This window comes from Amblyraja radiata, chromosome 40 (genome assembly GCF_010909765.2).
Source record: "Amblyraja radiata isolate CabotCenter1 chromosome 40, sAmbRad1.1.pri, whole genome shotgun sequence".
NCBI lineage: Eukaryota > Metazoa > Chordata > Chondrichthyes > Rajiformes > Rajidae > Amblyraja > Amblyraja radiata.
This window is the reverse complement of record NC_045995.1, coordinates 157-72,245: the sequence shown is the minus strand read 5'-3', so window position 1 is coordinate 72,245 and position 72,089 is coordinate 157. Positions and strand designations below refer to the sequence as shown.

General features: G+C 48.4%; 1 protein-coding gene and 1 long non-coding RNA gene across 2 annotated transcripts; both read left to right on the top strand.

Moving 5' to 3' along the window:
* The first annotated feature begins 14,999 nt into the window (after nucleotides 1–14,999).
* On the top strand, nucleotides 15,000–19,259 carry LOC116967559 (zinc finger protein 239-like). The gene is made up of 2 exons (XM_033014179.1): nucleotides 15,000–15,686; nucleotides 18,942–19,259. Exons 1-2 carry the CDS (start codon nucleotides 15,075–15,077, stop codon nucleotides 19,257–19,259), a joined length of 930 nt encoding a protein of 309 aa, XP_032870070.1. The 5' UTR covers nucleotides 15,000–15,074.
* A 24,718-nt stretch (nucleotides 19,260–43,977) lies between these two features.
* Nucleotides 43,978–54,116, top strand: LOC116967558. Its single transcript, XR_004410263.1, has 2 exons — nucleotides 43,978–44,285; nucleotides 53,840–54,116. It is a non-coding gene; the product is annotated as an uncharacterized LOC116967558 (long non-coding RNA).
* The last annotated feature ends 17,973 nt before the right edge of the window (nucleotides 54,117–72,089 follow it).

Sequence of the window (72,089 nt, the reverse complement as noted above, 5' to 3'; positions counted from 1 at the left end):
CTCTGCACAGAATCAATTAATTGGGCGACGTTTCGGGTCGAGACCCTTCTTCAGACTGAAGGTAGACACAAGAAATACAATGCTGGAGTCACTTTGTCATGGAGTGATTGAGTGATGAGTGTGGAAACTTCAGTAGGTATGTTGCAAAGCCTACCTGAAGCGTCTTTGAAAATCTTCCGCTGAGGTTGTGCGCGATTTTGGCGCCGTTTAGAGGGGGCGGGTTTAAAACGCGATTTTCTCTAGGCTGTTCAAATCGAAAATGTTCAGCCTAGTTAATTATTAACGAAAAATCGCTGGAAGACCCCGTCGCAAAGGCTATTATTAGGTTTAAAGGCCTCGTATAATAGTTATAGTAGTTTAAAAATCAATCTCTAAACCCGCGACTGCCGGCAACCGCAGGGTCTCATAAAGCAGATAGCAGAAGTTAGGTTGTATATTTTTACATTAAAAAGGGCTTCTAAACATCCCGTTATACAAAATTTAATATTGCGAGTAGCTCAATTTGGGCCCATTATATCGCGCAGTATTTTTCTGGGCATTTGGGGCACAAATCTACCGCAATGTGAACGTTCTAAACCAGCGCGTTCCACAGGGACCCACTAGAAAGCTGATTTAAATGGGCATTTATTTACAGCAATTAAACACTAAATTCCTTCCATTTGGTCTATAGATTAATGTAAATGAGATTTAAAAATCATGTTTTATTGTGAATTATTTGTGAATATTATTTGGACATTTAGGCTATTTAAAATGTTAATAATTTATTAAGAAATGGATAGATGTTTAGATCTAGTAATTGAAGTCTGAAATTAGCTACAATTAGGTAACTAACTAATTATATGCTTTAATTTCAGGTCATCCAAGTAAGATTATTTTATATTTGTTTCAGAATGCTTCAATCTATGATAATTGAAAATTTCATTCAGTTCTCTTAATTTTTAAGAAAGTTATGGGCTTTTGACTGTTCACGATCACAACTTTTTTGTTATGTCCATAGAAAATCAATAGGGAACAAGATGCTCATTTCCGAGTATGAAAATGGCCATAACTTTTTAAATACTTGAGATATGAAAGTGAATTAGGTGTCAAATTAAACTTATTTTTATGCTTTATCTGATGGGATAAATTACAGACTTGATTTTTAAAATCTCAAAATTTTGTAACATTGCTACTTTGTCATGGAGTGATTGAGTGATGAGTGTGGAAACTTCAGGCCCTTCAGGCCCTTTAACTATAAGTTCAGGCGCTTTAACTAAATGTTACAACATTTTGAGATTTTAAAAATCAAGCCTGCAATTTATCCCATCAGATAAAGCATGAAACGAAGTTTAAATTGCCACCTAATTCACTTTCATATCTTCAGTATTAAAAAGGTTATGGCCATTTTCATACTCGTATATTAGCATCTTGTTCCCTATTGCGTTTCCATTGACTTAACACAAAAGCTGTGATCGAGAACAGTCAAAAGCCCATAACTTTCTTAAATATTAAGAGAACTGAATGAAATTTTCAGTTATTATAGATGGAAGCATTCTGAAACAAATGAAATAGAAATAATTTAATTGCCACACAACCAAGGTCGGTGGTATTTGGGTTGCCAGCAGCGGTACAATAATATAAAACATCTTGCTTGGATGACCCGAAATTAAAGCATATAATTAGTTAATTACCTAATTGTAGCTAATTACAAAAGTGACCATTGTGATGGAAATAGTAATAAACACCCAGACTGCCTTGAAAATTCAAAAATGTGATATTCTCAATATCACAACTTTAATATTATTGTGTTATGCTGTAAATCCCTAACAGATAGGTAAATAAATTACAATTTCCAGCAATTTTAAATGGTAGCGAATTGAGGAATGCAGTTGAACAGAGGGATCTAGGAATAACAGCATTGTTCCCTGAACGTGGAATCTCATGGAGATAGGGTGGTAAAGAAAGCTTTTGGTGTGCTGGCCTTTGTAAATCAGAGCATTGAGTATAGGGGGGGTTGCACAAAAGGTCACTGGGTCATAGGGCTCGACGCACGGAGCCGCTAAATCCAACTGGAAGACATCCGTCACTTCCGGTATATGTTATTAATGCTAGAAACGCGTACTTTCCTACCAGTTAAAAACCACCAAAATGTTGAATTTTTGCACTGAAAAAAATTGTGGGAGTCGGGGTAAGTGTGTACCCAACTTCAGAATTCCAAACGCGAAGCGAAATGAAGGAATAGAGAAGCGAGAACTGAAGGGACTACAGCAGCTAAAGTGCTTGGTAAACATTGAAAATATTGGGAATTATCGCGTTTGCTCACTGCATTTCATCAAGTAAGGCATTATTTGTGTTTTTCTTGATTCCTTTGGTATCTAAAAATTCTCAGAAGTGATAAATCTGGCTGTAAATTTTTCTTCAGATGTGTTTTCATTTTGTATGTAAAACCCACGAGAACCATGGGCGATTAAAAAAAATTACAGCCAGATTTATCACTTCTGAAACTTTTTAGATGCCAAAGGAATCAAGAAAAAACACAAATAATGCCTTACTGTTGATGAAATGCAGTGAGTAATGGCCATTGTTCGCTAAGCACTGTCTGTTGTTGTCCCTTCAGTTCTTGCTTCTATCTACCGTAATTTCTCCTCACTTTTGTAATTATGAAGTCAGCTAAATGTCTCACACGCTTATCCCGATTTCCATAATTATTTACAGCGCAAATATTCAACATTTTGGCGGTTTTTAACTGGTAGGAAAGTACGCGTTTCTAGCATTAACGACAAGTGACGGATGTCTTCCAGTTGGATTTAGCGGCTCCGTGCGTCGAGCCCTATGACCCAGTGACCTTTTGTGCAACCCCCCTATACTCAATGCTCTGATTTACAAAGGCCAGCACACCAAAAGCTTTCTTTACCACCCTATCTCCATGAGATTCCACCTTCAGGGAACAATGCAGTTATTCCTATGTCCCTCTGTTCAACTGCATTCCTCAATTCGCTACCATTTAAAATTGCTAGAAATTGTAATTTATTTACCTATCTGTTAGGGATTTACAGCATAACACAATAATATTTAAAGTTGTGATATTGAGAATATCACATTTTTGAATTTTCAAGGCAGTCTGGGTGTTTATTACTATTTCCGTCACAATGGTCACTTTTGTAATTAGTTACAATTAGGTAATTAACTAATTATATGCTTTAATTTCGGGTCATCCAAGCAAGATGTTTTATATTTGTTTCAGAATGCTTCAATCTATAATAACTGAAAATTTCATTCAGTTCTCTTAATATTTAAGAAAGTTATGGGCTTTTGACTGTTCTCGGTCACAGCTTTTGTGTTACAACTGTTAAGTTGTGTTAAAAATTGACAATTTCAGCGGGTTTAACGGACCCGCTACGCTGGAAACAATGGTAAGTGCCTACCTGCAGTACATCGCGTGTAATCCAATCCATTTGGAGTAGCCTAGCAACAGTACGGTTCATGGGTTGTGACCCGACTGCCGTGAAACCTCCCTATAGAAGTTGGGATGTAATGTTAAAATTTTACAAGGCATTGGTGAGGCCAATTCTGGAGTATGGTGTACAATTTTGGTCGTCAAATTATAGGAAAGATGTCAACAAAATAGAGAGAGTACAGAGGAGATTTACAAGAATATTGCCTGGATTTCAGCGACTAAGTTACAGAGAAAGGTTGAGCAAGTTAGGTCTTATTCTTTGGAGCACAGAAGGTTAAGGGGGCACTTGATAGAGGTCTTTAAAATGATGAGAGGGATAGACAGAGTTGACATGGATAAGCTTTTTCATTGAGAGTAGGAAAGATTCAAACAAAAGGACATGATTTGAGAATTAAGGGACAGAAGTTTAGGGGTAACATGAGGGGGAACTTCTTTACTCAGAGAGTGGTAGCTGTGTGGAATGAGCTTCCAGTGGAAGTGGTGGAGGCAGCTTCGATTTTATCATTTAAAAATAAATTGGATAGCTAAATGGACGGGAAAGTAATGGAGGGTTATGGTTTGAGTGCATCTGAGTGAAATGTTATTCAAAACCCACATATGGTTTGCAATTTTTTTTAATGATAAATTTTGCATGTAAAAACCCATTTGAGAAACATTTTCAGTTAACAAGTTTCAGAAGTGATAAATCTGGCTGTAAAAATTTAACACCGCCCATGTTTCTCAAATGGGTTTTTACATGCAAAATTGATCATTAAAAAAATTGCAAACCATGTGTGGGTTTTGAATAACATTTCACTCAGATGCAAGGCAAAGAATGGCATAATTGTTAGCTGTTAATTGGTCATAATCAACTTCAGCAAATTAAAAGGGAGTGGGTGTCAGGACATTTTATTATTTGCCAAGACAAGTTCACAAAGGAAGACACACACACAAAAGGAGACAGACACACACACACACAAGGAGACACACACACATACACACAGGGATACATACACACACACACACGGGGAGACACACACACACAGATACAGGGAGACACACACACACAGGGACACACACACACAGGGACACACACATACACACACACACACACACACACACACAGGGACACACAGACACACACACACAGGGAGACACACACACACACACACAGGGAGACACACACACACACACACACACACACACACACACGGAGAGACACACACACACACACAGGGAGACACACACACACACACAGGGAGACACACACACACACAGGGAGACACACACACACACAGGGAGACACACACACACACACAGGGAGACACATACACACACAGGGAGACACACACACACACAGGTAGACAGACAGACACAGGGAGACAGACACAGGGTGACACACACACAGGGAGACACACACACACACACAGGGAGACACACACACACACACAGGGAGACACACACACACACACAGGGAGACACACACACACACACACACACACAGGGTGACACACACACACACAGGGAGACACACACACACACAGGGAGACACACACACACACACACAGGGAGACACACATACATGCACACACACACAGGGAGACACACACACATGCACACACACAGGGAGACACACACACACACACAGGGACACACACACACACAGGGAGACACACAGACATGCACACACACACAGGGAGACACACACACACACGGGGAGACACACACACACACGGGGAGACACACACACACACACACACAGGGAGACACAGACACACACACAGGGAGACACATACAAAAAGGAAGACACACACACACACACACGGGGAGACGCACACACAGGGAGACACACACACAGGGAGACACACACAGGGAGACACACACACGGGGAGACACACACAGGGAGACACACATGCACACACACACAGCGAGACACAGATATGCACACACACACACAGGGAGACACACACACACACACACACACACAGGGAGACACACACACACAGGGAGACAAACACACACACACACACACACAAACAGAGGGATACACACACACACAAACACAAACACACCTTTCCTTCCCCCCCCTCCATCCTCCCCCTCCCTCCCTCTCTTTCCTCCCCTCCCTCTTTCCTCCCCCACCATTTTTTCCTCACGCTTCCTCTTTCTCCCCTTTCTCCTTCCCTTCCTTCATCCCCTTTCTACATTCCCTCCCCCTGTCTCTCTTTGCCTCCATCCCTCCCTTTTTTTCTTTCTCTCTCTCTCTCTCTCTTTCTCCACTCCCTCTCTTTCCCCGGCCGCCCAATGTGGAGTCTGGCGGGAACGGTGTAGCGTGGATTGGCGGTGCTGGCGCTGCCATGTGAGTTGAAGGGCAGGAGGGAGGGAGCGAGGTTGCCGCGACAGCCGGAAGTGCAGAGCTCGCAGATGGCGCACAAAAGCGCTGACACCCGCTGCCCGGGACCGACGCGCTTCCCCAATCCGTGCAGATAGATCACTGTCATGCGACGCAAACTTGAGACAAACTGTGCAGCAAAGACCCTTTAGCTCCGCTATAGGATCTTTGCTGTGCAGGGACTGAAGACAGCCTGTCAGCGTGAGAATTCTGTCTTCAGCGTGAGGGCGTGAGAATTGGCTGAAATGCTTGAGAGTCACGCTCAAAGCGTGAGAGTTGGCAGCCCTGCTGTTAAACATAGAAAATAGGTGCAGAAGGAGGCCATTTGGCCCTTCGAGCCAGCACCAACATTTATTTGTGATCATGGCTGATCGTCTCCAATCAATAACCCGTGCCTGCCTTCTCCCCAATTGTTGATGAAATGCAGTGAGCAAACGCGATAATTCCCAATATTTTCCATCTTGATATCTGCACGGCCAATGTTCTCCAACCACTTTAGCTGTTGTTCCGGAAGTGGTGGCGCTGGTGAACGGCTGCAGCTCGCCTGCAGTCCGTTTGTTTTTACATTTTTGTGTTGTTCTTTCGTTTTGTTTAGCTAAGTTTTTGGTTTTTAGGTTGTGTTATGTGTGTGGGGGGGGTTGAAACCGGGCTTGCTGTCTCTCCCTTCGGGGGAATGCGACTTTCTTGTCGTATCCCCCTTCTCTGCCTTCGTCTGCGCTGAGGCCCAATGGCGGAGCTGGCGACCTCGAGGCTCCGGAGGCAGAGCCTGTCAGAACTCGCCCTGGGCTCGCTCCCGTGAGGGCGGTCCGGCTCGGGGCTGAAACGGCGCTCCCGTGAGGGGCTGAGACGCTCCCGTGAGGGCGGCCTGGCGCGGGGCTGAGATGCTCCCGTGAGGGCGGCCTGGCGCGGGGCTGAGACGCTCCGGTGAGGGTGGCCCAGCTCGAGGGTAACGGCGCTCCCGTGAGGGCGGCCCCTGAGGGAACGGCTCCCCGTGAGGGCGGCGTGAAGGGCGACCCGGCTTCGGGGCTGGAACGGTGGCTTGCCGGTAGCTGAGACGGCGTTCTGGCGGCCCTGATCCGGGTTTTCGGGCCGCGGGCCAGTGGACGACGTCGTAAACAGCTGCGTCCACTGGACCGGAGGGGCGGCAGCTTCGACCACACCGGGCTGCGTTGTTTGAACCGGCCCGTTCGCGGAGCTCGGTTGAGGCCGCTGGACTGATTACCATCGCCCGGTGGGGTATCGCCTCAGTCAGAGGGATAAGAGGAATGAGAGACGCAGCCCTAAGATTTTTTTTGCCTCCATCGCAGTGAGGAGGTGCCTGGTGGACTCACTTTGGTGGATGTTAATTTGTGTTTACTGTCTGTTTGTTGTGTATTATTGTATGTATGGCTGCAGGTAACGACATTTCGTTCAGACCATAAGGTCTGAATGACAAATAAAGGATCTAATTTTAATTTAATTTTGTTGTCCCTTCCGCTGCCGCTTCCCCTACCGTCGTTTCTCCTCACTTTTAGAATTGTGAAATAGGATAAATGTCTCTCACGCTTACCCCGATTTCCATAATTATTTACAGTGCAAAGATAGTGAGGTCAAGGAATGGTAGGGAAGTGTCGGAAATAAACCTACTGACTCCCATGGCTATCTGGACTACACTTCTTCCCACCTTATAGCGCTGCTCTATAATCTTTGACAGAGACGAAGCTGCAACTGAATATCAAACGGTCACGTGTGAGGAGGCGGCTTCTATTGACGGAGCGCGCTGTCTGTCCGAGGGGCGGGGCTACGGCTCGACCAATAGGACGTGGTCACCGGCGGCGGGGACGCGGCTCTGATTGGTCGTGGTTATGAGGGGGCGGGACCGGTCACGTGAGGCGGGACGATGCGTCGCCACGAACGACGGGAGGAGGGAGGCCCCGCTCAGAGCCGGAAGCTCAGGTGGGAACAGCCGCCGATCGGCCCCGCGTCCTTTCACCACCCGCTCCTCCCTCCCTTCCCCAGCGCCATCCTGCAGCCGGCGACCCGAGGAGCCAGAGCCCGATGCGTGCAGGCGGTGAGGAGCGGGGGGGGTGTGAGTGAGTGAGGAAGGAGAGGAGACTTCCAGAAGGCTTTCGACAAGGTCCCACATAAGAGATTAGTATACAAACTTAAAGCACATGGCATTGGGGGTTCAGTATTGATGTGGATAGAGAACTGGCTGGCAAACAGGAAGCAAAGAGTAGGAGTAAACGGGTCCTTTTCACAATGGCAGGCAGTGACTAGTGGGGTACCGCAAGGCTCAGTGCTGGGACCCCAGCTATTTACAATATATATTAATGATCTGGATGAGGGAATTGTTGAAGGCAATATCTCCAAGTTTGCGGATGACACTAAGCTGGGGGGCAGTGTTAGCTGTGAGGAGGGTGCTAGGAGACTTGGATAGGCTGGGTGAGTGGGCAAATGTTTGGCAGATGCAGTATAATGTGGATAAATGTGAGGTTATCCATTTTGGTGGCAAAAACAGGAAAGCAGACTATTATCTAAATGGTGGCCGACTAGGAAAAGGGGAGATGCAGCGAGACCTGGGTGTCATGGTACACCAGTCATTGAAAGTAAGCATGCAGGGGCAGCAGGCAGTGAAGAAAGCGAATGATATGTTAGCTTTCATAGCAAAAGGATTTGAGTATAGAAGTAGGGAGGTTCTACTGCAGTTGTACAGGGTCTTGGTGAGACCACACCTGGAATATTGCGTACAGTTTTGGTCTCCAAATCTGAGGAAGGACATTATTGCCATAGAGGGAGTGCAGAGAAGGTTCACCAGACTGATTCCTGGGATGTCAGGACTGTCTTATGAAGAAAGACTGGATAGACTTGGTTTATACTCTCTAGAATTTAGGAGATTGAGAGGGGATCTTATAGAAACTTATAAAATTCTTAAGGGGTTGGACAGGCTAGATGCAGGAAGATTGCTCCCGATGTTGGGGAAGTCCAGGACAAGGGGTCACAGCTTAAGGATAAGGGGGAAATCCTTTAAAACCGAGATGAGAAGAACTTTTTTCACACAGAGAGTGGTGAATCTCTGGAACTCTCTGCCACAGAGGGTAGTCGAGGCCAGTTCATTGGCTATATTTAAGAGGGAGTTAGATGTGGCCCTTGTGGCTAAGGGGATCAGAGGGTATGGAGGGAAGGCAGGTACGGGATACTGAGTTGGATGATCAGCCATGATCATATTGAATGGCGGTGCAGGCTCGAAGGGCCGAATGGCCTACTCCTGCACCTAATTTCTATGTTTCTATGTTAGGAGGTCTGGGCGCCCTCTGGTCCTCCGAGTGTAGCGTCTCTGGTCTGAGTGTAGCGTCTCTGGTACTCCGAGTGCAGCGTCTCTGGTCTTCCGAGTGCAGCGCCCCCTGGCGGCGGGAGTCCGTGACGCACCGTCTTTGTCCCTCTGTCTGCAGCGCCACCTGGCGGCGGGAGGGTTGCGTTTAGTTTATTGTCACATGTACTGAGGTTCAGTGAAAAGCTTTGTTGTTGTTGCTAACCAGTCAGCAGAAAGACAACACGTGATCACAATCGATCCGTCCACAGTGTACGGATATGGGATGAAGGGAATAACGTTGAGTGTAAGACTTGTGTGACTCCAGTGCGGAGACAAGGTTTCTCCCTGTATAAGGTCAAAAGTGATAGCAGCTGAATTAGGCCATTCGGCCCATCAAGTCTATTCCGCCATTCAATCATGGCTGATCTATCTCTCCCTCCTAACCCCATTCTCCTGCCTTCTCCCCGTAACCACTGACACCCGTATCTCGGTACACGGAACGGTAATGAGCCAATATTAAGAGAAGGGGAGGTGCAACGAGACCTGGGTGTTCCTGTACATCAGTCACTGAAAGTACACATGCAGGTGCAGCGGGTAGTAAAGAAAGCTAATGGCATGTTAGCCTTCATTGCGAGAGGATTTGAGTTTAGGAGGTCCTACTGCAGGTGTACAGGGCACTGGTGAGACCGCACCTGGAGTATTGTGTGTAATTTTGGTCTGCTAATTTGAGGAAGGACATTCTTGCTATTGAGGGAGTGCAGCGTAGGTTCACTAGGTTAATTCCTGCAGGCAGACAAAAATGCGGGAGAAACTCAGCAGGCGAGGCAGCTTCTATGGAACGAAGGAATTCCTTCGCTTTATAGAAGCTGCCTCACCAACAGAGTTTCTCCAGCATTTTTGTCTACCTTCGATTTTTCAAAGCATCTGCAGGTCTTTCTTAAACAGGTTAAATCCCGGGATGGTGGGACTGACATATAATGAAAAAAATATGTTGACTGGGCTTGTATTTGTGGAGTTTAGAAGGAAGCGAGGATATCTTATAGAAACGTATAAAATTATTAAAGGATTGGATAGGGTAGATGCAGAAAACATGTCCCCGATGTTGGGAGAATCTACAACCAGGGGTTCGAGGAGCGACTTCCATACGCACCGGGCCGCCGCCTTCACCGACCTCTACATCGATGCCGCCGCCGACCCTCACCTGCCGACCGATGACGCCCAGCCTCGCAGCTTCCACGGTAACTTAGACTCGCTCCCCCTCGCCGATTCCTCCGACATCGCCACCCGACCCCAACTACCCTACAACGCCGCCGGACCGGGGCTATCTCAACATGGCCGCCGCTACGCACCCGATTCATCTCGCCGCCGACCCGCCGACCATCCGCCCACCGGGACCACCCTCGCATCGCCCGCGGACCCCGACTCAACCACCACTGGACTCCGACCATCGGGTCCGTTGACCCGCGCCACTCCACCCCCCTCCAGCAACCCACAGCCGTCGCCTTACCTGGAGCCTGGACTCTGCACTGGGCCTGCAGCCTTCACGCTGCTTACTCCCACTCTCCTCGATTTAATTCCACCGGGTCCTAGCGCCCGTCTGCCCAGCCGTGCTAACCTCAGTGGCTGCTCCACTGACCCTCCCCCATCCCCCCCCCAACCATGTCACACCCGCTCTTCCCCACCCACCTCACAGCCCTCTCTCCCCCCCACCCCCTGACCACCCACCACCCCTCCAACACCCACAACCCCGTACCCAGTCTACCCACCTGCCTTCCTCTGGCCCCAACTCCCACCCCTGCCGGGTGTTCACCATCCCCCCCGACCTCCCCCTCTCCCCCACCCAACGGTCTGTCCTCAGCAGAGGTCTCACCTTTGTCCCCCTCCGTCCCCATCTCAATGAGTTCCGCGCCCACCATGACTTGGAGAGCTTCTACCGTCGTCTCCGCCTCACAGCGCACTTCCATGGGAAGGAGTCCTCGCCCCCTAATGATGACCCCTTTTCCCGTCTCCAACGCACCCCCTCCTCGTGGAACCCCCCTCAGAAAGTCCCGGCTCTGGAACTCTTCATTCAGAACTGCCGCCGCGACGTCAACCGCCTCAACTTCTCCACTCCCCTGTCTCACTCCAATCTTTCCCCCTCTGAACGCACTGCCATCGAATCTCTCCGCAAAAACCCAGACTGGGTCATCAAACCAGCCGACAAGGGAGGTGCCGTGGTAGTCTGGCGCGTCGATCTCTACAAAGCTGAGGCCACGCGCCAACTCTCGGACACCTCCTCCTACTTACCCTTGGACCATGACCCCACTGACGAGCACCAGGCCACCATTTCTAGCACCATCACCGACTTCATCAATTCCCACGCCCTACCTGACCAAGCCTCCAAACTCATCGTTCCCCAGCCCCGCACGGCCCGTTTTTACCTTCTCCCTAAAATCCACAAACCCGGCTCTCCCGGCAGACCCATTGTCTCTGCGTGTTCGTGCCCCACCGAACTCATCTCCACATACCTTGACACCATCCTATCCCCCTTGGTCAAATCCCTCCCCACCTATGTTCTAGACACCTCAGACACTCTCCGCCGCCTCCACGCATTCCACTCTCTGGGCCCTCACCCCCTCATCTTCACCATGGATGTCCGGTCACTCTACACCTCCATCCCCCACCAGGATGGCCTCAAAGCCCTCCGGTTCTTCCTCGACCAGAGGAGCAACCTTTACCCAGCCACTGACACTCTCCTCCGCTTAGCGGAGTTGGTCCTCACCCTCAATAACTTTACATTTGACTCCTCCCATTTCCTCCAAACACAAGGCGTAGCTATGGGCACACGCATGGGCCCCAGCTACGCCTGCCTCTTTGTCGGGTACGTTGAACAATCCTTGTTCAATGCGTACCAGGGCCCCATCCCCGACCTCTACCTCCGCTACATTGACGACTGCTTTGGTGCCACCTCCTGCACCCACACACAACTGACTGACTTCATCCACTTCACCACCAACTTCCATCCGGCACTCCAATACACCTGGACGATTTCCGACACTTCCCTACCATTCCTTGACCTCACCATCTCCATCGCAGGGGACAGACTCCTGACCGACATACATTATAAACCCACTGACTCACATGGCTATCTGGACTACACGTCTTCCCACCCTGCCCCCTGTAAAGACTCCATCCCTTACTCCCAATTCCTCCGCCTACGCCGCATCTGTTCCCAGGATGAGACATTTCATACCAGGGCATCGGAAATGTCCTCGTTCTTCAGGGAACGGGGATTCCCCTCCGCCACCATAGATGAGGCTCACACCAGGGTCTCATCCATACCCCGCAACACTGCTCTCTCTCCCCATCCCCGCACACGCAACAAGGGCAGAGTCCCTCTGGTCCTCACCTTTCACCCCACCAGCCGCCAAATACAACACATAATCCTCCGCCATTTCCGCCACCTCCAACGTGACCCCACCACTCGCCACATCTTCCCATCTCCCCCCATGTCTGCCTTCCGCAAAGACCGCTCCCTCCGCAACTCCCTCGTCAATTCTTCCCTTCCCTCCCGCACCACCCCCTCCCCGGGCACTTTCCGTTGCAACCGCAAGAAATGCAACACCTGTCCCTTCACCTCCCCCCTCGACTCCATTCAAGGTCCCAAGCAGTCGTTCCAGGTGCGACAAAGGTTCACCTGTATCTCCTCCAACCTCATCTACTGCATCCGCTGCTCTAGATGTCAGCTAATTTACATCGGTGAGACCAAGCGTAGGTTGGGCGACCGTTTCGCCGAACACCTCCGCTCGGTCCGCCTTAACCTACATGACCTCCCGGTGGCTCAGCACTTCAACTCCCCCTCCCATTCCCAATCCGACCTCTCTGTCCTGGGTCTCCTCCATTGCCAGAGTGAGCAACAGCGGAAATTGGAGGAACAGCACCTCATATTCCGTCTGGGGTCCTTGCGCCCCTATGGCATCAACATTGAATTCCCCCAATTTGGCTAGCCTGTGCTGTCCCCTCCCCTTCCTTCACCCTCTAGCTGTCTCCTCCCACCCTCCCATCCGCCCGCCCTCGGGCTCCTCCTCTTCCCCTTTTTCCTTCTTTCTTTCCCCACCCCCCATCAGTCTGAAGAAGGGTTTCGGCCCGAAACGTCGCCTATTTCCTTCGCTCCATAGATGCTGCTGCACCCGCTGAGTTCCTCCAGCAATTTTGTGTACCTACAACCAGGGGTCACAGTTTAAGAATAAGGGATAGGCCCAACCCCGCTCCAACTCCCGAGGATCCCATTCACCGACGAGCCGGGGACCGCCAGCCGCACTCGCAGCCCCACCCAGAGGCCGCCGGCCAACTCACCCCGGCGCCGGTGAAAGCCGAGCACCAGCCATCAACGGGGGGGACATAAAACGCTGCAGCAACTCAGCGGGACAGGCAGCATCCCCGGAGAAAAGGAGTTGGTGACGTTTCAGGTCGAGACCCTTCTCCAGAGATGTTGCCTGACCCGCCGTGCCACCGCAGCATCGCGTGTGCATCCCCACTGATGATCGGCGCTCGGCTCCCGCCGGCACCGAGGTGACCAACCGACAGCCACTGGACAAGGCGAGAAGCGCAGCCGACGGTCCCCGGCCCGCCCAGGAATAGGTCCCCTGGGTGCTGGAGCAGAGCCGAGCGCTGGCTGCAAATCCAGGGCCACCATCGCTTAGGGCCGGCGCCCCACCAGTCCAGGGCTGCAGACCAACCCGGTGGGCCAGGCAGAACCGAGCTGGAGCCAGTGCCTGCCTTCCCCACGCCGGCTGCAAGCCCGGGGCCACCACCGCCCCGCAGCTCAGGGCCAACCCGGACACCTCTGGACACTCCCAGACAGGGACGGGACACCCGGGAGGGGACGGGGAAGGTCCAGCAGCAACTCAATGGTGCCTGCAGTTCCAGAGACCTGGGCCCAACCACGGGTGAAACGCAGACCTGCACCCACACAGCAGCACAGACGCTGAGAATGTTTATAGCGAGTGACCTATGAACTGGGCATTCGCAGTCAGAATACCGAACTCGCTTATTCACTGGATGTCTTCAAGACTAGATTTTTAAGTTAGATTTAGCTCTAAAGCTGACGGAATCAAGGGATATGGGGAAAACACATGAACAGGGTATTTAGATTCTGGATGATCAGTTGTGGTCATATTGAATGGCGGTGCTGGTTTGAAGGGCTGAATGGCCTACTCCTGCACCCATTGCCTGTTACCTTCTCCCAATTAACAATGGTCTATTCTACATTTTCCTTGAACCCTTTGTCCTGTTTTCACTCCTTACACTTCCTTATCTCCGTATTTCCCATCGGACTGAAGAAGGATCTTGTTCCGAAACATCACGCATCCCCTCTCTCCACAGAAGCTGCCCGACCCGCTGAGTGACTCCAGCACTGTGTGACCTTCTTCCCATGATGCATGCTGCCCGCCCCCCATGTGACTGCGCAATGGCAGGGTGCGTGGCCAGCAGTCCCCCTCGGATTGGTGGTGACGTCAGTGCGCTGATCGTGCAGCCCCCCTTCTCCCACTTGCTTCTTCAACCCCTCCCATCTCCCCCTCCCACAACTCCCCTCCCTCTCCCCTCATAACCCCTCTCCCTTCTCCCCCTCCCCTCACTTCCACTGTCCTCACCCCCCTTCACCACTTCCCCCCCTTGCCTCCTCACCACCTCTCCCCTCCTTTGCTCCTCGTATCTCCCCCAGTCACCTCCTCCCACCCCCCACCCTCCACCTTACATCCCTCCCCGCTCCCCTCCCCCCCCCCACTTCAAGCACCAGACATGTTCACGTGTTAGTAATGTCCTGTTTGCCAGCTTGTTGACCCTCTGTGTTCCCCTGCTGCAGGGTTTAGGAGCCATTGCTGTAGACGGAGAGACGGGGATGTGAGCAGCCATTGAGGGCGGCCAGGGTGCCGGTGAGACCCTACCCCTCCCCATCTGCTCGGTGTGCGACCTGAGCTTCAGTGGAGGACCACATGACGGGGCACAACAAGGAGAAGCGTTATGAGTGCGACGTGTGTGGCAAAGCCTGGCAGTACCCGAGCCATCTGGAGGTCCACCGGCGGGTGCACACAGGAGAACGTCCCTTTGATTGCGCCGACTGCGGCAAGAGCTTTACCTGTCTGTCGGTGCTGCGGGTGCACCAGCGGGTGCACACGGTAGAACGCCCCTTTGAATGCTCCAACTGCAGTAAGAGCTTCAAGACGGCGCATGAACTGGAGAGACACCGGCGAGTGCATACGGGCGAGAAGCCCTATGGCTGCTCCACCTGCGGGACGAGCTTTGCCTGGTTGTCGGGGCTGCGGGAGCACCTGTGGGTACACATAGGCGAGAAGCCCCATGGCTGCTCCACCTGTGGCAATAGCTATGGCCAGTTGTGGAGGCTGCGGGAGCACCGGCGGGTGCACAGCAGCGAGCGGCCCTTCTCCTGCTCCGTCTGCGGCAAAGGCTTCAAGTCGTGCAAGACCCTGAAGGTGCACAGTCGCCTGCACACCGGGGAACGGCCCTACACCTGCAGTGACTGCGGCAAGGGCTTCGCCCATTACAGCAACCTGCTGTCCCACCAGCGCACCCACACCGGGGAGCGCCCCTTCACCTGCACCCAGTGCAGCAAGGGCTTCATCTGCTCCAACAGGCTGCTGTCCCACCAGCGGGTGCACGACAGCGACCGTCCCTTCCCCAGCCCGGTGTGTGGACAGCGCTTTTCCATGGCCGCCCATGCCTTGTCTCACCAGCGCGTGCACACCAGTGGCGAGCCCTACGACTGCCCGTACTGCGGTGAGTCGTTTGACAGCTCGCGGGGGTTGCGGCAGCACCGGCGGGCTCACGCCGGCGAGCAGCAGCTCCCACTGCGGCAAGAGTTTCAAGAGAGCATGGGGGCTGCGGGAGAACCAGCGGATACACACCAGAGAGAGACCCTTGGAGAGCACTGAATGTGGCGAGGGTTTCACCCGCATGTCCAGCCTGTGGCAGCACCAGTGTGCCCACAGCGGTGAGCATCCCTTCCCCTGCCCGTCCTGTGTTAACGGCTTGACCACCTGCTGGAGCACCGGCGAGTCCACACTGGCCAGCGCCCCTTCACCTGCCCGCTCTGTGGCATGGCCTTTGTCCGCTTCTCCAGCCTGCTGGCACACCGCGACGTGGATAGGCACTGTTTAGGTAGACACAAAATGCTGGAAGGAATGGGTAATGTTTCAGGTCAAGATCCTCTTCAGTCTCGACCCAAAACCAATTCTTTCTCCCCAGAGATACTGCCTGTCCTGCTGTGTTACTCCTGCATTTTGTGTCCTTTTTTGAAAACCAGCATCTGCAGTTCCTTGTTTTTAAACCATTCTGGTTAACCATCTCTGCACCTTCCCCAAAGCCTCCACATCAGTCCTGTATTGGAGTGACCAGAACTGTATGCAATACTCCAAATGCTACCAGACCAATGTCCCTTAAAGCTGCACATATACATTCCTCTCTCTTTATCTCACACCCTTTTATCTCCTTATTTTCTCTCGCCTCTGTCACTTATTCCACTCACCTGCCAATCACCCCCTCATCTGTTAATCGTGCCAGTCTGAAGAAGGGTCCCGACCTACTAATCTTCTGGGATTTTTTGAAGATGTAACTAGGATAATGGGCAAGGGAGAGCCAGTGGATGTAGTATACCTGGACTTTCAGAAAGCATTTGATAAGGTCCCATATAGGCGATTCATGGGCAAAATTAGGGCACATGGTATGCGGGTAGAGTGCTGACATGGATAGAGAAGTGGTTGGCAGACAGGAAACAAAGAGTAGGGATTAACCGGTCCCTTTCAGAATGGCAGGCAGTGACTAGTGGGGTACCGCAAGCCTCGGTGCTGGGACCGCAGCTATTTACAATATACATCAATGATTTGGATGAAGCGATTCAAAGTAACATTAGCAAATTTGCAGATGACACAAAGCTGGGTGGCAGTGTGAACTGTGAGGAGGATGCTATGAGAATGCAAGGTGACTTGGACAGGTTGGGGGAGTGGGCAGATGCATGGCTGATGAAGTTTAATGCGGATAAATGAGAGGTTATCCACTTTGGTAGCAAAAACAGGAAGGCAGATTACTATCTAAATGGCGTCAAGTTGGGAAAGGGGGAAGTACAACGGGATCTGGGGGATCCTTGTTCATCAGTCTGAAAGTAAGCATGTAGGTACAGCAGGCAGTGAAGAGAGCGAATAGCATGTTGGCCTTTATAACAAGAGGAATCGAATATAGGAGCAAACAGGTCATTCTGCAGTTGTACAGACGACACCTGGAGTATTGTGTGCAGTTTTGGTCCCCTAATTTGAGGAAGGCCATTCTTGCTATTGAGGGAGTGCAGCATAGGTTTACAAGGTTAATCCCGGGATGGTAGGATTGTCATATGCTGAGAGAATGGAGCAGCTGGGCTTGTACACTCTGGAGTTTAGAAGGATGAGAGGGTATCTCATTGAAACATATTAGATTGTTAAGGGTTTGGGCACGCCAGAGGCAGGAAACATGTTCCCAATGTTGGGGGAGTCCAGAACCAGGGGCCACAGTTTAAGAATAAGGAGTAAGCCATTTAGAACGGAGACGAGGAAACACTTTTTCTCACAGAGAGTGTGTGTCTGTGGAATTCTCTGCCTCAGAGGGCGGTGGAGGCAGGTTCTCTGGATGCTTTCAAGAGAGAGCTAGATAGGGTTCTTAAAAATAGGAAGTCGGGGGATATCGGGAGAAGGCAGGAACGGGGTGCTGATTGGGGATGATCAGCCATGATCACATTGAATGGCGGTGCTGGCTCGAAGGGCCGAATCGCCTACTGCCGCACCTTTTGTCTATTATGCTGAAGGCACAATTGCATATATTGTTTATAAGAAATTAGGCAAAGAGCCATGTGAGCCGTTAGGAGAGAGGATCAAATCAGATCAGCTGTGTTCTTATTGAAAGGTGGGATATCCTTGTTAGGCTAAGGGGCGACTTCTCTGCTGATTAATATGGTTGAATAAAAGTCTCAGACAAGTAAATTAAATTAATGGAGTAACTCGGCAAGGCAGACTGAAAGTCTGAATAAGGTCTCAAACTGAAAAGCACCCATTCCTTCTCTCCAGCATTACTGCCTGTCCTGCTGAGTTACTGACCTTTCTGTCCTTGGCATCCTCCACTGTTAGAGTGAGGCACAGAGCAAATTGGAGGAACAGCATCTCATATTTGGCTTGGGCAGCTTACACTCCAGCAGTATGAATATTATCGTCTCTAACCTTTGCTTTCCCTCTATCTCCACCCCAACCCCCTTCCTAGTTCTCCGACCAGTCTGACTGTCCCGTGATTAAATGTTATCACTGTAAGTTTCGTAGTCACCTTCTCCAAATTAACAATTATCTATTCTACATTTTCCTTGATCCCTAACCCCTTCTATGTCTTGTTTTCACACCTTACACTTCCTTATCTCTGTGTCTCCCTCTCCCCTTACTCTCAGACTGAAGAAGGGTCTCGACCAGGTACGTCACCCATTCTTTCTCTCCAGAGATGCTGCCTGTCCTGCTGAGTTACTCCAGAACTTTACATTACAAATTATATTAACATTTGTATTAAGATGTATTAAGATTGTATTAATATTTGTATGAAGATAAATTTCAGTCTCCATTTATTAAATATTATTCATGTATCGGATGCATGTGTTGCTGTGGTCGGTGCTAGGGATTGAACCTGCCGCACTGAGTGAGCGGGGTGGGGGAGGGGGTAGGGGCTGGGGTTGAGTCTGGGGGAGTGGGCGGGGCGCGGGCACCGCCTGAGCTGAGCCTGATTCAGGGCGGTGCCGCGCCGATGGGCCCCGCCCTCATCCGCTGTCAATCACCGGGCAGATTCGTCACCGCTCTCCTGCTGTCACGTCACCGCCCGGAGGCGCGCCCTTTGCGCGTGCACGTCACGCAGGCGCGGCCCGGCTCGCGCGGAGACGGTTTAACGGCCGCGCTCGCGCCGCCACCGGTCACCTGACGCTCCAACCGTCAGCGCAGGCCGCGCCCACCCCTCTGTTCCCATTGGATGCCGGCGGTGTCCGTCAGTGGTCTCAGCCAATGGCGGAGGCGGACCCGTCGAGGGGCCGTGTCTCCCGCAGGTCCCGCCCCCGGACATGCGGGTCCAATCCCGCGCGCAGGCGCAACGCGTCTCCGTTGCTCTAGAAACCAAAGATCCGCTACAGGATCTTCGCTAGAAACAGAAACCTGGTGCAGGAGGAGGCCATTCGGCCCTTCGAGCCAGCACCGACATTCATTGTGATCATGGCTGATCGTCCCCTATCAATGACCCGTGCCTGCCTTCTCCCCATATCCCTTGACTCCACTCGCCCCTAGAGCTCTATCTAACTCTCTCTTAAATCCATCCAGTGACTTGGCCTCCACTGCCCTCTGTGGCAGGGAATTCCACAAATTCACAACTCTCTGGGTGAAAACGGTTTTTCTCACCTCAGTCTTAAATGACCTCCCCTTTATTCTAAGACTGTGGCCCCTGGTTCTGGACTCGCCCAACATTGGGAACATTTTTCTTGCATCCTGCTTGACCAGTCCTTTTATAATTATATATGTTTCTATAAGATGCCCCCTCATCCTTCTAAACTCCAGTGAATACAAGCCCAGTCTTTTCAATCCTTCCTCATATGACAGTCCCGCTATCCCAGGGATCAATCTCGTGAACCTACGCTGCACTGCCTCAATCACAAGTAAGTAAGTAAATTTTATTAATATAGCACGTTTAAATCAACTTGCGTTGAAACCAAAGTTCTTTACATAAAATAAATAATTAAGCTTCCGTACATCCATAGCAAAATGAAAAGAAAGAAAAATGACACAACACACCATAGAATTCAACATGAACGTCCCCCCACAACAGAATCAAAATGTTCCACTGTGGGGAAAGGCATCAGAAAGTTAAGTCCTCTTCCTCAGTAAATCACCCGAGGTCGGGGCCTATTTGTGGCCTCCGCAGCCAGTCCGATGTTTTCAGGCCCTCTTGCCAGAAAGCTGGAACGCCGGCGTCGAGTGAAACACTCCTCGGTGGTTTGGGATGTCTGGAGCGGCCACTTCCTCCCTGGAGACCGCGGCTCCTGAAGTCCTCAGGCCGCGCTGGTTGGAGCTCCGACTCTGGCGATCGCGGATAGCAGGCTTCGCGGTGTCTTAAATCCAGCGCCGCCCGCGGCTGGACGCCCACAGACACAGCTCCTCGGATGTTGAGGTCGGCTGTCACAGCACTCCGGAGCTTACCGCACGGCGACCCGGTAAGGCATCGCCCGCTCCGTGATGGTGTCCCAGCGCTGCGCCGCCGCCGAAGCTGTAGCCCTGGTCGGTCCCGACAGGAAACGCCGCTCCAGTCTGATGGTAGGCCGCGAGGAAGGTGCGAAGAAGCAGCTCGGAGGCAAGCCGCCTCTCTGACCAGGTAGGGACATGGAAATAAAGTTTCCCCCTTCCCCTCTCCCACCAACTACATAAAAGACCTCCAACTAACATTTTTTTTTTAACAGGACTAAAAATTAAAAAAGGGTGAAACGGCGGACTGCAAGCAGAGCAGCCATACACAACGGCGCCCACTCCTGCAGTCCGCCATTCTTCAGAAAAAAGGGAGAGAGGGGGAGACTGAGAGAGAAGGACAGAGGGGGGGGGAGATAGAGAGAGAGCGAGGAGGGAGAGGCGGGAGGGAGAGAGAGAGATAGACAGACAGAGAGAGGGGAGAGAGTGGAAGAGAGAGGGGGGAGAGCGAGAGGGGAGAGGGGAGAGGGAGAGAGAGTGGGGGGGGGGGGAGAGAGAGAGAGGATGTCCTTCCTCAAGTTAGGAGACAAGGATGTCCTTCCTCAAATTAGGAGACCAAAACTGGACACAATACTACAGATGTGGTCTTACCAAAGCCCTATACAATTGCAGAAGAACCTCTTTACTCCTATACTGAAACCCTCTTGTTATGAAGGCCAACTCGCTAGAATTTAGGAGATTGAGGGGGGATCTTATAGAAACTTACAAAATTCTTAAGGGGTTGGACAGGTTAGATGCAGGAAGATTGTTCCCGATTCTGGGGAAGTCCAGGACAAGGGGTCACAGCTTAAGGATAGAGGGGAAATCCTTTAGGACCGAGATGAGAAAAACATTTTTTACACAGAGAGTGGTGAATCTCTGGAACTCTCTGCCACAGAAGGTAGTTGAGGCCAGTTCATTGGCTATATTTAAGAGGGATTTAGATGTGGCCCTTGTGGCTAAAGGGATCAGGGGGTATTTAGAGAAGGCAGGCGCGGGATACTGAGTTGGATGATCAGCCATGATCATATTGAATGGCGGTGCAGGCTCGAAGGGACGAATGGCCTATTCCTGCACCTATTTTCTATGCTTCTATGTTCCATTAGCTTTCTTCACTGCATGCTGTACCTGCACGCCAATCTTCAGTGACCGGTGTACAAGGACGCCCAGGTCTCGTTGTACCTCCCCCTTACCTAACCTAACCCCATTCTTCATCTGTATCTTTGACTATAGTCACCGTCACTGGTTGTCGCAAACGTATCCTACACCCACTAGGGACAATTTTTACATTCACCAAGGCAATTAACCTTCAAACCTGTACGTCATTGGAATGTGGGAGAAAACAGGAGGTCTCAGGGAAACCCCACGCAGGTCACAGGGAGAACATGCAAACTTCGTACTGACAGCGCCCGTACTCGGGATCGAAACCGAGTGTCCAGCGCTGCATTTTGTTGTAATGCAGCAACTCTACCGCTGTGCCACCGTGAATCCCCGGGGAGAGTGGCACCGTTTGTCAACCGGGTCCCCGCTCATCAGTGAAGGGGTTCCTGCGGCTGCAGCCGCCCAGTGACACCCGGAGTTTATGCATCACCGGGCAGAGAGGGGTCTGCCGTGGGGATGTTCATGCTAGGAGCACAGAATTAGGCAAGTCGGCCCATCTAGTCTACTCCGCCATTCAATCATGGTTAGACACAAAATGCTGGAGTAACTCAGCGGGACTGGCAGCATCTCTGGAAAGAAGGAATGGGTGATGTTTCGGGTTGAGACCCTTCTTCAGGCTGGTTAGGGATAAGGGAAACAAGAGATATAGATGATGATTTTTGTCTTAGACTCAATCATGGTTGATCTATCTCTCCCTCTCAACCCCATTCTCCTGCCCTCCCCATAGCCCTGGAACCCATACGAATGAAGAACCTGACAATCTCCACTTTAAAAAATACCCAATCACAGCCGTCTGCGGCAATGAATCTAACAGGCTGAAGAGAGGGTTCAGGAAGGGGAGGATGGTTTGTGGAGGGTGAAGAGAGGGTTCAGGAAGGGGAGGTGGGGTGTGGAGGGTGAAGAGGGAGTTCAGGAGGGGGATGGGATGTGTAGGTGAAGAGAGGGTTCAGGAGGGGGATGATGGGGTGTGGAGTGTGAAGAGGGCGTTCAGGAGGGGGAGGATGGGGTGTGGAGGGTGAAGAGAGGATTCAGGAGGGGGGTGGGGTGTGGAGGGTGAAGGGAGGGTTCAGAAAGGGGGTAATGGGGTGTGCAGGGCGAAGAGAGGATTCAGGAGGGGAAGATGGGGTGAAGAGGTTGAAGAGAGGATTCAGGAGGGGAGGATGGGGTGAGGAGAGGGTTCACTAGGGGGAGGGTGGGGGGGTGAAGGGTTCAGGGTTCAGGAGGGGGTGGATGGGTTCTGGAGGGTGAGGATCAGGTGAGGAGAGGGTTCAGGAGGGGGACGGTGGGGGGTGGAGGGTGAAGAGAGGGTTCAGGAGGGGGAGGGGGGGTGGAGGGTTCAGGAGGGGGAGGGTGGAGGGTGAAGAGAGGGTTCAGTAGGGTGGGTGGTGGAGGGTGAAGAGAAGGTTCATGAGGGGGAGGGTGGGGGTGGAGGGTGAAGAGAGGGTTCAGGAGGGTGGAGTGGGGAGGGTTCAGGAGTTTGTGGAAGGTGTCGAGGGGGCTCAGCAGGGTGGGGACAGGGTGGGTGGGTGACAGCATGGTGCCAGGTGGGGTGACTGTGGGAAATGTGAGGCCATCCTTGCCAGCTGACAATTAAGCAGCAATGTTGTATTGTGTGAATGTTTTTTGTACTATTATACAATTATGATGCCTTGCTGTAGAAGCACCAGTATTAGATAGCATTTATTGACATAAATAAGGAATCATATTGTATCAAGTTTCATCAGACTGGTGTTGCCGTGTGTAGTGAGACCGATGCTCAGCCTCTGTTCTTTAGTGTTTGGAGGAATGAGGAGTGACCTGAATGAAATGTCCATGGATTGGATGTTTGCCGGGTGTTATGTTATGCTGCACGTAATAATTTAATTGTTCCATTGTACGTGTGAGAATTGAACACTCTTGACTCCTGTTTTTTCCCCTGAGTGAAGAATCCAGAACCAGGGGTCAGAATCTGTGACTGGGCTGGTGGTCGGTGTGTTTCTGGGGTGGCTTGTTTCTGACTCTGAGGAACGGTGGAACAATGGCTGCCCAGCTCCACCCAGTGTAAATGTGCTTGGGGTTCCTGTCTTCATCACTCTGTTGACCAGTGGTACCTCCATACCCCAGCTACCTCCATACCCCAGCTCCTCCCTCGCAACATGGACCCACTACAATTCGCATACCGTCCGAACAGATCCACGGACGATGCAGTCTCCCAGGTTCTGCACACCGCTCTCTCTTATCTTGACAGCCAGAAGGGGGGCTATGTGAGGATGCTGTTCATAGGCTACATTTCAGCCTTCAACACGATAGTCCCCACCAGACTGGCCGAAAAGCTACTGGAATTAGGGCTCAACACCCCCCTGTGTGCCTGGGTCCTGGACTTTCTCACCACCAGGCCCCAGGTAGTCAAGATGGGAGGAAATACATCAAAGTTCCTCACCCTGAGCACAGGATCCCCCCAGGGTTGAGTCCTCAGCCCCCTTCTGTACTCCCTGTACACACATGACTGTGTGGCCAGGTTCAGCTCCAACTCGATAATCAAGTTTGCTGGTGACACTGTGGTGGTGGGCCTGATCTCAGACAACGAAGAGAAGGCATTCCGGGAGGAGGTGACTGATCTGGCACTCTGGTGTCAGGACAACAGTCTCCTCTTAAATATCAAAAAAACTAAGGAGCTGATCGTGGACGTTTGGAAGGCACATCATCCGAGGACGTACACACCATTGAATGATTTTGTTGGAAGATGGCGGCGCGTTCAGACGCAGCGGCTTTGCGCTCCCAAGTCCGAGTGAATTGGGAGCAGCCCGGTACCGAACGCGGCTGTGAAAATAAGGTATTTAAACACCTCAGAACCCCGCAAACCCATAGAAACCCCAGTACCCCCATAAATCATAGTAAGAAACTCACCTCCAGGACGAGGAAATCCAGTACCCACATCGTAATCCCGACGGGTCGTACATGGAGCCGCACGGAACTGCTCAATATCGGACGTGGCTGCGAGAAACTGGCTTGTGAGTCCTACAGCACACTCACCAAAATCCCGATGGAGCTGGGCAGAACAGCCCCCTGGATCACCACTCCGGAGGAAAGGAGACGGAGCAAACGTCGGGAGCGAAAGCAGAAACGGGGACGGCGAGCGAGGGTGCAGGACAGGCTACGGAGGGCTCCACAAAGACCATCGCTCCCAAGCGTCTTTCTCGCAAATGTCCGGTCACTCACCAACAAGCTGGATGAGGCAAGGCTCTGGATCAACACCCAGCGATCCCTGAAAGACTGCTGTGTGCTGATCTTCACAGAGACCTGGCTCAGCGCGCTGGTTCCCGATGGGGCTGTGGACCTAATGAACCGGTCACTGCATCGTGCTGATAGAACAAAGGACTCCGGTAAGAGCAAGGGCGGGCGTCGGGCTCTGTATCTATATCAACAATGACTGGTGCACCAACCACACTGCAGTATAGAGCTACTGTTCCCCAGACCTGGAATACCTCGTGATTAAATGTAGGCCGTTTTACCTGCCTCGGGAGTTTACTGTGGCTATCACCATGGCCATATACATCCCACCACAGGGTAATGCTAACCTAGCGCTAGCACAGCTGCACTCGGCCATCAGTAAGCAGCAGGATGCTCGCCCCAACTGTGCCTTTATTGTTGCAGGGGACTTTAATCAGGTCGACCTACGAGCTGCACTCCGCAAATTCCACCAGCATGTGCAGTGCCCTACCAGAGGCTCAAACACGCTGGATAAAGTGTACACCAACATCAAGGACGCCTACAGAGCTCTCCCCTGCCCATCCCTGGGACATTCCGATCACCTCTCACTGTTTCTACTGCCTGCATACAAACCCCTCATCCGCAAGACCGAAACTGCAATAAGGACGGTCAAAATATGGCCCGAGGACACCACCCTACAACTCCAGGACTGCTTTGACGCACCGACTGGGACCTGTTTGCACAACAGGCTACCAGTGGTACAGAGGTAGACTTGGAGGAGTACACATCAACTGTGCTCTCCTACATCAACTGCTGTGTGGAGACTGTCACAGTGGACAAGCAAATAAAGATGTCTCCAAACCGGAAACCCTGGATGAACAAGGAGGTTCAGAATCTGCTAAGGGCACGCAACAATGCCTTTAAATCCAGAGACACTTCTGCCTGCAGTGCTGCCAGGTCAAACCTGAACAAAGGTATAATAAAGGCCAAAGACATCCACAGGCAAAGGATGGAAGACCACTTCAATACCCCGGACACCAGAAGCATGTGGCAGGGTGTCAGGGACATCACTGACTACAAGAGCAGCCCCACCTGCCCCCACAGTGATATCACACTGGCCAACGAACTAAACACCTTCTTTGCCCGCTTCGAAACTGGCAACACCAGGACTGCCAACATTGGGTGAGAGTTGGGAGTGAGAAATTGCGAGAGACCAAGCCCGAGGGAGCATAGCGACCGGGGGGGGGGGGGTTGTGCAATATGGTGCATACTGCAGCGAGTCTTTTAACTTGCACTTGAATACAATATATATGCTTTAAATTGGATTGGAGCGTTTTTGAAAGGGGGGAGGCTGTGCGATCACTGACCACTGGCCTTGGGGGTACCCGGTGAGGGAGTGGAGCAACCGAGTGGGGAGAGGGTGTGGAAGAAAGATGTCCCCCCTCCAAGGGTAGGAACTTTTTGAGATTTGATGTATTCAAATCATGTTTTAGTGCACCGTAGAAGTATGATTTCAATGTTTTTTGTATGAAGTATGTTTAAAGAGGTAACTTTTTACGGGGTAACTTTATCCACACAAAGGGTGATGGGTGTATGGAACAAGCTGCCAGAGGAGGTAGCTGAGGCAGGGACCATCCCAACATTTAAGAAAAAGTTAGACTGCTACATGGATAGGACAGGTTTGGAGGTATGGACCAAAAGTAGATAGCATAACTGGGACATGTTGGCGGGTGTGGGCAAGTTGCGCTGAAGGGCCCGTTTTCACACTGTATCACTCTATGACTACATTATACCTCCACCATGCATGAATGATTCAAAATCAAGTGATCGAGTTTTATTGCCATATACTCAAGCATAGAAACATAGAAAATAGGTGCAGGAATAGGCCATCGGCCCTTCGAGCCAGCACTGCCATTCAATATGATCATGGCTATACATCTAAAATCAGTACCTCTTTCCTGTTTGTTCCCCATATCCCTTGATGTTGTTAGCCCCAAGAATTAAATGTAACTCTCTTGAAAACATCCAGTGAATTGGCCTGCACTGCCTTCTGTGGCAGAGAATTCCACAGATTCACAACTCTCTGCATGAAGAAAGTTTGTTCTCATCTCAGTCCTAACTGCCCCCCCCCCCTTTATTCTTAAACTGTGACCCATGGTTCTGAACGCCCCCAACATCGGGAACATTTTTTCTGCAGTTACAGTAAGTGAAAATCTAGCAGGCAAGCAGGATGCTTTCTCCAACCACCCCCATTTGAAGTCCACAATCTTCCACCGTTTCTACCCAGTGCTTGGTACTTACTTCCAGCAGCCACTGGTTGTCCTCCAGGATGCACTCTCTCTCCGCTCAACTCCCCTCTCTATCTCCCCTCCATCTCTCTCCCTCTCTGTTTCTCCTCTCACCCCTCTCTCTCCCCTGTCTCCCTCTCTCCCCCTCTCTCTCTCCCCCCTCTCTCACTCTCCTCTCTCTCTCTTCCCCCTCTCTCCGTCCCACCTCACTCACCCCCGTCCCACCTCACTCTCCCCCTTCTCTCTTGTCCCCTCGCTCCTCTCTCTCCCCTAACTCTCTCTCCTCTCTCTTCCCCCCCCTCTCTTTCTTCTCTTCTCTCTCGCTCCTCTCTCTGCCCCCTCTCTCTTTCTCCCCCTCTCTCCTTCATATCTCACTCCCACCTCACTCTCCCCCTGGCTCTCTCTCCCCTCTCTCTTTCTCCTCTGTCTCTCTCCTCTTTCTCTTTGCCCCCCCCCCATCTCTCTCTCTTCCCCCGTTTCTCTCCTTCCCCTCTCTCTTTTACCACCCCTCTCTCTTCCATTCTCTCCTACCCTCTCCACCCCCTCTCTCTCTCTTCCCTCTTTCGTTACTCTCACCCCTCTCTCTCTCCCCCCTCTCTCTCCCCTAACTCTTTCCCCTCTCCCTCTTCTTTCTCTCCATTCACGCCCCCTCTGTCTCTCCCCTCTCACCCCTCCCCCCGTCCCTCTCTCTCCCCAATGTCTCTCTGTCTCCTTCCCCCCTCTCTCTCTCTCTCCAACTCCCTTTGAGTGTCTGTCCCTTCGGCACAGAGACTCGCGGCAGCGGCGCTTCAGACGCCTCCAACGGGCCGGGACACTCACATTGTCCGGAGTGCTCCATGGCATTCTGCGTGCCCAGGGACTGGCTGCCGTTCCCAGATCAGCTCACGTCCCAGGGACTGGCCGCAGTTCTCAGGTGGGCTCGCCTGCCCCGACCCCGCAAAAACGAATTGGAAAAAAACCCCGCAGTTTTTCGGGTTGCGGGCCGAAAACCCGTATGTTGCATATTGGGAACAGTTTGCAAAAGATCTAAACACACTACTGAGGACTCCTCGTATTTATACTTATTTAATGGCCATTCCGAACCCCCCCAGGTTTTACAACTGATTCACCTGGTTAGTTCCAGCTCCGGCTGCTTCATGTTGTCGGCGGCTGCACATCCAACCAAGAGAAGAGGCGCGCCGTCACTCACAGCCGCCAACTGACGCGCTTCCCCGACCTCACAGATCCCTGGCACACGGCGCTAAGGGACAAATTGCGCAGGGACTGAACTCAGCGTGAGAACTCGGTCGTGAACGTGAGGGCGTGAGAAATTGCTCCAGGGCGTGAGTCTCACGCCGAAAGCGTGAGAGTTGGCAGCCCTGCAACACCACCAGGAGTGGAATAATCCCGGCCATGGCGGAGGGACAGGCCTTATCACTGAGCACTCAGGAGGTTCATTGCGCCCTGCGTAGGATCAATCCACGCAAGGCTGCAGGCCCGGATGGAGTCCAGGGAAGGGTACTAAGGGACTGTGCTGTACAGCTGGCAGAGGTATTCACGAGAAACTTTAATCTGTCTCTATCTCTGGCAACGGTCCCCAAGTGCCTGAAAACAGCTACCATAGTGCCCGTGCCGAAAAAGTCTAAAGTCACCAACCTGAACGACTACTGCCCGGTTGGCCTAACTCCAATCCCAATGAAGTGCTTTGAAAGGCTGGTCCTCTCCCAAATCAAATCCAGCATCCCTGCTTCACTGGACTCTCATCAATTTGCATACAGGGCAAATAGATCAACAGAGGATGCCATCTCTCTGGCTCTTCACACTGTCCTGACTCACCTGGATAGACAGGGCACGTACGTGAGGATGCTCTTCATAGACTATAGCTCTGCATTCAATACGGTCATCCCCACCAAGCTCACCACCAAACTCCACCAGCTAGGCCTCAGCTCGCCGATATGCGATTGGATCCTGAACTTTCTGACGGAGCGACCGCAGGCAGTGAGACTGGGCCCGCACCTGTCCTCCACTATCACCCTGAGCACCGGCACACCACAGGGCTGTGTATTAAGCCCCATGCTCTGCTCCCTCTTCACTCACGACTGTGTTCCTGCATTCGACACCAACACCATCGTCAAGTTTGCAGACGACACAACCGTGATTGGGCTGATCACCAACGGTGATTAAACAAAATACAGAACGGAGATGCAGAACCTGGCGGACTTGTGCGCACATAACAACTTGTCACTAAACACCTCCAAGACCAAGGAGCTGATTATTGACTTCAGGAGGTCCCATAATGGAGAATACGCCCCAATCACCATCTACGGGGAAAGTGTGGAGAGAGTGTCCAGCTTTAAGTTTCTGGGCACTCATATTTCAGAGGACCTCACATGGTTCACCAACACCGCTGCGCTGGTCAAGAAGGCACAGCAACGTCTGTTCTTCCTGAGTGTCAGGTCTCGCGTTTGATCTAGTTTCTGTTTCTTATTGGTTTTTAGTATTAGAGTTTGCATTCTTGTTTTATTTTGGTGTCTCACATCTCCTCTTGTTTCAGGTCCCATTTCCTGTCAGGTCATTTACCCTCATGTGATTGTTGTCCCCGCCCTGATGTGTTTCACCTGTGTCTCCCCCCCGCTAGTCTGTATTTAAACCCTTTGTGTTTTAGTTCTCATTGCCAGTTCGTTGTGTATGCTACTTGGTATCACCTCGTTCCAGCTCTAGAAATCTTGTGACCTTGTGATCTCGACCATTGCCTGTTTTTCGACCACTGTTTTTTGCCTGCTCCTAGATTGTACTGTTGCCTCCGTTTTTGCTTACCTGTGTACCGACTTGGACCGATTAAACTCTGAAGACTGATCTGCCCTGTGTCTGAGCCTGCATTTGTGTCCTCCTCCTCGTTCAGTTCTGATACTGAGAACATTAAAAAAGACTGGTTTGCCCCAACAGCTGCTGACAACCTTCTACCGCTGCACCACAGAGAGCATATTAACGTATGGCATCTCTGTGTGGTATCTCAGCTGCACAGAGGCGGAGAGGAGAGCTCTTCAGCGCGTCGTTCACAGAGCACAGAGGATTATTGGGATACAGCTACCAGCCTTGGAGGGCATCTACCACACACGGTGCCTCAGGAAGGCAGTCAGCATCCATAAAGACTCCTCACACCCTTGTAACGGACTGTTCGAACTACTTCTCTCCGGCAGACGTTACAAGGCCTTCTACGCCTGAACCTCCGGACTCAGAAAAAGCTTCATTCCCAGAGCTATAGCAGCTCTGAACCGCCCCTGCTGAGTACCCCCCCCCCCCCCTGGACTGTCTCCCTCAGATGGTCACGTCGCACAGTTTATTTATTTATTTTATTTTTTTGACATCGGTTGGAAGCTGCATACTAAATCTCGTTGCACTGATGTGCAATGATAATAAAATATATTATTATTATTATATTATGAGACGAGAATTGGCTAGGTTTGACTAGCAAATGATACTTAAAAGGTCTGAAGAAGAGTCTCGACCCGAAACGTCACCTATTCTCGTTTTCACCCAGCAAACAGCTAACAATGGCCTGTTTCCTTTATCATTGTTACTTTTTTCCATATTTCAAGTGCTCCTCCCTTCATGTAAAATGTACTTCCAATGTTTGTCTTCATTTCTTCATTCAACCACCTTCATCAATACCTTCTAGTTATCGCAACCACACCCTCCCAGAAGGACCTCTTTGCTTCTATATTCAACTTCTCTTGTTATGAAGGCTATCATGCCATTCGCTTTCTTCACTGCTTGCTCTACCAACACACTGTTTTTAAGGAGTTCTAGCTTTTTTATGTGTGGAGGGGGGTGGGGGGGAAGGGGGAAACTAATTTTCAGGGTCCCTACCTGGTCGGAGATGCAGCTTTTCTCCGGGCTGCACTTTCGACCCGTCCTCGCGGCCTACCTGCGGGCCTGGAGCGGCATTTCCTGAGGGGACCGCCCGGAGCCTCGGCATCGGCGGCGGCTGCGGAGCTGCGGGTCCGAGGAGCGAGGGGACCGCCCGGAGCCTCGGCATCGGCGGCGGCACCGGCAGCGGCGGAGCTGCGGGTCTGAGGACGGCGGTGCAGCGCTGGAGCGCCATTGCGGGGCGGGCGGTGCCTTGCCTGAGTCGCTACGTTGGAACTCCGGTGAGCTGGGACCGGCGTTAAAAACATCGCGGAGCTGCGGGCGGCGGCGTTGAACTTTACATCGGGAGCCTGGGATCTCGTGACGAGATCGCCAGTTGAGCTCCATTCGGCGCGGCCTTGTCGGCTCCAGAAGCCACGGTCTCGAGTAGGGAGGCGGCGGTTCCAAGGTTCCCATGCCGCTGAGAGGACTCTCCCGACGCCGGAACATCATCACCCGGCGAGGACGGCCTGGAACATCGGGCCTCCGTAGAGGCAACTGTGGAGGCCTCAATAGGCCCGACTATGGGTGGACATTGGGGATGGGACTGGACTTTGTGCCTTCCCCCATAATGGGAACCATTGTGGGGGGATGTTTTTATGTTAAAGCTATTTATTATTGTTATGTTTGTATTCTTTCTTATGTGCTGCATTGGCAAAAGGAATTTCACTACATCTAGGTGTATGTGACAATAAATCAACCTTTGAACCTTTGAACTTACTTTCAGTGATTGATGAACAAGGACCCCCAGGTCTCGTTGTACTTCCCTTTTTCCCAACTCGACACCATTTCGATAATAATTTTCCTTTCTGTTTTTGCTATCAAAGTGGATAACCTCACATTTATCCATATTAAACTGCATCTGCCATGCATCTGCCCACTCCCCCAACATGTCCAAGTCCATCCTGCATTCTCATAGCATCCTCCTCACAGTTCACACTGCCACCCAGCTTTCTGTCATCTGTAAATTTGCTAATGTTACTTTTAATCCCTTTAATCTGAATCATTAATACATATAGAAAATAGCTGCGGTCCCAGCACCAAGCCTTGTGGTACCCCACTAGCCACTGCCTGCCATTCTGAAAGGGACCAGCTTTTCCTACTCTTTGTTTCCTGTCTGCCAACCAATTTTCCATCCGTCAGTACCCCACCCCTAATACAATGTGCTCTAATTTTGCCCACTAATCTCCTATGTGGGACCTTATCAAATGCTTTCTGAAAGTCCAGGGACACTACATCCACTGGCTCTCCCTTGTCCATTTTCCTAGTTACATCCTCAAAGAACTCGGACCGATCCTGCTACTGCTATCCAAATGTGCCGCTATTTCATCTTTTATAGTCAGAGTGAGGCTATTGTGTGGAGGTGGGGATCAGGGAGGGGAGGTGAGGGTGGTGCTGGTTGAAAGGTGGGGGTGGTGGTGCCGCAGTTGTCACGGTTTCTGTCCCCACCCCCCGGGGGTTGGAGCCGTGACACAAACTAACACTCTAGAATCAATGTAGCATTTTGAACGATGCAGCCAATGGGCAGCGGCGCCGGGGGGCGGGAAATAGACACAGACACAGACAGACGGCGTTGGAGGAGGTCGTGTCTGGTGTCTGCTCAGCTCAGCTATACTCTACCCTACATCATCTACTGTACTATATTATACTCTAGGTGCGGCGGGGACAGGCAGCGACCAGAAGGGGAGTTGGTGAAGTGGCCACGCTCCTGCTCTTTGTTCCCGGCACCGTGGCGAAGCTTCTGTTGCTCGGACCCCGGCCACAGGGACCATCACTCGGTGAGTCTGTCTGTCTGTCTGTCGTGTCGGTCCCTGGCCCCGCACAGGTGACCACTCCTCCCGGCGCCGGGGACCCTGCAGACGGGGGCGGCTCCCAGCCTCACCCCCTTGACTACCTCCCCTTAAACACCGACCCTCGGCAGCGCTGTCACAGCCCAAGGTAGGTATGTCGCAAAGCCTACCTGAAGATCGCTGAAAATCTGTCCCAGCCCGTGTGCGCGATTTTGGCGCCGTTTAGAGGGGGGCGGGTTTAAAACGCGATTTTCCCTAGGCTGTTCAAATCGAGGTTTTTCAGCCTAGTTAATTATTAACGAAAAATCGCTGGAAGATTCCGTAGCTGGAGCTATTTTTAGTTTTAAGGGCTTTCTTTACTTGTTATAGTAGGTTAAAAATTAACCTCTAACCCCGTGACCGCCGACAACTGGTCGGATCTCATACAGGGGGAAACGGAAGGTAGGCTGTTTATTTTTACGTTAAAAAGGGCTTCTTAAGATCCCTTTATACAAAGTTTAATGTTGCGAGTAGCTAATTTGGGCCCCATTATATCCCGCAGTATTTTTCTGGGCATTTGAGGGCACAAATCTACCGCAATGTGAACGTTCTAAACCAGCGCGTTCACAGGATCCCAGTAGAAAGCTGATTTAAATGGACTTTAATTTACAGCAATTGAACACTAAATTCCTTCCATTTGGCCTATAAATTAATGTAAATGAGATTTAAAAATCATGTTTTATTGTGAATTATTTGTGAATATTATTTGGACACTTAGGCTATTTAAAAGTGTTAATCATTTATTAAGAAATGGATAGATGATTAGATCTAGTAATTGAAGTTTGAAATTAGCTACAATTGGGTAACTAACTAATTATATGCTTTAATTTCAGGTCATCCAAGTAAGATTATTTTATATTTGTTTCAGAATGCTTCAATCTATGATAACTGAAAATGTCATTCAGTTCTCTTAATTTTTAAGAAAGTTATGGGCTTTTGACTGTCCACGATCACAGCTTTTTTGTTATGTCCATAGAAAATCAATAGGGAACAAGATGCTCATTTCCGAGTATGAAAATGGCCATAACTTTTTAAATACTTGAGATATGAAAGTGAATTAGGTGTCAAATTAAACCTTTTTATGCTTTATCTGATGGGATAAATTGCAGACTTGATTTTTAAAATCTCAAAATTTTGTAACATTGCTACCCAAGGGCGCTTCACGGCTGAATGAACCAACTGCACACTTTAAAGAAGTATTGTACAAGTTATTGACATTTGCAACTTTACAAAAACTACTTTTAAAGCCGCTTCCACTTGCCCTGTCTGTCAATGACGTCACGATGGAATCCCGAATCTCATTCATTTACATAAAATTCTAAACAAAATCAGTTTCATTCAAATTCTTCCGTTTTCATTCACAATAAACGTCACACATGGAATCCGAATCTCATTGACATTAAACATCGTGTGGGGTTGGGGTGGGATAGGGTAGAGGTGAGGAGTGGGGGAGCAGGCAGGCAGGCAGGGAGAGGGGTTATGGAGGGAGGAAGGGAGTGGCTGAGGGGGGGAGAGGTGATTGAGGGAGGAGGAGAGGGGAAAGAAGTGGGAAGGTGAAGGAAGATGCCTGGGTTGGGCCGAGCCTTGGGGCTGTAGCCGGGCCCAGGATTTGGACACTGGGGAGCGGACACAGACACGGATTGGGCCCTGAGTGCGGCTCCAGGCCCTGGGCTGGGGTTCGAGCCGGTGTGGGGTCCGGGGTCTGCTGCTCCGGGCCCGCGGGGAGGGAGAGGAGTGGGACCTGGGGCAAGGACCTCTCCCAGACCACAGCCTCGGCCTCTCCCTCCCATGGCTCCAGACCTGTCGACACGTGACGCCTGTATGGTCGTGAATAGTCGTCCAAAGAGTCGTACCTTTTCCTGGTCACTGCTGGATTTTCAACACGTTGAACATTTTTGGCGACCTGCTGCGACTATGACGGGTGCCGGCAGTCGCCGAAAAAAATAGCCTAAGTGGGGCAGGCCCTTTAGACTGTTGAAAAAGCCTTGTTTATGGGCTCACAGTCAGGTGGGGGCTGTAAAGCTCCACTTGGTTCCAGTTGGATTGTCTGGTCCCTGGATTGTCTTAGAGAGACACAAAATGCTGGAGTAACAACAGGACAGGCAGCATCTCTTGAGAGGAGGAATGGGTGACGTTTCTGGTCTAGACGCTTCTTCAGACAGATATCAGGGGAGTGGGAGGTACATAGACAAGGAAATTTATAACTGTATAACATCTGCAGTTCCTTCCTACACAAGCCATGTGGACAGGCCGGTGGGGTGAATAGGAGGGGTTGGGGGAGACGTGTAAAATCATAAATGTGAGGTTATCCATTTTGGTGGCAAAAACAGGAAAGCAGACTATTATCTAAATGGTGGCCGACTAGGAAAAGGGGAGATGCAGCGAGACCTGGGTGTCATGGTACACCAGTCATTGAAAGTGGGCATGCAGGTGCAGCAGGCAGTGAAGAAAGCGAATGGTATGTTAGCTTTCATAGCAAAAGGATTTGAGTATAGGAGCAGGGAGGTTCTACTGCAGTTGTACAGGGTCTTGGTGAGACCACACCTGGAGTATTGCGTACAGTTTTGGTCTCCAAATCTGAGGAAGGACATTATTGCCATAGAGGGAGTGCAGAGAAGGTTCACCAGACTGATTCCTGGGATGTCAGGACTGTCTTATGAAGAAAGACTGGATAGACTTGGTTTATACTCTAGAATTTAGGAGATTGAGAGGGGATCTTATAGAAACTTATAAAATTCTTAAGGGGTTGGACAGGCTAGATGCAGGAAGATTGCTCCCGATGTTGGGGAAGTCCAGGACAAGGGGTCACAGCTTAAGGATAAGGGGGAAATCCTTTAAAACCGAGATGAGAAGAACTTTTTTCACACAGAGAGTGGTGAATCTCTGGAACTCCCTGCCACAGAGGGTAGTCGAGGCCAGTTCATTGGCTATATTTAAGAGGGAGTTAGATGTGGCCCTTGTGGCTAAGGGGATCAGAGGGTATGGAGAGAAGGCAGGTACGGGATACTGAGTTGGATGATCAGCCATGATCATATTGAATGGCGGTGCAGGCTCGAAGGGCCGAATGGCCTACTCCTGCACCTAATTTCTATGTTTCTATGTTTCTATAAAGGATAGTGAGTGAGGAGAAGTCGTGAGTATGGACGACAAGGCCACTGTGTTGATGGTGCAGGTTTAAAAGGGTGGCACGGTGGCGCAGTGTAGAGTTGCTGTCTTACAACGCTTGCAGCGTCAGTGATCAGGGTTTGATCCCGACTACAGGTGCTGTATTTACAGAGTTTGTATATTCTCCTCGAGGGTTTTCTCCGAGATCTTCCGTTTCCTCCCAAGTTCCAAAGACATACAGGCTTGTTGGTTAATTGGCTTTGGTTAAATGTAAAATTGTCCCTAGTGTGTGTAGGGTAGAGTTAATGTGCGGGGATCGGTGGGTCGGTGTGGACTCGGTGGGTCGAAGGCTTGTTTCCGCGCTGTACCTAAACTCTACAGTGATTGGAAACAACTCTGGGTTTCTTGGTTTTTGGTCACATTTACTCTGAAACACAGAAGGAAGCAGATCCGGTGAAACTTCTCAAAGAAACTAGAGAAATGATGGAAATGGAATGGGTTTACTGGCCAGTGGGGGAAGAGCAAGGGGCAGGGGGATTGGTGATTGTTCAAGCATTTGTGACTATCTTCCGCAGGCAGCCATGTGTTAGACACTTAATACAGCTAGTTATAACTAGTCCCAAAGACGTGCGGATTTGTAGCTTTATTGGCCTCTATAAATTGTCCCTAGTGTGAAAGGGAGTGGATGTGAAAATGAGGTCGCTTTGGGGTTATGGGGAAAAGGCGGGAGAATGGAGATGATGGGAAAAGATAGATCAGCCATGATTGAATGGTGTAGTAAATGATGGGCCAAATGGCAATTCTGCTCCTCGAACATATGAACATAGAACTAGTATGAAAGGGAGATCGATGGTCAGCATGGACTCGATGGCCAAAGGCACTTGGATCCTTTCTGTACCTCACGTTTAGCTTTATTATTGTTACATGTGCTGGCGTACAGTGAAAAGCTTTGTTTTGTAAGCTATCCAATCAAATCAGATAAAAAATATTCATCAATACAATCGCCAAATCAAGTTGAATAGGTGGAGCAAAGGGGAAGATAAAGAGTGCAGAATATAATTCTCAGCATTGTAGTGCTGCAGTTCCAGACACTGTCCAATGTGCGCAATGGGGTGGAGGTGAATTGGTCAGTATCCTAGTTTCATTCGTTCATAAGTGATTGGAGAAGAATTAGGCCATTCGGCCCATCAAGTCTACTTCGTCATTCAATCATGGCTGATCTATCTCTTTCTCCGAACCCCATTTCCTCCCCATAACTCCTGACACTCCGTACCAATCAAGAATCTACCTATCTCTGCCTTATAAATATCCATTGACGGCCTCCACAGCCTTCTGTGGCAATGAATTCCACAAATTCATCCCCCTCTGACTGAAGAAATACCTCCTTATCTCCTTCCTAAAGGAATGTCCGTTAATTCCGAGGCTCTGACCTCAGGTCCTAGACTCTCACACTAGTGGAAACATCGTCTCCACATCACAGTTTATGATTGTCCTAATAATCAGACAATTGGCCTGCCACATGCTGTATCCAGAGACTTGCTGTGTGTGTGGGTACTCTCCCATCCCTACTGATGTTGCCCATTTTTGATGATTGCCGCCCACAAAATGCTCTGCCTCATCATCAGATGCCAGGAAGCCAGGGCAATGGTGAGCTGGAGGGAACAGTGCTCTGAAACAAAGCTCTGCCGTGTATATTTCTGTGAACGGTGGCACAGCGGTAGAGTTGCTGCCTAACAGTGCCAGCGACCCGGGTTCCATCCGGACTACGGGCACTGTCTGCATGGAGTTTGTACATTCTCCCCGTGACCGCGTGGGTTTTCACCGAGATCTTTGGTTTCCTCACACACTCCAAAGACGTACAGGTTTGTAGGTTAATTGGCTTAGTATACATGTAAATTGACCCTTCCTCAGGTCACTCAGGCACAGGCATCAGCTGCCCTGGCCATTTTATGACTTTTTTTTAAAATTTGTATTTTAATGTTGCCTTTTTTACCTGCACTTTAAAAAAAACTGTTCATACTGTTTTTATCAGGAACTGGATTGTTTTTTATCTTTACGTGAAATGTTCACGACTATGCAGTAACTGCAAGACATTGTGTATTCCCTTCCTGAAACCTGCAGCCCCAGTTTCAGCAAGTCTGGTCAGCAGCCATTTCATGCTCTTTATTTCAGTCTACCTGGCCAACCATTTTACCTTTACAGAACAATCTTATAGCGTTGATTCAGGATTTCCATTCACATCAGTAGTCTGTTACCTGCGATGGAGATAGCGAGGTCTAGAAACGGTTGGGAGATGTCGGAAATGGTCGAGGTGAATTTGAGTGCCGGGTGGAAGTTAGTGGTGAAATGGATGAAGTCAGTGAGTTCTGCATAGGTGCAGGAGGTAGCGTCAATGTAGCAGAAGTAGTGTTCGCTGATAGGGCCACGGTACGCCTCCAACAAGGATTGTTCTACATAGTCTACAATGAGGCATCCATTTGATTTTTTTGAAGATGTGACCAGAAAGGTGGATGAGGGCAGAGCTGTAGATGTTGTGTACATGGATTTCAGTACGACATTCTACAAGGTTCTGCATGTTAGGCTGCTCTGGAAGGTTAGATCGCATGGGACCCAAGGAGAGATAGCTGAATGGATAGCAAATTGGTTCTGTGGAAGGAAGCAGAGGTTAATGATGGAAGGTTGCTTCTCGGACTGGAGGTCTGTGACTAGTTGTGTGACTCAGTGCTGTTCCCGTTACTGTTTGTCATCTACATCAATGATTTGGATCAGAACATACAGGGCAAGATTAGCAAGTTTGCTGAAGATACAAAAGTGAGTGGTTTTGCAGATAGTGAAGATGGTTGTGAAAGATTGCAGCAAGATCTGGATCGATTGGCCTGGTTGGCTGAGGAATGATTGATGGAATTTAAACCAAAGGCGGCTTTAGCGTTTTCAAACCAAAGACAGCTTTAGCGTTTTAAAACCTTAGGCAGCTTTAGCATTTTGAAACCAAAGGCGGCTTTAACGTTTTCAAACCAAAGGCGGCTTTAACGTTTTCAAACCAAAGGCGGCTTTAACGTTTTCAAACCAAAGGCGGCTTTAACGTTTTCAAACCAAAGGGCGGCTTTGGCGTTTTTAAACCAAAAGCGGCTTTAGCATTTTCAAACCGAAGGTGGCTTTAGCGTCTTCAAAGCAAAGGCAACGCAGCTTTAGCATTTTCAAACCAAAACACACTTTTGCATTTTCAAACTACATTTTCAAATCACATTAAGGACACTGACAGGTCAGTAAAACCACTCAGTTTAGTAGACATGTGTTCAGTGTTATTCACAGCTCAGACAGAGCTGTGACCTGTCGCCCCCCCCCCCCCCCCCCCCATCTTGCAGAGAACTGAGGCACCTCTACACTTGCGGGTTTTATAGTCCCTGAGGAAGGGGTGTGGCCTTCATGGCGTGATGGACAAGAGGGAGAATCTCAACATTTTTAAAACATTAATAAGTCTTCTTTTTCGTTGATGGGAAAAATCCTCTGGCCCTGCGCAGCGGATGGGGACTCCGAGTAAGATGGCCAAAAATCACAGCCGTAAGTGGGAGCGTTTTTCTAAAATCAATATGCAGTGCAAAAGGAAGTGGTCAAGATCAGAGTTTTAATTATATAGATTTAGCTTACAAACCTGTACGTCTTTGTAGTGTGGGTGGAAGCCTGAGCGTTCTCCATGCAGGTCATGGGGAGAACGTACAAACTCCATAAAGAAAGCACCCGTAGTCGGGATCGAACCTGGGGCTCTGGTGCTGTGAGGCAGCAACTCCACCACTGTGTTGCCCCTCAGCTGCTCTACCTCTCAGTCAGACCATTTATCTCAGCACATTTAATGCCATACTCTCAATTCTGTAATATCAAGGCCAGTCATCTCGCTGGGACTGGTCTCCGTAGCCACTTGGGCAGATAATTCTCTGCATTTCCCATCCGCTGGATGTTCAGCTGCTACAGTTCAGTGAAGTTTGCTTTCAATTGAATGGTGGATTCTGCGGGCAATTGATAGGAATTTGTGAGGAACGAGTTTCAAGGCAAATTTGTGAAGGACTTGGATTCTCTGAGAGCTGGCAATGATTTGATGCGCTGAAATGGCCTATGTCATAAGGAAATATGAAGTATGGAAAAGTGACGTTTCTGCATTACATATTTGTAACTTTGACGTGTATGTTGTGACATAAGTAGCTGCGAGTAGAATTAAAAAGCCTCCAAACTTGAAAATAAACGTTGTTTTTAATTTCTATTCCTAGATGTTGTTGCAGGAGGTGAAGGAAATGGAATCTGCTGTGGAAAGGTGCAGAGCTGTGCTGGGGCAGTTTCCAGACTGCATCAACTGCTCACTGCTCTGCATTAACGATAGAGATAAATAAATAATTTAAGGGCCTGTCCCATTTGGCGCTTTTTTTCGGTGACTACCGGCATCATATCAGTGTCGCCAAAAGATTTTGAACATTTCAAAATACAGCGGCGACAAAAAAAATACTGTGACACTTGAAAAAACACCGCGCATCCATACGTGATCACGCCACGTCACACGTCATCACGTCACGCCACGTCATACTTCATCACGCCACAAATGTTTCGGCGTTGATGTCGTCGGCCACAGCAAAGATTCTATAGCGGAACTAACAGGATTATGAATCTAACCCTATATCACACACACAAACTGTTCCCCCGCAACGTTGATTACACTGCGAGTCGGGTCTGGTCAGGTAGGTTCCGGTTACTAAAATGGGCGGGGAAAAATGCCCAGGATCCCCTCCGTAGCGTATTACACGTCAACCCATTGCATTTCGCAGGAGTGGCCTATCTTACTCCGCTATAGGATCTTTGGGCCACAGTATCTGCAGATGCATCATGATGCCCCTGGGGTTGTGGCACGGCAGCAGGTTTGCCTGTGGCTGAGCTGTGAGCAGCATAACACTGATGCTGTAAGTTTCCAGCCAGGAGTGGAGCAGCAGCAGACCCCTGGGGGGGGGGAGGGCTTCGTCGGTTGCTGCGTGCAACAGGTCAACATCGTCTTTAGTTTAGAGGTACAGCGTGGAAACACGCCCTTCGGCCCACCGAGTCCGTGCAGACCAACGATCAGCCTTACACCGGTAGTCAGGATTGAACCCGGGTCTCTGGCGCTGTAAGGCCGTAGCTCGACTGCTGCACCACCTCTGCTCTTACACTCTGATGGCTTGCTTTGTTCTGTATAGGACAGGTTTTATCTGGGCCACAGCCAGACATAAAAACAGTATTTTTCCACGAGCAGTAGCTCTACTCAACAGCCAAAGGTCTGTAGCCTCTGTTTACTCTGGTATTTTATTTCCACATGTTTAAATTATAATATTTTATTTTTAATTGTCTACTGTATATCATGTTTGTATCCTTGCAAGCAAAGCATCAAGGCAAGTTCTTGTATGTATACATACTTGGCTAATAAAATTATATTTATTATTATTATAGGGTGACAGATGAACAGAAGCAGCTACTGACTGCACTGGCATTGCTGGAGGAGCAGCTGAGCCAGACACGGCTGGAACTGCAGACTGCACGTGTGGCACAGAAGGACATGGACTCCAGCATGCAAGCTTTGGAAAGCAGACTTCAAAGTATGTCTGACGCAAGTCTTCCCAAATGGTTTTTTATTTAACTGTAAAAGGCCAAAACTTAGCACTTCTTCTGCCCAGAGATGATTAAAGAGATTGAGGTGAAGAGGAAAGTGTGTAATTGAGGAAAGTATCTTGCCCTCTTCCCTCCCTTTCTTTAACACTCAATTCCCACTCACCCCCTCCCTCTCTACTGCGTTCTTCCCTTTCTCTCACTGTCTCTCCTTTTCCCCCTCTGCTCCTTTCCATGTGTTCACGACGTGGTCTCCTCTACATTGGAGAAACCAAACAGGCGTTGGGTTCGATCCATGGGGCACTGCTGAGCTGCCTGTTATCTCATTCTGACTCTTGGATGTGGGACTTCCTGCACTGTTGCAATGAGGCTCATAACAATCTTGAGGAATGGCATCTCACCTTCCATTTGGGTTCATGGCAGTCCTCTGGGCTTGAACTGAATTTGATAATCTTGGGTAACTTGATTCCCCTGTTAGTATCAATTGTCCATTCGTGATAATTGGGTTGGCTTGTTTTTTAAAATCTCTATCCAAAAGTGGAGGGTATGTCCATGCTGACCTGCCAGACATGTCTTGTGTGAAAAGCGTCTCCTCCTGAAACGTCACCCATTCCTTCTCTCCAGAGATGCAGCCTGTCCCGTTGTCTATCTTCGGTTTAAACCAGCATCTGCCGTTCCTTCCTAGACATGTCTTCTTGCTGTGCATTTTGTAACTGCTATGATCTTTTGTCTATTTTTCTTATCACCTAACCGCTCCTATTCACTCCTTGACCAGATAACTTTGTGTGCAGCTTATCGCCTGGGTTTACACTATCGGAGTTATCCACCCACCTGTGCAGCTTTACAAGTTTCTTTTGTCGCCTCCCCAGTTCTGACGAAGGGTCTTTGACTTGAAACATGAATTCTGTTTCTCTGGCTGTGGATTTGACCCGAGTGCTCCCAGCATTTTGTTTTTCAGATTTATTCCATCTGCAGTTTTCACGCATTTATTCTAACTTTTTTTTCTATATGACTGCCACCTTTCAGTCCATGTTAGCACACTTCCTCCAATATCTTGGGCTCTTCATTTTTGTGCAGCAGCCTCATATGTGACAAATGCCTTTTGGAGATCTAAATACACACTACATTTACAGGAGATAGACACTAAAAGCTGGAGTAACTCAGCAGGTCAGACAGCATCTCTGGAGAAAACAAAAATAAAAGTCCTTTTCTCCAGAGATGCTATCCGAGCCGCTGTTACTCCAGCTTATTGTGTCTATCTTTGGTTTAATACAGTTTATTCCTACAACATTTACAAGTTTCCATTATCAACTCCCTATCACATCCTGTCATGTTTTGTCGCACATGATTTTCAATAAACCATGTCGGCTACATTTGATTAGATGCAGCTTACCAAATGATTTGTTATTTCCTCTTGCGAACTATGGGTGCTGGATGAATTAGAATCATAGAGTGATACAGTGTGGAAACAGACGCTTTGGCCCAACTCGCCCACACCTGCCAACATGTCCCATCTACACTAGTCGCACCTGCCTGCATTTGGTCCATATCCCTCCAAACCTGTCCTGTCCACGTACCTGTCAATTGATCTATAGTTCCCACCTTCTGTTTTATGTGATGGGAGGCCAGGAGAATCTCGCTCACAGCCTCTTCTATTGCTGGTCCAGGTGCCCAGTAAATGTGAGTTCTGCTTCCAACAACCATTCAGGCAGTGAACCCTTGGCCCACTGTACTAATTGCATCAAACCATTGTGCCAATTGAATTACATTTCCAACTTTGTGTAGGAAAGATAGTTACATTGTTTACTCTGAATGGACCAGTCAGAATATCATAACCTTATGTGTAGGAAGGAACTGCAGATGCTGGTTTACCCCGCAGATAGACATCAGCGAGACAGGCAGCATCTTTCGGGGAGGGGGGGGAGGAATGGATGACATTTCGGGTCGAGACGTCTGAAGAAGGGTCTCAATCCAAAACATGATCCATTCCTTCTCTCCAAAGATGCTGCCTGTCCCGCTGAGTTACTCCAGCATTTTGTCTTTTTTCTATAATATTATAACCACTCAAACAATCTACCTGCTGCAGTTCCTGGCGACTCTCTCCTTGCAACCTTTCTTCTCCAGTCCTGCAAATGTTGTAAACCTTTCTTGTGCCTCTCTAGTGAACTCCCATCAATCCTGTAGGGAGGCAACTAGAATCCACACAATGTTACAGGTTACATGAGCTAACGTTTTCCACAGTTTCAAGATGACTGTCCCACTACCTTCAAAGATCCATCAACAAGCTCTCCAAAGATAGACACAAAATGCTGGAGTAACTCAGCGGGATGGACAGGATCTCTGGAGCATTAGATGCTGTCTGGTCCGCTGAATAACTCCAGCATTTTGTGTCTATCTTCAGTGTAAACCAGCATCTGCATTTCCTTCCTACACAACAAGCTCTCCAAGATCTTTCTGTTCCCCACCACGGTTCAGTACTGTATCCTTTCAGCTATAATGTATTCCCTTGCCTTGTCTCCTCCGCCAAAGCATCAACAATTGTAAAATAATGTTTTTTTTAGGATGACAAGGATACTGCTTTGCATTGATTTCAATGTTTACAAGGAGGAGCACTGACTATCCTGCTCTTGTGTGTTTAGAAGGAGAAGGTGTTGCTCCCACTTGTCCACAAGCTGCTCTTCGGTTCATCACAAGATAGTACAGGGGAACCACTGACAGCACAGCTGGTGCATCACAAGGAACTCGATGCCCTCCTCGCTGGCTTGGAGAAGATCCTCTCAGATGCTTCACTTTATCCTGGTCCTGCAATGGAGGCACACTCGGCAGCTGTTAGAGCAGGGATTATTAAGGTACAAGCATACAAGCAGTCAGTGGCTCTGGAGCACATTATTGTATTTCAGAAAAGTAATTTATCCATAATACTAGACTAGGTGGAACCCGTTCGGTCCCATGTTTGATGGGAATCAGCCTATTGTGTAACATCCTGTACTGAATATGAATTCCACCAGCTTGACTGTGTGGTCATTAAATGATCTGAATCTGAATCTGAATCGGAGGGCTAGTCCCCAACACAATATATTCCGCCTCTCCACCAAATATTGGTGGTGGGGGGGAGGGGCTTTCTGGAGTGCTAGTATGGGTGTTGTGGGCTGAAGGGACTGGTTTCCAGAGGGCTAGTATGGTCATTGTGGGCTGAATGGATTCTTGGGCTGGCAGCTCAGTCACTCAAGCGTGGTGTGCTGGCAGCTCACTCACTCACTCACAGCTGGTGGACTGGCAGTTGACTCAAGGCTATTCCTTGAAATTCAATTTCAAGCAGATTGCAAGGCCACCAAATTCAAAAGCAGTTTCCTACCATTTCAAGCAGGGTGCAAGGCCACCAATATGACCTCTCCCTCCCCCATCTCGCAGAGACTGTCACGCCCACAATTCCGGGTTTTAGAGTCCCTCCCCCTCCCACCAGAAGGGGCGTGGCCTTCATGGCAGTGATTGACAGGAGAAAAATCTCAACATTTGTTAAAGACAAATAACTTTTATTTTTCATCGATGGGAAAAATCCTCTTGTCCTGTGCAGAGGGTGGTCTCTGAGTAAGATGGCCCAAAATCACAACCGTAAGTGGTCGCATTTTTTCTAAAATCAATATGCAGTGCAAACAAGAAATGGTGAAGATGAGACTTTTAATTATATAGATAAACAGTTAATGAAATTGGGGCATGTCTTGCTCCACGTTCCATCAATTCAGCACTTTCGTTTGCAATGTGTCAATGAACACCACATCCTTAAACAGTGCTCCCATGAAGTGTCTGATAGTCCCTCAGTGTCTAGTGGTGGCCGGACCTTAGACCAGGGCCACTCTGCCACAGCCTTTGCGGTGACTGCACTGAGCTTCAGTGTGTCCCTCACACCACATACTCTCACACCCTGGAATGTGCCAGTCGGCAGCAATTCATTTACCCACATCTTATGCGGGAAGATCAATTTTTGTGCAGACCAAAGTGAGTCTTCCGCTGAGATAATGATCTTCCAGCAGCAGTTGACATTTATCTTGTTGTACGGCCCTGTGAACAGCTCACTGATGCACAACTGCTCAGGATGAACCATGACAAGAGCCCTTGCATTCTTCTTCTGACCTTCCTGTCAAACGCTCAGTGCATAAGGAGGTGAATGTTGGCCACACCACAACCATCTCAATGGCAGCGTGCATTTTTGACAGAGCAGGCAGGGTCTGACTGGGAGGGCTCCTCACACTACTGTTTGCGAGTTCCTCTGTCTGATTAGGGAATAGTGCCGGAGGATTGGCGTACTGCGCATGTTGTTCCATTGTTTAAAAAGGGGTCTAAGAGTAAACCTAGCAATTATAGACCTGTTAGTTTGACGTCAGTGGTGGGCAAATTAATGGAAAGGATACTTAGAGATAATATATATAAGCATCTGGATAAACAGGGTCTGATTAGGAACAGTCAACATGGATTTGTGCCTGGAAGGTCATGTTTGACTAATCTTCTTGAATTTTTTGAAGAGGTTACTCGGGAAATTGATGAGGGTAAAGCAGTGGATGTTGTATATATGGACTTCAGTAAGGCCTTTGACAAGGTTCCTCATGGAAGGTTGGTTAAGAAGGTTCAATGGTTGGGTATTAATGGTGGAGTAGCAAGATGGATTCAACAGTGGCTGAATGGGAGATGCCAGAGAGTAATGGTGGATGGTTGTTTGTCAGGCCCGAGAGGCCCGAGAGCCGTTGGAGAGGTCGCAGAGGGAGGAGCTACACCCGAGCGGTAGGATTTAAAGAGGAGCGCGGGGCTTGCTTCTACAGAGGCCCGAGAGCCGTTGGAGAGGTCGCAGAGGGAGGAGCTGAAATCTGCAACGTTCCAAGTTCCACTTCAAAAACAAGTGGGTTTGAGGAAGCCGCTGATTGGTGGAAGCAGACAAGAGGGAGCAGCTGATTGGGAGCCAGATCCCTGCTGATTGTACTGTATTGTAGCTGTTTGTTTTGTATTGTAGCAGTTTGTTTTGTATTGTATCCTAGGTAAGGGGAGTATGAGGGCCAGGGCAGTTTACTGTTCTGGATGTCAGATGTGGGAAGTCATGGAGTCTGATAGCCCTCCAGACGTCCACATCTGTGCCAGGTGCATCGAGATGGGGCTCCTAAGGGACCGTATTAGGAACCTGGAGCAGCAGCTCGATGACCTCCGTCTGGTCAGGGAGAGCGAGGAAGTCATTGATAGGAGTTACAGGGAGGTGGTCACTCCAAGACCACAGGAGGCAGGCAAGTAGATCATGGTTGGGAGAGGCAAGGGACACAGGCAGGGACTAGAGAGTACCCCGGTGGCTGTACACCTTGACAATAAGTACTCCTGTTTGAGCACGATGGGGGGGACAGCCTACCTGGGGGTAGCGACAGCGGCCGGGCCGCCGGTACAGAGACCGGTCCTGTTGCTCAGAAGGGTAAGGAAAAGAAGAGGAGAGCAATACTAATAGGGGACTCTATAGTTAGGGGGTCAGACAGGCGATTCTGTGGACGCAGTCGGGAGACCCGGATGGTAGTTTGCCTCCCTGGTGCCAGGGTCTGTAATGTGTCTCAACGTGTCCAAGATATCCTGAAAGGGGAGGGAGAGGAGCCCGAGGTCCTGGTACATATAGGTACCAATGACATAGGTAAAAAAAGAGAAGAGGTCCTGAAAGGAGAATTTAGGGAGTTAGGAGGGGAGTTAAAGAGTAGGACAGCAAAGGTAACAATCTCGGGATTACTGCCTGTGCCACGCGACAGTGAGAGTAGGAATGGAGCAAGGTGGAGGATAAAAGCGTGGCTGAAGGACTGGTGCAGAGGGCAGGGATTCAAATTTCTGGATCATTGGGACCTCTTTTGTGGAAGGTGCAACCTGTACAAAAAGGATGGGTTGCACTTGAACCTGAGGGGGACCGATATCCTGGCGGAGAGATCTGCAAAGGCTACTGGGGAGACTTTAAACTAGAATGGTTGGGGGGAGGGACTCAAATAGAGAAAGCTATTAGACAGTGTGTGAGGCAGGAGGCAGAGAAGGAAAGCATTCAGACCCAACATGTAGGGGGGAAAGAAGAAAACAATAATAAACAGAGAATAAGAGGTGGTGGGGTTCTTAAATGGGTGAGCAGAGAAACAGAGGGGTGTAAAATGCGGGTGGAAGCAATAGGTAGCAAGGTGAAAAGTAAAAGTGGCAGGCAGACAAATCCAGGGCAAAAATCAAAAAGGGCCACTTTTCAACATAATTGTATAAGGGGTAAGAGCGTTGTAAAAACAAGCCTGAAGGCTTTGTGTCTCAATGCAAGGAGCATTCGCAATAAGGTGGATGAGTTGAACGTGCAGATAGCTATTAATGATTATGATATAGTCGGGATCACGGAGACATGGCTCCAGGGTGACCAAGGCTGGGAGCTGAACATCCAGGGATATTCAATATTCAGGAGGGATAGAGAGAAAGGAAAAGGTGGTGGAGTAGCGTTGCTGGCTAGAGAGGAGATTAACGCAGTGGAAAGGAAGGACATTAGCTTGGAGGATGTGGAATCAGTATGGGTAGAACTGCGAAACACTAAGGGGCAGAAAACGCTGGTGGGTGTTGTGTGCAGGCCACCTTGCAGTAGTAGTGAAGTTGGGGATGGCATCAAACAGGAAATTAGAAATGCGTGCAACAAAGGCAAAACAGTTATAATGGGTGACTTCAATCTACATATAGATTGGGTGAATCAAATTGGCAGGGGTGCTGAGGAAGAGGATTTCTTGTAATGTATGCGGGATAGTTATCTAAACCAACATGTAGAGGAACCAACAAGAGAGCAGGCTATTCTAGACTGGGTATTGAGTAATGAGGAAGGGTTAGTTAGCAGTCTTGTTGTGCGTGCCCCCTTGGGCAAGAGTGACTATAATATGGTTGAGTTCTTCATTAGGATGGAGAGTGACATTGTTAATTCAGAAACAACGGTTCTGAACTTAAAGAAAGGTAACTTTGAGGGTATGAGACGTGAATTGGCCAAGATTGACTGGCATTTAGTTCTAAAAGGGTTGACGGTGGATATGCAATGGAAGGTATTTAAAGACTGCATGGATGAACTACAAAAATTGTTCATCCCAGTTTGGCAAAAGAATAAATCAGGGAAGGTAGTGCATCCGTGGATAACAAGGGAAATCAGGGATGGTATCAAAGCAAAAGATGATGCGTACAAATTAGCCAGAAAAAGCAGCATACCAGAGGACTGGGTGAAATTCAGAGACCAGCAGAGGAGGACAAAGGGCTTAATTAGGAAAGGGAAAATAGATTATGAAAGAAAACTGGCAGGGAACATAAAAACTGACTGCAAACGTTTTTATAGATATGTGAAGAGAAAGAGATTAGTTAAAACAAATGTAGGTCCCTTGCAGTCAGAAACAGGTGAGTTGATCATGGGGAACAAGGATATGGCGGACCAATTGAATAACTACTTTGGTTCCGTCTTCACTAAGGAAGACATAAATAATCTGCCGGAAATAGCAGGGGACCGCGGGTCAAAGGAGATAGAGGAACTGAGTGAAATCCAGGTTAGTCGGGAAGTGGTGTTGGGTAAATTGAATGGATTAAAGGCCGATAAATCACCAGGGCCAGATAGGCTGCATCCCAGAGTACTTAAGGAAGTAGCTCCAGAAATAGTTGATGCATTAGTGATAATTTTTCAAAACTCTTTAGATTCTGGAGTATTTCCTGAGGTTTGGAGGGTAGCAAACGTAACCCCACTTTTTAAGAAGGGAGGGAGAGAGAAAACGGGGAATTACAGACCAGTTAGTCTAACATCGGTAGTGGGAAAACTGCTAGAGTCAGTTATTAAAGATGGGATAGCAGCACATTTGGAAAGTGGTGAAATCATTGTACAAAGTCAGCATGGATTTACGAAAGGTAAATCATGTCTGACGAATCTTATAGAATTTTTCGAGGATGTAACTAGTAGAGTGGATAGGGGAGAACCAGTGGATGTGTTGTATCTGGACTTTCAGAAGGCTTTCGACAAGGTCCCACATAAGAGATTAGTATACAAACTTAAAGCACACGGTATTGGGGGTTCAGTATTGATGTGGATAGAGAACTGGCTGGCAAACAGGAAGCAAAGAGTAGGAGTAAACGGGTCCTTTTCACAATGGCAGGCAGTGACTAGTGGGGTACCGCAAGGCTCAGTGCTGGAACCCCAGCTATTTACAATTTATATTAATGATCTGGATGAGGGAATTGAAGGCAACATCTCCAAGTTTGCGGATGACACTAAGCTGGGGGGCAGTGTTAGCTGTGAGGAGGATGCTAGGAGACTGCAAGGTGACTTGGATAGGCTGGGTGAGTGGGCAAATGTTTGGCAGATGCAGTATAATGTGGATAAATGTGAGGTTATCCACTTTGGTGGCAAATACAGGAAAGCAGACTATTATCTAAATGGTGGCCGATTAGGAAAACTGGGAGATGCAGCGAGACCTGCGTGTCATGGTACACCAGTCATTAAAAGTAGGCATGCAGGTGCAGCAGGCAGTGAAGAAAGCGAATGGTATGTTAGCTTTCAATGCAAAAGGATTTGAGTATAGGAGCAGGGAGGTTCTACTGCAGTTGTACAGGGCCTTGGTGAGACCACACCTGGAGTATTGCGTACAGTTTTGGTCTCCAAATCTGAGGAAGGACATTATAGCCATAGAGGGAGTGCAGAGAAGGTTCACCAGACTGATTCCTGGGATGTCAGGACTTTCATATGAAGAAAGACTGGATAGACTTGGCTTATACTCGCTAGAATTTAGGAGATTGAGAGGGGATCTTATAGAAACGTACAAAATTCTTATGGGGTTGGACAGGCTAGATGCAGGAAGATTGTTCCCGATGTTGGGGACGTCCAGGACAATGGGTCACAGCTTAAGGATAAGGGGGAAATCCTTTAGGACCGAGATGAGAAGAAACTTTTTCACACAGAGAGTGGTGAATCTCTGGAACTCTCTGCCACAGAGGGTAGTTGAGGCCAGTTCATTGGCTATATTTAAGAGGGAGTTAGATGTGGCCCTTGTGGCTAAAGGGATCAGGGGGTATGGAGAGAAGGCAGGTACGGGATACTGAGTTGGATGATCAGCCATGATCATATTGAATGGCCGTGCAGGCTCGAAGGGCCGAATGGCCTACTCCTGCAACTAATTTCTATGTTTCTATGTTTCTAATTGTGTTTATTTTAATTTAGTTCAGTTAGTTTAGGTTAGCTTCGCTTAGTTTGGTTTAGAGGTGAAATTTTAAGAGTACAGAATCTTTATGTCCCTGTTCGGTTGAAAGGAAATAGTAAAAATCGGAAAGAGCCATGGTTTTCAAGGGAAATTGGTCACTTGGTTCGGAAAAAGAGGGAGATCTACAATAATTATAGACAGCATGGAGTGAATGAGGTGCTTGAGGAGTATAAAGAATGTAAAAAGAATCTTAAGAAAGAAATTAGAAAAGCTAAAAGAAGATATGAGGTTGCTTTGGCAAGTAAGGTGAAAGTAAACCCAAAGGGTTTCTACAGCTATATTAATAGCAAAAGGATAACGAGGGATAAAATTGGTCCATTAGAGAGTCAGAGTGGACAGCTATCTGCAGAGCCAAAAGAGACGGGGGAGATATTGAACAATTTATTTTCTTCGGTATTCACCAAGGAGAAGGATATTGAATTATGTGAGGTAAGGGAAACAAGTAGAGTAGCTATGGAAACTATGAGATTCAAAGAAGAGGAAGTATTGACACTTTTGAGAAATATAAAAGTGGATAAGTCTCCAGGTCCGGACAGGATATTCCCTAGGACATTGAGGGAAGTTAGTGTAGAAATAGCAGGGGCTATGACAGAAATATTTCAAATGTCATTAGAAACGGGAATAGTGCCGGAGGATTGGCATACTGCGCATGTTGTTCCATTGTTTAAAAAGGGGTCTAAGAGTAAACCTAGTAATTATAGACCTGTTAGTTTGACGTCAGTGGTGGGCAAATTAATGGAAAGGATACTTAGAGATAATATATATAAGCATCTCGATAAACAGGGTCTGATTAGGAACAGTCAACATGGATTTGTGCCTGGAAGGTCATGTTTGACTAACCTTCTTGAATTTTTTGAAGAGGTTACTCGGGAAATTGATGAGGGTAAAGCAGTGGATGTTGTGTATATGTACTTCAGTAAGGCCTTTGACAAGGTTCCTCATGGAAGGTTGGTTAAGAAGGTTCAATTGTTGGGTATTAATGGTGGAGTAGCAAGATGGATTCAACAGTGGCTGAATGGGAGATGCCAGAGAGTAATGGTGGATGGTTGTTTGTCAGGTTGGAGGCCAGTGACTAGTCGGGTTCCACAGGGATCTGTGTTTGGTCCACTGTTGTTTGTCATGTACATCAATGATCTGGATGATGGTGTGGTAAATTGGATTAGTAAGTATGCAGATGATACTAAGATAGGTGGGGTTGTGGATAATGAAGTAGATTTTCAAAGTCTACAGAGAGATTTATGCCAGTTGGAAGAGTGGACTGAAAGATGGCAGATGGAGTTTAATGCTGATAAGTGTGAGGTGCTACATCTTGGCAGGACAAATCAAAATAGGACGTACATGGTAAATGGTAGGGAATTGAAGAATGCAGGTGAACAGAGGGATCTGGGAATAACTGTGCACAGTTCCCTGAAAGTGGAATCTCATGTAGATAGGGTGGTAAAGAAAGCTTTTGGTGTGCTGGCCTTTATAAATCAGAGCATTGAGTATAGAAGTTGGGATGTAATGTTAAAATTGTACAAGGCATTGGTGAGGCCAATTCTGGAGTATGGGGCACAATTTTGGTCGCCTAATTATAGGAAGGATGTCAACAAAATAGAGAGAGTACAGAGGAGATTTACTAGAATGTTGCCTGGGTTTCAGCAACTAAGTTACAGAGAAAGGTTGAACAAGTTAGGGCTTTATTCTTTGGAGCGCAGAAGGTTAAGGGGGGACTTGATAGAGGTCTTTAAAATGATGAGAGGGATAGACAGAGTTGACGTGGATAAGCTTTTCCCACTGAGAGTAGGGAAGATTCAAACAAGGGGACATGACTTGAGAATTAAGGGACAGAAGTTTAGGGGTAACATGAGGGGGAACTTCTTTACTCAGAGAGTGGTGGCTGTGTGGAATGAGCTTCCAGTGAAGGTGGTGGAGGCAGGTTCGTTTTTATCATTTAAAAATAAATTGGATAGTTATATGGACGGGAAAGGAATGGAGGGTTATGGTCTGAGCGCATGTATATGGGACTAGGGGAGAATACGTGTTCGGCACGGACTAGAAGGGTCGAGATGGCCTGTTTCCGTGCTGTAATTGTTATATGGTTATATGATTAGGGAGCCACCTGATGGGATCCATCGAGTCCTTCTCCCACAGTGCCTGTAGCTCGTTCTACCTTGATCACTTGTGGTCAAAGGTAGTTTTCTTCAGGAACCTTTATGTGAAGGACAGGTAGTAAGGCAATGTCAAACTGAATGGAACATTGCATAAGTCTACATCGGCCAACATGTCCCAGCTACACCAGTCCCACCTGCCTGCGTTTGCCCCATATCCCTCCAAACCTGTCTTGTCCATGTCAATGTAGTGTAATAATTATTGACCTGATCACATAATCCTGCTACCTTCTATGCAGTATACTTGGCCTCTCCATTGCTCACTTTTATGAGACCTTGCTAATTCCACATTATGGGAATGGATAAGAGGGATCATTTTGTGGGAACTGTTGAAGGGAGCATTGCCTATCTGGTTTCTGTATGTGTGTGGGCTCTGCACTCTATTGCACTCGACTGCTCCCTTCTTATCCCAGATGCAAAGATAGGGAAACCGAGGAGAGCTGGATCGGTGGCTGATCTACTGGAAGCCTCTACAAGTTTCAAACTTGCTGAACCAATCCAGAGTACAGATTGTAGAAACAAGAACCTGCAGATGCTGGTTCACCGAGGAAAGACACAAAATGCTGAAGTAACTCAGCAGGTCAGGCAGGCCCAGGAATCCTGCCGACCCACTGAGTTACTCCAGCATTTTATCTTTCCAGAATAGAAGTTTATTTTTCATGGCCACTTTATTCACAATTTGTCAGTTGCCACAAAGCAAGCCGGTGTAAGTAAGCTTGTTCTCTCCTCGTCCACGATGCTACATGGAGTAAAGCTGTTGCTCCCAGTATTTCCTGCTGTCATTTGAGATCCATGTTCTTCTCATACCTCTAAAGCACCGACCTTTTCCATGATAAAATACTTGTTATCAATGCTGTATGTAATTGAATAGAATGTCCTGAAATCCATGATCAGTAGGATGTTTTAAGTCTGGTTTGTAGCTAATCCATCTTCTCTCCTGCCGACAGTACTTTCATACTGAAGCACAGGTTCCCTGATCTGTCGTCATGTTTTTTTGCTTTGTAGAATAAAGATGCTGCAGCATTCAAACTAATTGAACAGCGGGTGAATAACAACTGGGGCCATCCAGAATACACTTGCCTGTACCGGTTCTGTGTCCACGGAGAAGCAGCGATGTGATTCTGGAGGTCAGCTACCCCGCACTGTGCAACACTAACAACCTCTACGTAATCTGGATTCAAAGTTGATTTCCTGCAACAATGTCAATTTCTGTCATAAATGCTAATAGTGTTTTAAATTATTGATAAGTATTTTGTATTAAGTATATTTAGAATGAAATATCTTTAATTTGAATGTTTTTCATTTACGGCAGGCGGGGGTGTGGGGGAGGGGGGCTGTGGGGGAGGGGGGCTGTGGTGGGGGAGGGGTGGTGGGGAGGGGGGTGTGGGGGAGAGGGCTGTGGGCGTCTGGTGTGGGAGGGGGGGCTGTGGGGGAGGGGGGGCTGTGGCAGAGGGGGGCTGTGGCAGAGGGGGGGCTGTGGGGGAGGGCTGTGGGGGAGGGGTGATCGGGGGGTTGTGTCAGGGGGTGTAGGGGACCTCCAGAATCACATGGGGTGTGGGAGGGGGGGGGGGGGTGTGGGCTTACCGGTTCCCAATTTGGGACGTCTGTGCAAGAAGGAACTGCAGAGAGAGACAGAGAGACAAACCCAGGGGTTCTTTTTACCTTAAGCTCCTGAATTAAATCTGCTTCATTGCACATGCATATTGAAATCCCCACATACACATTGAAGTCGCGTTTCCTTGCTCACATGCTTATATCTCCTGATGTAACTTATACCCTACATCCTGGCTACGGTTTGGAGGCCTGCATATAACTCCCATCAGGGTATTTTCACCCTTGCAGTTTCTTAACTCTACCCACAAAGATTCCTCATCTTCTGATCTTATGTCATCCCTTGCTAAGGATTGAATTTCATTTCTGTACCAGCAGAGCCACCCCACTCTCTCTGCCCACCTGCCTGTCTTCTTGATAGGATGTGTATCATTGCATGTTTAGCTCGCTGCTCTGACCCTCTTTCAGCCAAGTCTCTGCGATGCCTACGTCGGACCAACCAGTTTCTAACTATGAGCTCATGCACCTTGTTGCGTACACGGTGTGCATTCAATTACAATGTTTTTACTTATATAGTAATAGACAATTGGTGGGGAAATTGTGTATTATTGCCAATTGTCCGTTATAACCGAGTATAGTATTATCATTGTACGTAGTTGAAACAAAGAACTGCAGGTGGTGATCAATACACAACAGGCAGCATCTCTGGAGAGAAGGAATGGGTGACGATTCGGGTCGGGACCCTTGTTCAGACTGCTGAGTGCTCCAGCACTTTGTCGTTTCACCTTAAAACTGGGCGCCAATGCCGATGCTCTGCACCACTAGCCCTTCTTCACCTACCGCACGGTCCAAGGAGACGGTTGTTGTTGCGGCTCATGTTGTAGCCCCTGGGAACTGAGCTTTCCTCAAGCTGTGGCCAACGATACGGCACGCAATGTCACCCTGGGGTCCCCTCCCCTCTCACCTGCTGCCGCTTCCAAGGTGGAGTGTCCGAGGGAGGAGGAGGAGGAGGAGGCGGCGACGGTGGGCAGGTGGAGGGAACCTGAAGAAAACGCTGATGACCAGGGGCCACAATGAGAGTCGCAGCAACAGCCACAGTCATCAGTTCATACGGATGGTGAAGAAGCGCACCTTGTGAGCCGGGGTTGGGGCAGAAAGTCTGTCCGCTATCATTGAAATTTGTTATGTGGTCAGTTAAATTAAGGATTTACTGTATTCGCTATCACTTTTAAATTGGTTCACATTTTGCCTGACATTAGATTCTTATTGCTTTTTTAAAAACTTTTGCTCCTATTACTTCTTCTGGACATGAATAACCTCTCCTGGGTTCTCCTTCCCTTTAACTTCATGAATACATTTCCAATTTGTTGACCTCACCCCCCACCCCCCCAACTATGTAGTTGAAAGCTCTATCTACATCAAGCCCTAATGAGGTGATTTGCCAGGACCCTGGTCCCAGCAGCGGGTCCTATTGGAACAGTACCTGTTTCCTTTATACCACAGTGTCCCACCAATTTGAACCAACTTCTCTCAGACCAATCTTTGAGCCACACGTTGAAGCGATTTGCTTGTTTGGGGCTCAGGAAGTAAGCCAGAGATTATGATTCTGAGGATCTGCTTTTTAATTTAGTCCCTCTTGAAGTCCCTCTTGCCCCAATTCAGAATTGTAACTTGTGGGCCCACCCTCAATGTTGGTTTAATTGTCTGGTGTGCAAATAAACCGTGCTTTTCTTACATACAGTCCATATACAAGCACAATTCCCCATTAGCAAAGTGTACAGAAATAGTCTACTGAGCCCACTGCACGTAAGAGGCGATAGGTTTTGGCACTTTTTGCAAAAAGTGTACCTTCTTGCAGATGGTACGAGTAAATGTGGTGGAGGTCCGTGATGATGCCTTTGAGGCAGTGCCTCCTGTAGATCCCTTCAATTGTGGAAGGGTCAGTACGTGTGATGGACTGGGCAGTGTCCACAATTCCTTGTAATCTCCTTTGTTTCTCGGAGTTTGAGAAGCTGAACCAGCCCGTGATGCAACCAATCTACATGCTCTCGACCGCACACATGTAGATGTATTCATGGACATACTCGTGTAGGATAGACTAATATACGGATGATTGCTACACAACATGGACTCGATGGGCCGACAGGCCTGTTTCCATGCTTTATCTCTAAACTAAACCATACCAAATCATGGAATGTTCAAAGTTCTTTAATGTTATAAAGCAGGTGGGAACCGTGGACCTTAGTAATGAGGTGTTGAAGATGTCCATAAAAATTCCACACTATCTAGCTCCAATGCCGTCAAATACTCATCATATGTTAACCCACATATTCCTGGCATCGTTCTTGTAAACCTCCTCTGGACCCTCTGCAGAGCCAGCACATCCTTCCTCAGATATGGTGCCCATAACTGCTCACAATGCTCCGAATGTGGCCTGACCAGCGCCTTATAGAGTCTCAGCATTACATCCCTGTTTTTGTATTCTAGCCCCCTTGAAATATATTTCGCTTGCCAATGGGAGGGAGAGAGAGACGAGGGCAGGCTGTTACGTTTTGACCTCAAATTGGAGAATGAGAATCGCATGGGGCGAGCACAAATTGAAGGGTTTCAAACAAGAGTGAACCCTCTGAAGTGAGGTCTGCCTGCCTGCGTATCACAAATATAGGCAAGGCAGCCTCTCCAAGAGAAGCACAGCTACTGAGCCATTATAATGACACAGAGAAAAAAAGCAAACAAATCAAAAGGTGTGAATGGCTCCGTCTCATCTCCTGCCAGTACTTCCACACCTCAAAAAAAAGTTTCATTAAATAGAATCCCAAATTACCTGGAATTTGATGGTATTTCCTAAAATTTGCAAAAATGCTTCCTGCGTGCTATTTGTTTTTGGGTTTTTTTCGCGGGCACACGTTAACAACACAAAGAAGAACAAGGCAAAACAGATCTATGTAACTACACTGTAGCTGCCTGCTTCTGTTATTCAGTTGTACAGTGTTAAGCATGGCAGCTTTCCTTGACCCAACAGCTTTTGTTTTTTCACCGCTCTCATGTCTCTCAGTCTCTCTCTCCCTCCCTCCCTCTCTCTCTTTGTCCCTCCCTCCCTTGCTCTCTTTCTCACTCTCCCTCTTTCCCTCTCCCACCCCCTCCGTCCCTCACTCTCTTATTCCCTCCCTCTCTTGCTCCCTCTTCCTCCTCTCCCCCTCTCCCCTCTCGGCCCCTTGAGCCCACCCACCCAGAATTCTACCACTGCCAGAAAAATAATCAAAGGCTCAACTTTTACTGAGAAAGAATTCCAAAGAAATATACATTATAGAAACTTACAAAATTCTTAAAGTGTTGGACAGGCTAGATGCAGGAAGATTGTTCCTGATGTTGGGGAAGTCCAGGACAAGGGGTCACAGTTTAAGGATAAAGGGGAAATCCTTTAGGACCGAGATGAGAAAGACATTTTTCACACAGAGAGTGGTAAATCTCTGGAACCCTCTGCCACAGAAGGTAGTTGAGGCCACAGTTCATTGGCTATATTTAAGAGGGTTAGATGTGGCCCTTGTGGAGAAAAGGCAGGTACAGGATACTGAGTTGGATGATCAGCCATGATCATATTGAATGGCGGTGCAGGCTCGAAGGGCCAAATGGCCTACTCCTGCACCTATTTTCTTTGTTTCTATGTTTCTAAAGATTCATTATTATACAAGAATTTTCCCGAACAATCTTTGAGCCATAACGTTATATTGAATTGAATCCTTTATTTGTCATTCAGACCTTTCGGTCTGAACGAAATGTCGTTGCCTGCAGCCAAACATGTAATAATAAACAACACACAATAAACACAAATTAACATCCACCACAGTGAGTTCACCAAGCACCTCCTCACTGTGATGGAGCCAAAAGTCTTAGGGTTGCTGTCTCTTCCCTCCTCTTCTCCCTCTGCGCTGAGGCGATACCCCACCGGGCGATGGTAAGTCAGTCCCGCGGTTCAAGCTCCGCAGCCCGGGGGTGGTTGAAGCTGCTGCCCTCCAGTCCAGCGGACGCAGTTGTTGCCACGGGAGCTCCGGAAAACAGGCACCAGCCTGTGACCCGCGAGCTCCCGACGATGTCATCCACTGGCCCGCGGCCGAGCCCCGGATTCAGGTCGCCGCCGCCTCAGCCACCGGAGCACCGTCTCCGCCCCGCACCGGGCCGCCCCCACGGGAGCGCCATTCCAGCCCCGAGCCGGGCCGCCCTCACGGGAGCGTCTCAGCCCCGCACCGGGCCGCCCCCACGGGAGCGCCTTCTAGCCGGGAGCCGGGCCGCCCTCACAGGAGTGTCTCAGCCCCGCGCCGTCCGCCTTCACCGGAGCGCCGAGTCGTGCCGCTGCCCGAATGCCGCCGCAGCTTGAAGACGGCCAGCCTCGCGTTGGTAAGTCCTGGCTGGCTCTACCTCCGGATCCTCAAGGTCGGCCGCAAGACGGGGGAAGAGAAGGGGGATACGACACGAAAGTCGCATTCCCCCGAAGGGAGAGACAGAAAGCCCTGTTTCACCCCCACCACCCCCCCCCCCCCCCCGACACACATAACACAACCTAATAACCAAAAGTTTAACTGAACAAGACAACACAAAAATGTGCCGCCACTTAATATAACGTTAATAAAGTCTTTGGATCTTAATCACGGCGTGAGACTTCGGTTATTCTTACAGCAGAAGTTCAACATATATTTCAAGGGGGTGTCAGAAGTGGGATCAAACCCACGCCTCTACTTGGAGACCAGAGATTTGCTGTCCGAGATGAGCTAGTGCTGCAGGATGGCATCATTTTAAAAGGACACAAGGCTGTGGTTCCTGCTTCGCTGCACAGCCAATATTTTAACGCTGTCCATACAGGGCACCCAAACGCTGAAGCTACTGTCCTATGGGCAAGAAACATGTTTTACTGGCCTGGCATGGCCGAATACATCACAGAAAATGTGGCGTCCTGTGCAGTGTGCAACAGCTTGGCACCTCACCAGCAAAAGCAACTTCTCCTAAACTGACACCATTCAGATAATAATCTGCCTTCCTCTGAAGTGGATAATCTCACATTTAACCACATTATATTGCATCTGCCCACTCACCCAACCTATTCCAAGTCAGCCTGCAGCCTCACAGCTTCCTCCTCGTAGCTCACATTGCCACCAAGCTTTGTGTCATCCTCAAACCTGGAGATGTTGCATTTAATTCCCTCGTCTAAACAGTCAAAAAGCACAACATAGGATGTATGTCCTACGGCAGCTGAGGAAGCACAATCTGCCGCAGGCAATGATGGTCCAATTCTACGCGGCCATCGCAAAGTCTGTTCTCACCTTCTCCATCATGGTCTGGTTTGGCTCAGCCACCAAGCAAGCCACCTGGAGGCTGCAGCGAACTGTACACTGTAAGGGCCAGGAAGCGAGCAGGCAAGATCATCTCTGACCCCTCTCACCCTGGCCACAAACTCTTTGAATCACTTCCCTCTGGAAGGCGACTCCGGACTGTCAAAGCTGCCACAGCCAGACATAAAAACAGTTTTTATCCACCAGTAGTTGCTCTGCTCAACATCCAAAAATCTGTAGCCTGGTATTTTGTTGGTTCACATGCTTGATCAATGGTGTTTTATGATTAATGTTTTATTAGAATTAGTGTTTTCTGAGTCATTCGTAACTGTCACTGTATGTCATGTTGTTAGTTGTGGGCGGAGCACCAAGGCAAATTCCTTGTATGCGAATACTTGGCCAATAAACTTACTTACTTATATGCGGCGGCCATTTTTGTAATCATGCGGCGACCATGTGGCAGGAGTCCGCGGCAGCCGTTTTTGTAATCGCTTAGGCGGCCATTTTTGTAGTTGTTATGCGGCCATTTTTGTAGTCACATCGGCGACCATTTTTCTAGTCACATCGGCGGCCATTTTTGTAGTCGCTTAGGCGGCCATTTTGTCGGCGGGCGGGCGGGGCGGCCATTTTGTCGGCGGGCGGGCGGTTGAGGCAAGGACGGGCCCCACCCACCGCTACAGGTTGGGACCGGCTCCACCCACCGGCGCCGGGACCGCGCCCTCCCTCCCTCCCTCCCTCCCCGGAGACTGGAAATGCCGGGGAATCGGTGGCGACACCGACCGACCGACTGACGAGCGGCCGAGGCTCCTCCACCCCGATGCTGGGCCGAGCGGACGGACGGACGGGCAGCAGCGGCCGGGGATCGTCGACATCGACATCGGCGCCGGTGAGTGAGTGGGTGAGTGAGGGGCAGAAGGACGTGTTGGGCCGGGCGGGCCGGGCGGGCAGCTGCCGCCCCAGGGAGGCCCCGCTCTACCGGGTGGCGACGCCTTGAGCAGCGGCGGCGGAGGAGGCGCAGAGTCGGGGAGTTGACGGTCCGGCCGCTGGTCGATGGGCGGCGGTGCCGGTGATGCTGGGGCCGGGGGGGGGCGGGGCTCCGGGCGGCAGCCGCGGCCTCTCAGTCCCGGTGGCGGCTCCACTCGGCTCCGGGCGGCTCAGCTCTGTCATGCGGGAGGAGGGAAAGCGAGGGCCGAGGCTGCTGTTGCCGCCGCTGGCAGATGGTGGAGTCAGTGACAAAGATGAAGGTGAAAGTGATTAAACTTGTTGGATCAGGACGAGCTGGGAAATGTAAAACCAGAGGGAGGTGGGTGGGAAGGTCAAAGGGAAATATGGGACAAGAAGATTGAGATGAACGTCCTTCGCTTCATTCCCCCCCCCACTCACTCACCCTGGTGAACACATTCCCCCCCTCACTCACTCCCTCACTAACCAACACCAGTCGGTCCTTTCCCTTCCTCTCTACATTCATCTCTCAAACACCAGTCCCATAGGGAGTTTGCAGCTGTGGAGGTCACGACCCGTTACCCGTACTGTTGCCACGCAACGACAACTGGAGTACACGCGGTGAAGCCAACTGGAGTACACACGGTGAAGCCAACTGGAGTACACGCGGTGAAGCCAACTGGAATACACGCGGTGAACTGCAGGTAAGCATTTACTATGTAGGAATGTTACAACATTTTGAGATTTTAAACATCAGATCAAGCATAAAAAGAAGTTTAACTTGACACCTAATTCACTTTCAGATCTTCAGTATTAAAAAAGTTATGGCCATTTTCATATTCAAAAATTTGTATCTTGTTCTCTATTGCTTTTCTATTTAGGCTGTGGGCCGAGCATCAAAAATGTGTCTAGAAATCCATTTTCGTGACCCACATCTCGGAACTACATGAAATTTTCCATAGATTTAGATGAAATATAATTGAGAAGAAAGTTATAACTCGTCACTGCCAAACGTTGCACATTAATCAATTAAACTAATTAGCAATGTTACAAAATTTTGAGATTTTAAAAATCAAGTCTGCAATTTATCCCATCAGATAAAGCACAAAAAGAAGTTTAATTTGACACTTAATTCACTTTCATATCTAAAGTATTAAAAAAGTTATGGCCATTTTCATACTCGGAAATTAGCATCTTGTTCCCTATTGCTTTTCCATTGACTTAACACAAAAGCTGTGATCAAGGACAGTCAAAAGCCCATAACTTTCTTAAAAATTAAGAGAACTGAAAGAATTTTTCAGTTATTATAGATTGAAGCATTCTGAAACAAAGTTTGTAGTTACCCAATAGTTACCCAAAGCTAGTGTGTGAGGCAGGAGGCAGAGATGGGAAGCACTCCGACCCAACATGTAGGGGGGGGGGGGAGAAGAAAAAGATAATAAACAGAGAATAAGAGGAGGTGGGTTTCTTAAATGTGTGAACAGAGAGACAGAGGGGTGTAAAATGAGGGTAGAAGCAATAGGTTGCAAGGTGAAAAGTAAATGTGGCAGGCAGACAAATCTAGGGCAAAAAACAAAAAGGGCCATTTTTCAACATGATTGTATTAGGACTACGAGTGTTGTAAAAACAAGCCTGAAGGCTTTGTGTCTCAATGCAAGGAGCATTCGTAATAAGTAGATGAGTTGAATGTGCAGATAGCTATTAATGACTATGATATAGTTGGGATCACGGAGACATGGCTCCAGGGTGACCAAGGCTGGGAGCTGAACAGCCAGGGATATTCAATATTCAGGAGGGATAGACAGAAAGGAAAAGGAGGTGGGGTAGCGTTGCTGGTTAGAGAGGAGATTAACGCAATAGAAAGGAAGGACATTAGCTTGGAGGATGTGGAATAAATATGGGTAGAGCTGCGAAACACTAAGGGGCAGAAAACGCTAGTGGGAGTTGTGTACAGGCCACCTAACAGTAGTAGTGGAGTTGGGGGATGACATCAAACAGGAAATTAGAAATGCGTGCATCAAAGGTAAAAGTTATAATGGGTGACTTCAATCTACATATAGATTGGGTGAATCATATTGGCAGGGGTGCTGAGGAAGAGGATTTCTTGGAATGTGTGCGGGATAGTTTTCTAAACCAACATGTAGAGGAACCAACAAGAGAGCAGGCTATTCTAGACTGGGTATTGATTAATGAGGAAGGGTTCGTTAGCAGTCTTGTTGTGTGTGGCCCCTTGGGCAAGAGTGACCGTAATATGGTTGAGTTCTTCATTAGGAAGGAGAGTAACATAATGAATTCAGAAACAAGGGTTCTGAACTTAAAGAAAGGTAACTTTGAGGGAATGAGACTTGAATTGACCTAGATAGACTGGCAATTAATTCTTAAAGGGGACGGTGGAGATGCTATGGAAGGCATTTAAAGGCTGGATGGATGAACTACAACAATACGGTTTGGCAAAAGAATTAATCAGGGAAGGTAGTGCATCCGTGGATAACAAGGGAAATCAGGGATAGTATCAAAACAAAAGATGAAGCATACAAATTAGCCAGAAAAAGCAGCCTACCGGAGGACTGGGAGAAATTCAGAGTCCAGCAGAGGAGGACAAAGTGCTTAATTAGGAAAGGGAAAATAGATTATGAAAGAAAACTGGCAGGGAACATAAAAACTGACTGCAAAAGTGTTTATAGATATGTGAAGAGAAAAAGATGAGTTAAAACAAATGTAGGTCCTTGCAGTCAGAAACAGGTGAATTGATCATGGGGAACAAGGACATGGCAGACCAATGGAATAACTACTTAGGTTCTGTCTTCACTAAGGAAGACTTAAATAATCTACCGGAAATAGCAGGGGACCGGGGGTGAAATTAGATGGAGGAACTGAGTGAAATCCAGGTTAGCCGGGAAGTGGTGTTAGGTAAATTGAATGGATTAAAGGCCGATAAATCCCCAGGGCCAGATAGGCTGCATCCCAGAGTACTTTAGGAAGTAGCCCCAGAAATAGTGGATGCATTAGTGATAATTTTTCAAAACTCTTTAGATTCTGGAGTAGTTCCTGAGGCTTGGAGGGTAGCTAATGTAACCCCACTTTTTAAAAAGGGAGGGAGAGAGAAAACGGGAAATTACAGACCAGTTAGTCTAACATCGGTAGTTGGGAAACTGCTAGTCAGTTATTAAAGATGGGATAGCAGCACATTTGGAAAGTGGTGAAATCATTGGACAAAGTCAGCATGGATTTACGAAAGGTAAATCATGTCTGACGAATCTTATAGAATTTTTCAAGGATGTAACTAGTAGAGTGGATAAGGGAGAACCAGTGGATGTGTTATATCTGGACTTTCAGAAGGCTTTCGACAAGGTCCCACATAAGTGATTAGTATACAAACTTAAAGCACACGGTATTGGGGGTTCAGTATTGATGTGGATAGAGAACTGGTTGGCAGACAGGAAGCAAAGAGTAGGAGTAAAAGGGTCCTTTTCAGAATGGCTGGCAGTGACTACTGGGGTACCACAAGGCTCAGTGCTGGGACCCCAGCTATTTACAATATATATTAATGATTTGGACGAGGGAATTGAATGCAACATCTCCAATTTTGCGGATGACACGAAGCTGGGGGGAAGTGTTAGCTTTGAGGAGGATGCTAGGAGGCTGCAAGGTGACTTGGATAGGTTGGGTGAGTGGGCAAATGCATGGCAGATGAAGTATAATGTGTATAAATGTGAGGTTATCCACTTTGGTGGCAAAAACAGGAAAGTAGACTATTATCTGAATGGTGGCCGGGGAGATGCAACGAGACCTGGGAGTCGTACACCAGTCATTGAAAGTAGGCATGCAGGTGCAGCATGCAGTGAAGAAAACGAATGGTATGTTGGCATTCATAGCAAAAGGATTTGAGTATAGGAGCAGGGAGGTTCTACTGCAGTTGTACAGGGTCTTGGTGAGACCACACCTGGACTATTGCGTGCTGTTTTGGTCTCCTAATCTGAGGAAGGACATTCTTGCCATAGAGGGAGTACAGAGAAGGTTCACCAAACTGATTCCTGGGATGCCAGGACTTTCATATGAAGAAAGACTGGATAGACTCGGCTTGTACTCGCTAGAATTTAGAAGATTGAGGGGGGATCTTATAGAAACTTACAAGATTCTAGAGCCCTCGGGCTCCTCCCCCTCCTCCCCTTTTCCTTCTTTCTCCCACCCCCCATCAGTCTGAAGAAGGGTTTCGGCCCGAAACGTCGCCTATTTCCTTCGCTCCATAGATGCTGCTGCACCCGCTGAGTTTCCCCAGCAATTTTGTGTACCTTTAAGATTCTTAAGGGGTTGGACAGGCTAGATGCAGGAAGATTGTTCCCGATGTTGGGGAAGTCCAGAACAAGGGGTCACAGTTTAAGGATAAAGGGGAAATCTTTTAGGACTGAGATGAGAAAAATATTTTTTACACGGAGAGTGGTGAATCTCTGGAATTCCCTGCCACAGAATGTAGTTGAGGCCAGTTCATTGGCTATATTTAAGAGGGAGTTAGATGTGGCCCTTGTGGCTAAAGGGATCAGGGGGCATGGAGAGAAGGCAGGCACAGGGTACTGAGTTGGATGATCAGCCATGGTTATATTGAATGGCGGTGCAGGCTCGAAGGGCTGAATGGCCTACTCCTGCACCTATTTTCTATGTTTCTATGTAGCTAATTACAAAATTCAATTACTAGATCTAAACATCTATCCATTTCTTAAGAAAAGATTAACATTTTTAAATAGCCTAAGTGTCCAAATAACATTCACACAAGAATTCACAATATAACATGATTTTTAAATCTCAATGTCATGAATTTATAGGCTAAATGGAAGGAATTTAGTGTTTAATTCTCGTAAATTAATGGCCATTTTAATTATCTTGCGAGAGGGTTTTTGAGCAACGCGATCCTTTGGAACGTTGCGGTTGCGGTGAATTTAAACCCCATATGGGCAGGAAAAATACTGCTGGTTCGTATGGGTCCTAAATCACCGTTTCACGACGTAAAATGTGGATTAAAGGCATCTTAAGAAGCACTTTTTTATATATAATAAACGGCTTTCCTTTACCTGTCCTGTACGTGAAATCCGTCCCCGTTGTCAGCGTTGACGGCTTTAGAAACTGATTTTTAAATTACTCCAGTGCTGAACTTGTCGGGCGATTTAAAAAAAAATTCACAGAACGGCTGTTGGAACAATTCTTCAGCAAAAGCTTGCACGCCAAATATAAAATATATTCAGGTGGAGAAAAAACGCATTTTAACCCCCCCCCACCCCCCCACCCCCTCAAAGGCGCCAAAGTCGCGCACACGGCCAGTGGCAGAACTGCAGCGCCGCTGAAGGTAAGTTTTGTAACATACCTAAACTAATTAGAAAATGAGATCGGGAAAATAAGCGCCATCTGGTGGCCAATACCCATATTACACCATGGGGAGCCTATTTCCGTGTTGCAGTCCATTTAAACTATATATTATGCCTATATATATGACTGTAATCATATTTATTTAAGTATAATTATATTATATAAAAATATTATGATGAATATAATTTTGAATTTGAGTGTGTTTTTTGAATGAGACTGCTGCAGAGAACTGCCTCCTGAACCAGCCCAATTAATGGTTGAGGGCAGTTCTTGTGGGTTCCTCCCTTTACTGAACCCCACTGACTGCCAGTGTGCAGAGTGGGGGTCACGGCCATAGTGGGACTGAGGCAGTGCCACGCTGGGGGACAGACCTGCAAGGCATCTTCCAGTCGTTTTAATAGGAAAATGAATGAGACTGCCGCAGAGCTCCCAGGTTTTAAGGGCTCATGAACCTAAAGGGTCAGGACAGATCCTCTGGGTTCCCCCGTTTGCTGAACCCCACTAACTGCCATAGTGGGGAGTGTGGGGGTCACGGCCATAGTGGGACTGGGGCACTGCTAGGCAGGGGGACAGACCTGTAAGAGTAAAGTCTTATTTCTGATGTAAATGTCACATCCTGACCAAGAATCGAATGCTCTGATGTTTACTCGATGAGTATTCATTTTAAGCTACAATGAGCCTATATTTATGTTAGAGACCCCCCCCCCCCACCCGCCTTTGCAAATGAGTGCTATTAGCTTTACCCTAAAAGAACCCTAAAAGTGTTGCATTGAGTATCTGTAGTTTGTGTGCGTGTCTGTGTATACCTGTCAAATGGGTGAATGTAAACGTGTGGATGTATGTGTGTGTGAATGGATGGATGTGTGTGTGGATGTATGTGTATGTATACGTGTGGATGTGTGTGTGGGTGCGTGGATGTATGTGTGTATGTATGTGTGCATGCATTTAAGTGTGCGTATGGATGGGTGTGTGTGTGGATGTATGTATGTATGTGTGGATGGGTGGACTGTCGCACTGTCAGTACGCCATTATCATAAGTAATTCACTCATTGTTTAAATAATTTGACCAAATAAACAGTGAAGCGATCGACATTAAAATAAAACTTTATATAATAATTTATTTCCCCAATTTATTTGTTTACATTACATCTGATCTTCATCTGAATATTCTTCATCAGATTCCAAGTCTTTTGCAGTAATAGAGTTTCTGCAGTCAACACACTGACATAAATCTGGACATGGCTCACCATGCTGTTGACATGAGCATCTTCCTTTCCCTGTACTTGATTTATCACAGTTTGTTTTCTTGCATGAACAGTATGCTAATTCTAGCAAGGTGCTTGGGGCTGGAGGCAGATCACCCTAGTCAATGTTCAATTCAGCACCTACAATTTTCCACCCATGTCCATGTTTGTTGTCATGGATCGAAGCAGTCTCTTTAGGGCCAGCTCATTGCTTCACCATCAGGAACTGCCTCTTGAGGTGATTCACCGGCTTCAGGCTTTTCAGTGTCTTGAACTCAATTGAAAGAGGAAAGAGAAAACAGAAAAGGAATGAAAAGTAAAATAAATCAACATCCTCAAAAATATCTTTTCATTTTTCAAAGTAACATCATATGACCGTTAATAAAAAGAATTGTTGTTTGAGTCCTATCATTACCTTCCTTCTAGACCTTGCTATAGCTCGATTTATTGTTGTAGAAACATAGAAAATAGGTGCAGGAGGAGGCCATTCGACCCTTCGAGCCAGCACCGCCATTCATTGTGATCATGGCTGATCTTCCCCTATCAATAACCCATGCCTGCCTTCTCCCCATATCCCTTGACTCCACTAGCCCCTAGAGCTCTATCTAATTATCTCTTAAATCCATCCAGTGACTTGGCTTCCACTGCCCTCTGTGGCAGGGAATTCCATAAATTCACAACTCTCTGGGTGAAAATGTTTTTTCTCACCTTAGTCTTAAATGACCTCCCCTTTATTCTAAGACTGTGGCCCCTGGTTCTGGACTCGCCCAACATTGGGAACATCTTTCCTGCATCTAGCTTGTCCAGTCCTTTTATAATTTTATATGTTTCTATAAGACTGCCCCTCATCCTTCTAAACTCCAGTGAATACAAGCCTAGTCTTTTCAATCTTTCCTCATATGACAGTCCCGCCATCCCAGGGATCAATCTCGTGAACCTACGCTGCACTGCTTCAATCACAAGGATGTCCTTCCTCAAATTAGGAGACCAAAACTGTACACAATACTCCAGATGTGGTCTCACCAGAGCCCTATACAACTGCAGAAGAACCTCTTTACTCCTATACTGAAATCCTCTTGTTATGAAGGCCAACATTCCAATAGCTTTCTTCAGTGCCTGCTGTACCTGCACGCCAACTTTCAGTGACCGGTGTACAAGGACACCCAGGTCTCGCTGTACGTCCCACATACCTAACCTAACCCCATTGAGATAATAATCTGCCCCCTTGTTTTTGCCGCCAAAGTGGATAACCTCACATTTATCTATATTATACTGCATCTGCCGTCTCACTCAACCTGTCCAGGTCACCCTGCACCCTCCTAACATCCTCTTCACAGTTCACTCTGCCACCCAGCTTTGTGTCACCCGCAAACTTGCTAGTGTTGCTCCTAATTCCCTCTTCCAAATCATTAATATATATGGTAAATAGATGCGGCCCCAACACCGAGCCTTGCGGCACTCCACTCGCTACTGCCTGCCATTCTGAAAAGGACCCATTCACTCCTACTCTTTGCTTCCGGTCTGCCAACCAATTTTCTATTCATGTCAACACCCTACCCCCAATACCATGTGGTCTAATTTTAGTCACCAGTCTCCCGTGCGGGACCTTATCAAAGGCTTTCTGAAAGCCCCCCCTCTCCCATATCAACTCCTTTTTGTCAGCTATAAAAACCTGGATGCAACATAATTTCCTCAAACTCAACAGCGATAAGACAGAATTCCTCCTCATAGGCTCCAAAGCCACACTCAGCAAAATCAATAACCCCACTCTCACCATCGACGGCACCATTGTCTCCCCATCTCCCCAGGCCCGCAACCTTGGCGTGATCTTTGATTCCACCCTCTCCCTTGAGCCTCACATCCGCCATGTCATTAAAACCTCCTTCTTTCATCTCCGCAACATCGCCAAACTCAGACCCTCTCTCACACCGCCCGCTGCTGAAAGACTCATCCATGCCTTCATCTCCTCCCGACTGGACTATTGCAACTCACTTCTCCTTGGCATCAGCTCCACCTACATCAACCGACTCCAACTGGTCCAGAACGCAGCCGCCCGACTCATCACCCATACCAAATCCTGGCATCACATCACTCCAGTCCTCAAACAACTTCACTGGCTTCCCATCTCCCACCGGATCACCTACAAAATCCTGATCCTCACCTACAACGCCCTCCACCATCTGGCCCCCCCCATATCTCACTGACCTCCTCTCCCCCTACCAACCCTCACGGTCCCTCAGATCCACATCAGCTGGTCTCCTCTCCATCCTCAAGTCCAACCTCCGCAGTTTTGGGGACAGAGCCGCCTCCAGGGCAGCTCCCAGGCTCTGGAACTCCCTCCCCCAACTGATCCGCAATTCCGTGTCCCTCACCATCTTCCAGTCCCGCCTCAAGACCCATCTCTTCACCTCTGCCTATCCTTAGCCCCACATCCCCGTCCCTTTTCATCTGTGCATTAATTGCCTCATACTGTGTTTTGTATTGAATTCTGTCTTTACTTTGTGTACTAGTCATGTCTCTACTATTTATTTCATTCCCCTTACATGTTTTTCCTCTACCTGCTAAATTTTTGCAAGGTGTCCTTGAGACTCTTGAAAGGCGCCCATAAATAAAATGTATTATTATTATTATTATTATTAAAGTCTAGATACACTACATCCACTGGCACCCCTTCATCCATTTTACTTGTCACATCCTCGAAAAATTCCAAACGATTAGTCAAACATGATTTCCCTTTCATAAATCCATGTTGACTTGGACTAATCCTTTTACTGCTATCCAAATGCCCCATTATTACCTCTTTAATAAGTGACTCCAGCATCTTTCCCACCACTGAAATCAGGCTAACTGGTTTGTAATTCCCCGTTTTCTCTTTCGCTCCTTTCTTGAAAAGTGGGATAACATTGGCTATCCTCCAATCCACAGGAACTGATCTTGAATCTATTGAACATTGGAAAATGATCACCAATGCGTCCACTATTTCTAGAGCCACCTCCCTGAGGACCCTGGAATGCAGACCATCAGGCCCTGGGGATTTATAATTCTTCAGTCCCATTAGCCTACCCAATACTATTTGTCGCCTAATGAAAATAAATTTCAGTTCCTCTACCCCCTTAGATGCTCTGTCCTCCAGTACATCTGGGAGATGGTTTGTGTCTTCCATAGTGAAGACAGATACGAAGTACCTATTCAACTCTTCTGCCATTTCCTTGTTGCCCATAATAATTTCACCCGTATCTGCCTTCAAGGGACCCACATTTGACTTTGCTACTCTTTTTTTCCTTAACATATCGAAAGAAGCTTTTACTCTCCCTCTTAATATTCCTGGCCAGCTTCCCTTCGTACTTCATCTTTTCAGCCCGTATTGCCCGTTTTGTTTCCTTCTGTTGTCCTATGAAAGTTTCCCAATCCTCTGGCTTCCGGCTACTCTTTGCTGTGTTATACATCTTTTCTTTTAGTTTTATTCTATCCCTAACGTCTCTTGTCAGCCACGGTTGCCTCCTACTCCCCTTAGAATCTTTCTTCCTTTTTGGAATTAAATGATCCTGCGTCTTCCGCATTATGGCCAGAAATTCCTGCCATTGCTGTTCCACCGTAATTCCTGCTAGAATTCCTTTCCAGCCTACCTTGGCCAGCTCCCCTCTCATGCCTTCATAGTTCCCTTTGTTCAACTGCATCACTGCCACTTCCGATTTAACGTTCTCCTTCTCAAATTGCAGATTGAAACTAATCGTGTTATGATCACTACCTCCGAGCGGTTCCTTTACCTCGAGTTCTCTTATCATATCTGGTTCATTGGTCAACACTAAATCCAGAATTGCCTTTTCTCTGGTCGGCTCCATTACAAGCTGCTCTAAGAATCCATCTCGGAGGCCTTCTACAAACTCTCTTTCTTGGGGTCCTGAACCAACCTGATTTTCCCAGTCTACCTGCATATTGAAATCCCCCATCACCACAGTGGCATTACCTTTGTTACATGCCAGTTTTAACTCCTGCTGCAACTTACACCCTACATCCGGGCTACTATTTAGGGGGTCTGTAAATAACACCTTTGCAATTCCTCAACTCAATCCACAGAGACTCTACCTCGTCAGTCCCTATGTCTCCCCTCGCAAGGGACTGAATTACATTCCTCACCAGCAGAGCTACCCCCCCCTCCTCTGCCCACCTGCCTGTCCTTTCAATAGGATGTATAACCCTGAATATTAAGTTCCCAGGCCCGATCCTCCTGCAGCCACGTCTCTAATCCCCACAATGTCATATCTACCAACCTCTAACAGCCTCAAGCTCACCTACTTTACTTCTTATACTTCGCGCATTCATATACAATACTTTTATTTCCTTACGCATCTCACCTTTCACATCGATCCCTATTACACTTGGCTATACACTCCTATCCCATTGTGAGCCTTTCCCGTTAATTCTGGAGTCATTAACCATCCCTTAACTCTCTTTCCCTTTAACTGCGTCCTCGACTATCCCATTTGACACCCCACCCCCCTTGTTCAGTTTAAAACCACCCATGTAGCAGTGGCAAACCTGCCTGCCAAAACGCTGGTCCCCCACCTGTTAAGATGCAATCCGTCCCTTTTGTACAGTTCCCCCTTACTCCAAAACAGATCCCAGTGATCTAAGAATCTAAATCCTTGCCCCCTGCACCAGTTCCTCAGCCACACATTCAGGTCCCATATCTCCCTGTTCCTGCTCTCGCCAGCATGAGGAACTGGAAGCAAACCGGAGATAACAACCCTGGAGGTCCTGCTTTTCAGCATTTTTCCGAGCTCTCTAAAGTCACGCTGCAGAATATTCACCCCCTTCCATCCGACATCGTTTGTG

Coding starts and splice junctions, on each gene's coding strand:
- LOC116967559 (XM_033014179.1), top strand. CDS start 15,075: ATGACGGGGCACAACAAGGAGAAGCGTTATGAGTGCGACGTGTGTGGC. Junction 15,687..18,941: donor GCACCCACACCGGGGAGCGC/CCCTTCACCTGC, acceptor ATCACCGGGCAG/ATTCGTCACCGCTCTCCTGC.